At 34.4% G+C, this 72,089-nt stretch overlaps 1 protein-coding gene and 1 pseudogene across 2 annotated transcripts; both read right to left on the minus strand.

The window, feature by feature from the left end:
* Positions 1 to 25,756: 25,756 nt before the first annotated feature.
* LOC308271056 (la-related protein 4-like) lies at positions 25,757 to 27,827 on the minus strand (annotated as a pseudogene). The gene has a single exon. The product of its transcript is annotated as a la-related protein 4-like (transcript).
* Positions 27,828 to 47,513: 19,686 nt separating this feature from the next.
* On the minus strand, positions 47,514 to 47,837 carry LOC308270727 (succinate dehydrogenase assembly factor 4, mitochondrial-like; the record flags this gene model as incomplete). Its single annotated transcript, XM_080706786.1, has 1 exon — positions 47,514 to 47,837. One exon carries the CDS (start codon positions 47,835 to 47,837, stop codon positions 47,514 to 47,516), a length of 324 nt encoding a protein of 107 aa, XP_080562912.1.
* Between the last annotated feature and the right edge of the window lie 24,252 nt (positions 47,838 to 72,089).

A 72,089-nucleotide genomic window follows, 5' to 3' on the forward strand; every position in this document is an offset into this window, starting at 1 on the left:
AGGTTGTGGGATCAGGCACTCAGTAGCACTGTGACCCGGGCCCAGTTTCCCTAAGATCGGATCTGCCTGCTGAGGGGTTAGACCAGTGCTGGGGCCAGCAAGGCTGGGATCAGAGCCTGCCGTGAGGCAAGGCTGGTGCTGGGGCCTTCAAGGCCAGGATCGGAGCCTGCCAAGAGGTTGGGCCGGTGCTGGGGCCAATGGCCAGCATCAGAGCCTGCAGTGAGGTAAGGCCGCTACTTGGGCCTCCGAGGCTGGGATCAGAGCCTGCCGAGGGTTTAGGCCAGTGCTGGGGCCAGGGAGGCCGGGATCAGAGCCTGCTGTGAGGCAAGGCCAGTGCTGGGGCCTTCGAGGCTGGGATTGGGGTTGCCGAGGGGTTAGGCTGGAGCCAGGGCCAGCGATGCTGGGATCGGAGCCTGTCGTGAGGCAAGGCCGCTACTGGTGCCTCTGAGGCCGGGATCAGAGCCTGCCGAGGGGTTAGGCCATTGCTGGGACCAATGGCCGGCATTGGAGCCTTCCGTGAAGCAAGGCCGCTACTGAGGCCTCCAAGGCCAGGATCGGAGTCTGCCGAGGGATTAGGCCAGTGTCTAGGCCAGTGAGGCCAGAATTGGAGCCTGCTGTGAGGCAAGGTCAGTGCTGAGGCTTCTGAGGCTGGGATCAGAATCTGCCAAGGGGTTAGGCTATTGCCGGGGCCAATGGCTGGCATTGGAGCCTTCCGTGAGTCAAGGCCGCTACTGAGGCCTCCGAGCCCAGAATCGGAGCCTGCCAAGGGATTAGGCCGGTGGTGGGGCCAGTGAGGCTGGCATCGGAGCCTGCTGTGAGGCAAGGCCGCTGCTGGGGCCTCCAAGGCCAGAATCTGAGCCAGTTGAGGGGTTAGGCTGTGTGCCAGGGCCAACAGCTGGCATAGGAGCCTACAGTGAGGCAAGGCTGCTACTGAGGCCTCCGAGGCCTGGATTGGAGCCTGCCGAGGGGTTAGGCCGGTGGTGGGGCCAGTGAGGCTGGCATCGGAGCCAGCCGAGGGGTTAGACCGTGCCAGGGTCAATGGCCAGCATCGGAGCCTGCTGTGAGGCAAGGCCACTACTGGGGCCTCCAAGGCCAGGATCGGAGCCTGCTGAGGGGTTAGGCTGATGCCAGGGCCACCGGCCAGCATCGGAGCCTGCTGTGAGGCAAGGCCGGTGCTGAGGCCTCTGAGGACAGGATCGAATCCTGCCGAGGGGCTAGGCCAGTGCTGGAGCCAGGGAGGCCAGGATCGGAGCCTTCCATGAGGCAAGGCCGCTACTGAGGCCTCTGAGGCTGGGATCAGAGCCTGCCAAGGGGTTAGGCCAGTGCTGGGGCCAGGGAGGTCAGGATCAGAGCCTTCCATGAGGCAAGGCCGCTACTGAGGCCTCTGAGGCTGGGATCAGAGCCTGCCAAGGGGTTAGGCCAGTGCTGGGGCCAGGGAGGTCAGGATCAGAGCCTTCCATGAGGCAAGGCCGCTACTGAGGCCTCTGAGGCTGGGATCAGAGCCTGCCAAGGGGTTAGGCCAGTGCTGGGGCCAGGGAGGTCAGGATCAGAGCCTTCCATGAGGCAAGGAAAATACTGAGGCCTCCGAGGCCAGAATCAGAGCCTGCTGAGGGGTTAGGCTGGTGCTGGGGCCAGCAAGGCCAGGATCGGAGCCTGCCATGAGGCAAGGCCACTACTGGGGCCTCCAAGGCCCGGATCTGAGCCAGTTGAGGGGTTAGGCCATTGTTGGGGCCAGCGAGACCAGAATCATTGCCTCCCATAAGGCAAGGCTGCTGCTTGAGTCAGCGAGGTCTGGATCAGTCCACCGGGTAGCCAGGCCACTACTGGGGCCTTCAATAGTGGGATTGGTACTTGCAACGCGGCATGCACAGAGAAATATCGCAGAAAATAAAATCCAGATTCTTCCCCTAATCAGCAATAACTAGGAGGAAAGGGGCAACAGGAAGAGGTCGAGCTGTAGAAAGGGACCTAAGTGAAGCAATTAAGGTGACCAATCAGAGGGTATGGAATAGGGGAGGATGGAACCTCTTTAAAAGGCAGGAGGTACATAAACAACTGCATCAAAGTTAATCACCAAACAAGCATGGGATCCAGGGAGGGGGAGGGAATGGGATGAGGACTGGATGAGGCTAATTGGATGATGTGTGCTTGTACATCCTCTCAAGTCTTGTATTTCAATCTGATATATGATTACAATGCACCAATAAAAATAAATTAAATAAATAAATAAATAAATAAATAGCCAGCATCAACTAAGTAGTGAGGCTCTCAGCAATTTGGAGAGACTCTGTTTAAAATAAAATATAAAATAGGTCTGGGAGTGTAGCCCAGAGGGAGAAGGCCTCTGGGTTCCATCCCCAGAACCCCCACCCCCCCACACACACACACACACTTCAGATCTTGAAGAAACAGAGTGGACAGTGATGCTGCCAAGAAATTTTGCTTGGACCAAAAATATCTGCATCATGTTGTGTAGGCTTCATCCCTAGTAGGCTCCCAGTTATTCTGCTACACTGGTATGTATCTGCTTGGTTATTCCTCAAGTCACATAGAATATCATATTAAAGATAAGCCCCCTTTTAGATATACTCCAGGGCTTCTTATGCTGCCTACAGGTCTACTTCTTTTATTATCTCTTCATTAATGTCTTTAAAAAAAACACATAAATAATTGAACTTTACCTCACTCTTGTTGCATGCTTTTCTCTTCACAATTAAAAATATTCTATTAAAATATCATTCTGGATTTTTGTATATCTTATCACATTAACAAGCAAAATGTTAGAACTAGAAGACAAGAACGTGGTTTTTGGAAATTCATTCATTTTAGAATTAAGACATGGTCACATATTATAGAACCTACCATTATAAAGTGTTCAGCTTTGATGTTCTTTACATAGGAGTTTTTGACTATCATCGTGGTCTAACTCCAGAACATTTCTCATCACAAAACTAAGCCCCATACTCATCAGCACAAACTTCTCATCCTATCATACCAGACTAGCAGGTATTAATTAATGTCTCACGACAATTTTATTTTGTATTTTCCTGAAGTGTAATCATAATAACCATATTTTATTTGGTTAGTGGACATCTGTATGCATTTGAAGGAATATTGTTTAATCATTTGCCTAATATCATAAATTTAGTTATTTATCTATTATTATCGAACTGTAAGACTCCTGCTAGATAAATGATATTTAAATATTTTTATTATTTTTATAGGCTTTCATTTTATTTTTCTGATCATGTCATTTGTGTCACTATAAAATAATGATTTGGGTACTCTAGTTTACCCATTTATATAATTTTCTCAAGTTGCCCATGCTTTTCTTGTTATCCCTAAGACACCTGGCTTTACTCATTTTTAGTATGAGTGTGCTAAATGTTTTAGTCAAGAAAATTATTTTTTGTCAAAGGCTTTTTTTGTTTATTTATTAAGAATGTATGTGTGTTTTTAGTTTTTAATATGGTATATAACATTGAGCAATTTAGAAATACTGACATCACAAAATAACTTAGTGTATTCCCTCCCTCTTCTGTTTTGGTTAGTCTTTGTGATTGTTGTTAATTCTTGCTTAAAACCTTGTTATATGGGCCTTTTATTTCTGGTAAGATTTTTGAGTAAATTTTTTTATTATTAAGTACATTTCAATTCTCTTTTCTTGAGTCAACTTTTATAGTTATTTTTCTAGAAATTTGCCCACTTCATATAAGTTTTTTTTTTTCTTCTTTTTGCGGGTCTGGGGATGGAACCCAGAGGCATTTTGCCTCCGAGCTATAGCCCCTGTCCTACATTTTATTCTTTATTTTGAAATCGGGTCTCACTGAGTTGCAGAGGGCCTCACTAAGTAGCTGAGGCTGTCCGCAAACCGCGATCCTCCAGGTCTCAGCCTCCAAATACTGGGATTACATATAAATATTTTGATTTATTGGCATATTACTTTCTTATAATCATTTTTTTCTGTAACACAGGAATAATACCTCTTTTGTTATTCCTGATATTGGTCATTTAAATTTTACCTTTATTGGTAAATAAATAAAATGTTTGCGATTTGATTTATTTTACAAAGAAACAAAATTTTAATTTGATTCATTATTGCTTTTCTATTATAAATTTTATTAACCTGCACTCTAATTTTCATTTGCTTCCTTGTGCTTAATTTTAGTTTGCTTTGCTTTTTCTCACATCTTAAGTAAAACACTTAGGATATATTTATGTATCTGAGCTTTAGATTCTGAGGAATAGGTCAGAGCTTTTCAGACCCACCATGGGCATCAGCTTTTCCTCATCAGCTTTTCTCTTTATGGCTTTTGATGAGTCTATTGTTTGTCCTAATTTCCCATTAGCTCAGGAAGCTATGATGTTAAGACATTTGGAAAAAAAAAAAAAAAAAAAAAAAACAAAGGTACTCTTTCCACCAGAAACTATTATCACCAGGTCAAAATAAAAAGTTTCAAATGGAGTCTTTAAGGGAATAATAGTTTAAATAATATATTTTCTTTGAGAATGAAGTGAAAAGAACTCCAGCTTTATTTTCTTACCTATATAAAATCATTTTGGAATTTATAAGTACTAGGAATAAGATTTTACAAGGTTTTTGGAACAGGAGTGGGACTAGAAAATATTATAACCAATGCAATGGTTTTACTGAGATTCGGTCATTTTTCTTGGTTAATTTTGTTTTGTGGACTCAAAATTTTGGTTAATTTAAGTGCTTAAAAATTTTAATCTGACAATTTTAAACATTTTAAGGCTATTATAATGAGCCAAACTTTCAATAGTTTTCTGCCACTTTCACTGGTTTTACACAGTTATCTTTATTTTTAATTGAGATCACATGAGCCATTGACTTTAAAAAGTTGTTCAAAATATAAATATGCAGTGCCACCTAAGTAAGTTCCAACTACAAAATGTTTTTGACATACAGAATTCAAAAATTATGGGCTATTACTACTGACCTTCTAGACCAATTGCTGATGATTATTAAAATCTCTTCTGAACATATTTGTATCACATCTAAACTATATTTCTTGGAAGACTACATTTTTAAGTCATATCAACTTCAGTTTTTCAGAATATTTTGATAAACTCTGGCTATATGTGCTTAAATATGGATTTCTGCATTTCTTTGAGATTTATTGTTTTTTCAGCTTTATTTAGGTATATTTGATGAATAAAATGTGTATGTATTTAAGATATACAACATGATGAATTTTTATATATACATATGTGTGCGTGTGTGTATATATATATATATATATATATATATATATATATTCACATGCACACATAGTGAAATAATGATCTCAGTTAAGCTATCTAATATTTCTATCACCTCATATTTTTATCTTTTTTCCTAAAGAGGGAGAAAACAAGATTAAGCTCAGCAAATTTGAAGCATATAAAATGAACAAAATACAAACAATAACAACAAACAAAACAAAACAAAGCAGAAAAAGAAAGAAAATAAAGGGCTGGTAGAATAGCCAGGAAGTGGAAAGCCCCTAGGTTTATTTTTGTTTTGTTTTGTTTTGTTTTGTTTTTTCATTAAAATTCAGATAATTTGCCTCTAAAGCGCAGGAAATTAAAGCAAGAATTAACACATGGGATGGCATCTAACTAAAAAGTTTCTGCTCATCAAAGGAAACCATCAAGAACCTAAAGAGAAAGCCTACAGAATGGAAGATCTTTACCAGCCACCACTCTGATAGGGGGCTAATATCCAGATTATACAAAGAGCTCAAAAGACTCTTCACTAGCAAAACAAACCAATCAAGAAATGGACAACTGAACTGAATAGACACTATCCAAAAAAGAGATACAAATGACCAATACATGAAAAGATGTTTAACATCATTAGCCATCAGGGAGATGCAAATCAAGACTACACTGAGATTCCAACTAACCCCAATCAGTGTGGCATGCATAAAGAAATCAAATAACAAAAAATGCTGGTGAGGATGTGGGGAAAGAGCAACTCTTTTATACTGTTGGTGGGAGCACAAACTAGTTCAGCTGCTATGGAGATCAGTGTGGAGATTCCTTAGAAGACTGGAAATGGATTCACCATATGATCTGGCTATACCACTCCTGGGTATTTTTCCAAAGGGGTTGAAATCAGAGAACTACAGTAACATATGCATACCCATGTTCATAGCAGCACAATTTGTAATAGCCAAAATATGGAACCAACCTAGGCCTCCATCAACAGATGAATGGATTGCAAAAGTTTGGAATATACACACAATGGAATTTTACTCAGCTATAAAAAAGAACAAAATCATGTCATTCACAAGAAGATGGAAAGACCTGGAGAACATTCTTTTAAGTGAGATCAGCCAAGCACAGAAAGAAAAGGGACATATATTTTCTCTAATATGCCCAAACTAGGGAATATTGGTAATACCAGAGGTAGTATATGTGTAAAAGTATGAATTTAGCATAGTTAACCTAGACACTCATTGTTGGGAGGGAAGGAAGGGGAAGTGGGGGGGCATCAAGCACAGTCAGAATGTATGCCATTTTCAATATGTTCCACATAAAAAATAAAATAAAATAAAGAAAAGAAAGGCCCTAGGTTTAATCCCCAGAAACCCCCCACCCAAAAAAAAAGTTCAACTCACAGAAGCAGAGTGGAAAAGGAGCTGCCAGGGACGGAGGTGGGGAAAATGTTGATCAAAGGTACATATTTTCAGCTATAAGATAAATAAGTTCTATGGGTCTAATATACAGCATGGCGACTACAAAGAATTATCTTATAGTATAAAAGGTAATATTTTTCTTACAGTTTTCTTTCTTCTCTCAAGTGATGTATGACCTCTTTTCTGAATTGCTAGGCCTATCTAGTACATGTGATGTCTCACAAAGGTGTCTGGCTTCTACTGTCTGAGAGTAGGAGTGTGAATAGGCGCTGACCTAATTTAATTTTTCTTTGATTGTACTGTAGTGAAAAGCATTATTCTTAACTTCACAATGGGGAAAGACCATATGAGGGCTAAGATTACACTGACAAAGAAGAAAATCTAAAGTTGTGATTTCCTTATTAATTAAGCAGAGGCCATTTTAAAAAGCAGAAGAATAGGTTACTAGATACTGATATTTAAGACATTAGATAATTTTTAGATACTCTGGCCCCAAATGCAAATTCTTTCATTTTATTTATTTATTTTATTATTTATTTATTTATTTATTTATTTATTTATTTATTTACTGAGGACTGAAACCCAAAGTATTCTGCCCTTAAGTTACATATTCAGAACTTTTTGAATTGTATTTTCATGAAGGGTCTTGCTAATTTTCCAATATAGGCTTTAAACTTGCAATTCTCTTGTCTCAGCCTCCCAAGTAACTTGCATTACAGGTCAGTACCACCAAGCCAGGTTTATGTCATTTTATAATATGAACAAAAGACCATGAAATACTTCCATCACTGCTAGTTCCTATATCAGTAGAGACAATAGTGGCCCAGTTCATACCTCTAAAAAATGAAATAATTAACAAAATAAGTGTTTATCATAGTCATAGAATTTTGCTGATAATAAAATATCTTTCTACATTCACTTAATTCAATGAACTTGTAATTTGCATATTTAAGGATATACACTGAATGTTATACTATTTCTATCAAGACATACAAACTCACCCATTCTCTCTTCTTAGATTTTTATAAATTTTTTGAAATCTTTTCTTGCTCCAAGTACTGTGGATAAAGTAAGAGTAAGCTATGCATATTGGACTAAAAAAAATTAGCAGAGCTAGGTGTGGTGGCACATGCTTGTAATCTCAGCATTCGGGAGGCTGAGACCTGAGAATCACAGTTTGCGGACAGCCTCAGCTACTAAGTGAGGCCCTCCGCAACTTAGTGAGACCCTGTTTCAAAATAAAGAATAATAAATAAGGCAGGAGGTGTAGCTCAGGGGTCAAATGCCTCTGGGGAAAAAATGTGCAGTCCAATTTAGGAGCTGAAATACAGTAACAAAAATAATATTGTAAGCTGGTTGTGGTTACAAGAACTGCTCAGTTACACCTGAATGACCTGCAGCTGCTCAATTCAGTTCCTTGTTTACCTTTCCTCTCTGGAGCCTGGTGCTGTGAGGCAAGATGGCACAGACATGGCATCCACCACCGCAAAGCAGGCTGGTTTATTTTCTGGTCTCTGGTTGTTCTTCTAGTCTTCTTTTCCTCTGTCCCTTGTATTTACAGTTTTTATTTTTCTGCTGATTGTGTTTTCTGGCTATGAAAAGCACTGATATTGTGGCAGTAGGGATCGAATGTTAGCAGGACTGCTTTTCTCGGTCTCCATCTTCCGGAAAATTCCTTAAGTAGTAAAATTTTTAAATTCAGCTCAATGTTTTCTTGGGTGTGCCCTCGACCCTGAAGTTATTATAATTTGCATTTCAGACTGTGTAAGAAAGACTACTTTCGTGACTACTCACAAAAGTAGTCTTTCTCACCTCTCTACATAAATTTTTCCTTTCCTCTACAATTTTCTCTTCTCATTTACCATCCTCCAATTAAAAATAGATTTTTTTAAAAAAACTATCATTTTAATTTTGCTTAATTTTAAGATAACCTATTTTATTTTTTGCTATTATTAGTGCATTATAAACTCACATCATAATGCAATTCATAGTGATAGTGACATATGCTCACAGCACCTGGCAGGATTTCCCCCAGTTTCCTCCCCACTCTCCCCTTCCCCATATGAGATATTAAGATTGGTATTGATATTATCACATATGTACATAATATCAATGGAAGTGATTCCTTCATTAATTCTTCCTTGCCCCTTCCCTGAAACCACCTCCCATGCTCCAGTGGAGTTTCTCGTCCATTATCTAAGATTCCTATTATATCCTAATTGTTCCCTAGCTTTGCATATGAGAAAAAACATGACTCTTCACTTTCTGCAACTGGCTAATCTCACTTAACATAATAATCTCCAAGTCTATTCCTTTTTCTGAAAAAGAGAAACTTTTTTTTTCATTTTTTGGCTTAGTAGTATTCTATTGTGTGTATATCTCATAATTTTATGATCCATTTAACTTTGGACAACTGGGTTGGTTCCATAATTTGGTTATTAAAATTATGCTGCAATAAATATGAATACCCTATACTGTATAATATTTTGATTTAAGTCTCTTGTGATATCCTTAGGAGTGGTATAGCTAGATCATATGATGAATCCACTTCTAATTTTCTGAGGATTCTCCACACTGATCTCCATAATGGCTTCATAATTTATAATCCTTCATTGTTTTATTGAGTACATAACTCTTTGGAAGTACTGGCCATATTTAGGGATTTATTTTCCAAACTGCCACTTCATTGGGCCAAGGCATTTTGTGTATATGTGTGATACTGGGATTGAACCTGGGATCATTCTACTACTATATTACCCCCACAGACATTTTTATGTTATTTTATTTTCTTTTAATTTTGAAACAGGGTTTTGCTAAATTTCTAAGGGTCTTGTTAAGTTGCTAAGGCTGGCCTTCAAGCTGTGATTCTTCTATATCAGCCTCACGTGTACTGTCAAAACTACTTTTTTTAACCTCCCTTTTACCATTAAATTTTGGGCTTTAGGTTGTAGAAATTGAAAATAATTTGAAAGTACATGTATCTTAATCAACTTGATCTATTCTGTTTGCTTTTGACCCTTGAAAAAATGCCCAATTTTTTCAAGATGCAGCTATGCATTTAAAAAATCTTTCTCCTTGATAGAGAAAATAACATTTAAGATTTTTTTTTTTTGGTACTAGTATTTCTGGAAACCCTTCTACCTCCGGGCTACACTCCCAGACCTATTTTTCATCATTTTATTTGGAAACAGGGTCTCTTAAGCCAGCGAGGATGGCTTCGAACCTGCACGATCCTCCTGTTTCCACCTCCCAAGCATGGGGATTACAAGCGTGCACCACCACAGCCACAGCTGGCAACATTTATGATTTAATCTACTAGATTCTCTCAAAAATTTTTTTGAATGTTGTCAAGACACTATATGTTATGGTTTGAAAGTAAAATGGTTCTTGGAACTCATGCTCTAGAGACACCCATGCTTAGACCTGAGTCACTGGGATGTAGCCTCTGAAGGCAAGGCATGGCTGGAGGTGTGTCCCTAGGGTGTGGCCTTAGGGACTATGTTGTGTGTGTGTGTGTGTGTGTGTGTGTGTGTGTGTGTGTGTGTGTCCCTGGCTCCCTTCTCTTCTCTCACATGCCTTAAGGTCCTGTTGCCAAGCTGGCATAAAGTAGACTGTATATATGTAGAGAGAGAAAAGGAGAAAAAGAGACTTCCAGATCAATAAGCAAATAATTCTTTCTTCCTCTGTTTTGTGTGTCAGATGTTGGATCTCAGCAGTTAGAATGCTATCCAATGTGACATTGCTTATTTTTCATCTTATCTATTTGGAATTACTTAAAAAAAATTTACTCTATTCCACCAACCTGACGGAAGTTACATAACTTTAGTTCTACTTAGTCTTTAGTGCATACAATCTCTTTTCTCTCTCCTTTAACAATCTGTACAAAATTTCAAAGAACATTCCTGAGGACAGAATATATATATCTTCTCATATATATATGATTATATATGTATCCATATATATATATATATATGATTATGTATATCCATATACATATGATTATATGTATCCCTATATATAATACAATATATACATATATATGATTATATATATATGAGAGAATAATATTCAACTCGATAGCTGTTGAATTCATAATAAGAGTCTAATTTTCATCAATGTAACCTATGTTTCAAACCAGGTTAAAACCATATGAAGTGGTGGCGTAGCTTGTAATTCCATCATTCTGGAGGCTTATACAAGAGGATCATGGTTCATGGACAGCCTCGCTACTTATTGAGGCCCTTTGCAACTCATGCAACTCAGTGAGATCCCTTTTCAAAATAAAGAATAAAAAATAGGTCTGGGCGTATAGCTAGAAGATAGTTTGCCCCTGGGTTTCATTCTCAGTATAGCAAAAAAAAAAAAAAAAATTTGTTTTGAAAACATTATTTTAATTTTAGAGTACTTAGGTCATCTTTTGCAGTTAGCATGTGACTATCTGCCTAATTAGAACCTGAAAATACATGTTCATTCATTTAGGATTTTGAGATTCAACTAAAGTTCTCAGCCTCAAATATAAAGATGGGAATATCATACTTTTAATAACTAGTTACGACTCTGGGCGGGTGGGCTGGCACTGGCGGGGTGCCCCTAGGCGACCCCACTCTCTACCCGGAAGGACCCCGGGCCCCCGACCCTGGGCAGGTGGGCAGGCGCTGGCGGGGCTCTCCAAGATGACCCCCCTCTCCACCTGGAAGGACCCTGTAAAAAAGGAAAAGAAAAAGAAAAAAGAAAAATATCGGAGAGGGGTCAAGGAGGTGGCGGATGCCAGGATACTGAAGATGCAGACAAAACTTATCAAATGAACTGGAATTATTGGAAAAATTCCCCGCAAAGGAGGACTGCTTCTTCTCTACATTGTTAAGAATCTTGGACATCACCTGTAAGGAGAGAGACTTTAGCGGAGACCAAGGAGAAAGGCGGTGCTGAAAGCGGTCTCCGCATTGGCAGTGGAGAATTGTATTCAGGAGAAGCAGAAATCGGAGCCTACCAACCTTATTTATTTATTTATTTATTTTGGAGAAATTACACCAAAGGTTGAATGCTACCATCGCACATGCTTAGGAAGATTGGACAACATTCAGAGTGAAAAGAGAGCTTGGGAAAGATTTGAAATGGTGGAGGCAGTGGCAATGGCAGTGGGCAGTACTCAGGGGAGGCAGAGATCTGATACATTACACCCGGAATTTTTCAAGTAATAACCCCAGAGGCAGAATGCTACCTACCCCCACGTACCCTCGAGAACATGGGACAAATAGTTAGGCGAAGAGGGTGCTCGGATTAGAGCATGCTGAGAGGTGAGGCCGGCGATGGACACAGCAAAGCTGGGATCGGAGCCTGCTGTGAGGCAAGGCTGGTGCTGGGACCTCTGAGACCGGGATCGGAGCCTGCTGAGGTGTTAGGCCAGTGCCAGGACCAATGGCCAGCATTGGATCCTTCCGTGAGGCAAGGCCATTATTGAGGCCTCCAAGGCCGGGATCAGAGCCTACCAAGGGGTTAGGCTGGTGCTGGCCCAGCAAGGCTGGGATCGAAGCCTGCTGCGAGGCAAGGCCGGTACTGGAGCCTCCGAGGCTGGGATCAGAGCCTGCCGAGGGGTTAGGCCGGTGCCGGGGCCAGCGAGGCCGGGATCGGAGCCTGCCGTGAGGCAAGGCTGGTGCTGGAGCTTCGAGACAGTGATTGGAGCCTGCCAAGGGGTTAGGCCGGTGCTGGGGCCAACGCCCGGCATCAGAGCCTTCCATGAGGCAAGGCCATTATTGAGGCCTCCGAGGCCAGGATCGGAGCCTGCCGAGGGGTTAGGCCAGTGCTGGGGCCAGTGAGGCCGGGATCGGAGCCTGCTGTGAGGCAAGGCCGGTGCTGGGGCCTCCAAGGCCGGGATCGGAGCCTGCCGAGGGGTCAGGCCGGTGCCGGGGCCAGCGTGGCCGGGATCGGAGCCTGCCGTGAGGCAAGGATGGTGCTGGGGCCTCCGAGGCCTAGATCAGAGCCTGCCGAGGGGTTAGGCCGGTGCTGGGGCCAACGGCCTGCATCGGAGCCTTCCGTGAGGCAAGGCCATTATTGAGGCCTCTGAGGTCGGGATCGGAGCCTCCCGAGGGGTTAGGCCGGTGCTGGGGCCAGAGAGGCCGGGATCGAATTCTGCCACAAGGAAGGCCGATGTTGGGGCCTCCGAGGCCGGGATCAGAGCCTGCTGAGGGGTTAGGCTGGTGCCAAGGCCACTGGCTGGCATCGGAGCCTTCCGTGAGGCAAGGCCGCTACTGAGGCCTCCAAGGCCTGGATTGGAGCCTGCCGAGGGGTTAGGATGATGTCGGGGCCATCGGCTAACATTGGAGCCTGCCATGAGGCAAGGCCGGTGCTGGGGCCTCTGAGGCCGGGATTGGAGCCAGGTGAGGGGTTAGGCCAGTGTCGGAGCCAGCGAGGCTAGAACCGGGGCCTCCCATAAGGCAAGGCTGCTGCTTGAGCCAGTGAGGTCTGATCAGTCCACCGGGTAGCCAGGCAACAACTGGGGCTGTCAAGAGTGGGATCATTATTTGCAAAGCGGCATGCACAGAGAAATATTACAGAAAATTAAAACCAGATGCTTCCCCTAATCAGCAATAACTAGGAGGAAACGGGCAACAGGAAGTGGTTGAGCTATATAAAGGGCCCTATAGTGAAGCAATTAAGGTGACCAATCAGAGGGTATGGAATAGGGGAGGATGGAGCCTCTTTTAAAAGCAGGAGGTACATAAACATATGTATCAAAGTTAATCACCAAACAAGCATGGGATCGAGGGAGGGGGAGTGAATGGGATGGGGGCTGGATGAGGGCTAATTGGATGATGTATGCTTGTATATCCTCTCAAGTCTTATATTCCAATGTGATGTATGATTACAATGCACCAATAAAAATAAATTTAAAAAAAAAACTAGTTACTACTGAGAAATGATTTACATAAAAGTTCATTTCTGAGTGTTAATGCTTTTAGAAGATATGTATTTGGGCAATCCCCCCTCCATGAAAACATAGAATATCTCCATCTCTTCAGAATATTTCCATGCAGTCAGTCGTAACCCCCAGTGCCACTCTTGACAACCACTGATAACAGCAGTTCCCCTCTCTCTCAGTTCCCCTCAGTAATTCTGGTTAAACTGCTTATTAAATTTTCATCCAAAATAAAATTATATAGAACATAATTTTAATCATGAATAATTTTCCTTATCAGCATTCTAGTTAAAATACTACATATAGGCAAATACTTGTTTATACATACAAGTTTCATATGATTTAAATAAATTAAAATGTAAAATGTTAGAATCATTTAGTTTTACTGAAATCAAAATTTTTTTAGTATGGTATTTTCTCAACTATTTTTATTACTATAGGAAAATAATTGTGGTAGTCAGTAGTTTAACTACGAAAGAAGACCTATACAAGTGCCATACCAATATAACTTTGAAAGAAATAAAAGCTTCTCTACACAAGAAATCTGTTTCTGACTGCTTTTAATGGTAGTAAAATTATTGCTTTTCTGAAACCTAGTGATCTTTCTACTAGTCATTTAAAAGATACATTATAAAGCTTGTCTTTCTCAGTTCATTTAAGATTAAATGAATTACCCCAGTAATTTTTGAAGTTTAAAATTAGCATTACTAAAGCTGAAGTTCATAATGGAGCTGAAATTTCTGCTTACTTATAGTTCTACTGAGGGTAAAAACCAGCAAACATAATTTTTTAAAATTGCAAAATGTACAGCATTTATTCACATACAGACAAAAAGGCACAAATTCTACTAAATAGTTTAACAAAAAAATACAGCTGTCCTCAACTAGTTTTATAAATACTTTCAAAATGGGGGCAGAAATAAATACAGGATAGTGTCATGTAATATAAAATAGTTATCTCTACATATACTTTGTTTAATTTCTGATTTTTAACTCTTCATGCACCTTTTTAAAAAAATTTTAGCTGAATGTACACCAAGCTAGTCACATTGTGAAAAATCCTCTTTACAAGGTTACAAATGTAATGATGTTTATCCATTTCAAAATAATTAAGATTTGTACACAACACATAAAACCCTTCATTTTGATTTTGTGTTTATAATACAATCTAACAAATGACATTCCAGATTAGCTTGTTGCTACAGATACTAGAAGGTTCTTAGGAATCCAGGTTGTACGTTTGCTCGTAGCATAATTTAATGCTTAAATAATTTTGCGGATGAGCACAAACCTTTTGCTGGATACAGGAGAAGGTTGGACTCTTTAGTTACATTTGATTGCAGTAACTGCTCTGGGTGAGAATAGAGTTAATAGAGGGATAATTTGTGAAGCCATAGAAAGTAAATCTAAATTAATCTAGTAAGCATATGACCTCGTACCATTTTAAGAGGTACCAGATTCATTGCCCTATTAGGAATGCTAATTTTGTGCAAAAATAATGCCTTACCTGTTTTCACCCCACATTTAGGTTGAAAAGTGCAGGGTCCAGCCCTAGCAGAGTCGGGGTTCGTGTGTTGATGAGGGGAAACCGAGGCCAATGAGAGAAGCCACACGAGATCAATCTTTCTCCATTTTATTCAGGATTTGTTACAGTTTGTATACTTTACTTTTTGGCAGAAAAGAAAGAGCAGAGTCATGCAAGCAGGATTGCCAAGGACAGTAAAAGTTATTATTTTCTGTAAAGTTTAGGGCAAGGGTGCTAGACATTTAAACAATCATAGTGTATTTTGTCTCACTTCCCAAGACTGACTCAAACTTAATCTTATACAGTGGCTCTAACTAAGGTGAGTTTGAACTTATTGTTTGACCCAATAACTTTATCCTGTAAGAGTATTGAGAGGGCCATCCCATTCCCCTTATAAAATTAGGATATAGAAGTAAGTTAAAGTGTCTGGAACTTGTTTTCCTGTTAAGAATGTTTCCAAAGTGTGTTTCTGTTAAGAATGTTTCAAAAGAACAAGATGGCTGCAAAGAACAAGATGGCTGCACTTGTTTACTCTGTAAATCTATTGGCTGGCTGCAAAGAACAAGATGGCTGCACTTGTAAACCTATTGACTGTATCCCAATGTGAACGCCCCTTCTGGGACTATAAAAGTAAGGTCTGTTTTGGGCTTGGGGTCAAGCTCTGACCACTTGCTTACTATCTAAGAGGCTGAGCATTAGCCCAGCCAGAAGGAATCATTCCTCTGGTAGCTGCTGGACAATTCCTCTGAATGACAGTTAGGCTTGTGAAGGAGACTTGACCCTGGCTTGCCAGTAAGAGCTGCAGCACAATAAACCCTGCTTGATTTTACATCTCTTGTGAGTCCTTCATTATTTGGATTGGTGGGCGATTCTCAGACCCTTCAATCCTTGGGAAAGAATCTTTGCTGCCTGAGTCTCTCACAAGCCGCTGCCCATCAGTTTTAGTTATAATGTTTATAAATAAAATTTCAATTAAACATATTAATCCAAATAATCCTAAAATAATTTTTTGAAGAAAGGAATGCTAGACATTCTTCATGGGGTATCTACACCGTCATGGACCCCCTGATCGAGCTTTCTCAAGATCTGCAAAAGTTTCAGTAGCAGAAAAGCTTTCAAATGTTCCAGTTATGCTGAACCAAAAAGACAAAACAAAACAAAAAGCATAAAATAAAAAAAAGCGAACAACATTTTAAAGAAAACTTCCAAAACCATAGCATTAAAAATAAAGAGGAAGCTCAGCAGAGGTACAGATGTGACTCCTCAGTGTGATTGCTTCCTAGTGGTAAGTTTGGAATAGAAATATTTCTATGAATTAAATTTAATTTTACAGAATCATAGCATCTCTTATTTATGAATTTATAATTATGTTTATGTTTAATTTAATCTAAATTTATTTTGAATCAATCTCAAACCCACAGAAAAGCTTAGAGATGAGTATAAAATCTATATAGCCTGGTAAGACACAGTAGAACATATCTGTAATCTAGTATTTGGGAGGCTGAAATGGGGGATCACAGATTAAATGCAAGGATTTAGTAATTTAAAGAGACTGTTTTCAACAGGAAGGATACTGGGTTTGTTATTCAGTGGTAGAACCTGTTGGCTCAATTCCTAGTAACACACACACAGACACATACAATTAAAACAATGATATTACCTTTAATAATTTACCAATTACTATGATTTTATCATATTTGTATCTCTTTCAAAGTGTAGTTGTGCATGCACACACACACACACACACACACACACACACACACACGTGTAGTAACTAAGGAATATTCCCAGAATATTGTGACAAGTATAGGAGTTTAAATTTTATAAAAAGATAATGTTGTCTAGTTCCATCTATTTCTCTGTAAATGACATAATTTCATTCTTCTTTATGGCAGAGTAAAATTCCATTGTGTACATATCCCATAGTTTTGTAATCCATTCATCTGTGAATGGACCTTGGCTGGCTCCATAGTTTGACAATTGTGAATTGTGTGGCTATGAACATAGATATGCATGCATTAGTTTGGTAGCTTAATTTCCATTCTTTTGGGTAGATACCCAGAGGTGATATTGCTGGATCAGGCCTCAATTCTTACTTGCTTTTCTCTTGGTGATGCTCTTTCTTCTGTTGTAGCTGCTGATATGACAGTCAATCCACACTTAAAAGACTCTATTCAAATATTTAACCTTTTGTAATGCAAATATTAGCACTACATCTCCTTTTGAAACTAAAAAGAGGTTCATAATAATGCCTGTAAAGTAATTGTTCAACTCAATTTGAAGTGGAGTTAAGATTAGTTCCTCCTTGCACAGTGATAACTTCCCTCCTCTAAGCCACTCAGTCTCTAGGTAGTGCCGTCTGTTCTTTGAACCCTTCTGTGGTCTGTCTACTGCTCTGTACCATACTGTCTCAAAGAAATATCACTGTCCTTTAGTGTGTGTTCTGTGTACATTGAAAACTAAAACTTAAAATTAAGATATATTAAATTTTAGGATATGCCTCTGACCTTGTTATTATTATTTCAATAATGACATATGCTATAATATATGTATATTTAAATTGCAGGGAAATAAGTCATAAAAGTATATAAATTAAAATAATGAAAAGTTAAAGTTAAAAGTAACCATGCTAGAATGTCAAAAAGACCAGATCAATGAGGCTAAATGCACTGGGATTACATTTACTGTTGTAAATTTAGATAGGAGGAAAAAACCTAACATACTAGGTGGGACCTCATCTCTGAGAAAAACAAATCAGGGTTTTAGTCAATTTCAAGTTTAAGTGCCAGTAGCATATATAGTTGCAAATAGATGAATAAATTAACACACAGCCAGAGTATGTGTATAACTGAAGCAAATCAGTTTGTATTTACAAAGTATAAAGTGTTCTCAATGGAAATAATCCCAATTATCATACTGTATCTTAAAGACTGTGATGAATTGTAAGCATACAATTAAAATACTTCTACATTGCACACCTTTTACTGATATCAAATTATCACACTCTTCTCCATAAATTCACACAGTAAAATAATAATAGGCAGACCCGAGCAGAGTGTGTGCACCTGTAACCCCAGCTTTTCAGGAAACTGACCAGGGAATTCTGTAAGTACAGTCCTTTGAGGCTAGCCTAGCAAACATAGTTAGACATCCATCTCCAAATATATTCTATTGAATAAAGCATATAATACAATTTTCTATAAAAATGAATATTAAAATGTCATTAAATCATGTACTTTAAAGTGTGTCTGAAGCAAGTAGGATAGAAACCATAGAAATTAAATAATAAAGTAAGATTTAATAAAGATGGGACTGAAGTATTTAAGTAAAGTATTTTAACATGGTAGTCAAAATTTAGTCTTTTATTTTTTTCAGTGATATAATTGTTATAAGAAAAAAACTAGACATTTTTCTCTCCCACCTACATACTGAGCTTAACTACTTTTGGGAGATAAGAGGTTGATTTTAAAAGTTACAAATTCCTCAAATTGAAACAAAGTGATTCATGATACCATGAAAATTAGTGGAAGCTCAAGAAGGTTCAGAAAGTAATGTGATAAGAATCAGTTAATTTATTTGTTTTTATTGGCTTTGCATTGAAATGTAAACAGATCCATCCTAAAGCAATGCAAGTTTTCCACTCTGATTGTTTCAGCAAGACTTAATTTTTTTTCTGTGTGCTTTTACTGGTGCACAATAATCTCACATGATAATATAAATCATGTTGACAATAACATACATGCACATGCTCTTGATGACCCTACCTGCCTCCTCATTTCCCTCCCTCACTCCCAATAAATGGTACACAGATTGACATTGGTAAATTCATATAAATACACATAGTTCATGGTAATATTTCCATTACTGAACCTTAGTTTTTCTCCTCCCCTACCTTTATATCTCCTCCCTGACACCACCAAGGTTTCTCCTTCATTATCTAAAGTCTCCCTTGTATCACAACTATTCCATATCCTGTACATGTTAGAGAAAATATATCACCCTTTACTTTCTGTGATTGGTAAATATCACTTAACATATTCTACAGATCTTTCCATATTCTTGAAAATGAAGTAATGCTGTTTTTTATTGTTGAGCAGAATTCTATTGTGTGTATTTCCCATAACTTTGTAATCTATTTGTTTGTTCATGGGACACCTAGATTGGTTTTATAATTTGTCTAGTATGAATTGTGCTTCTATGAACATGGGTATGAATTTATTACTGTAGTTCTCTGGTTTTGACTGCTTTGAAAAGATACCCAAGAAGGGAATAATTGAATCATATGGTGGACCCATTCCCAGTTTTCTAAGGAATCCTCCCACTAATCTCCATAGTGACTAATCTAGTTTAGTATCCCACTAAATGTATAGAAGAGTTTCTATTTCCCACATCCTCATCAACATTTCATTTTATTTTACTTCTTTGTTAGTGCCATTCTGATTAGGGTTAAATGGATTCTGATTTTGATTTGCATCTTCATGATTACTACTTATGTTGAATTTTTTTCAGGTATCTATTAGGCATTTGTATTTCTAATCACATACAACCTATCTAAATAACCAAGAATATATTGAAAACTGAAAACAACCAATAGCAAGCAAGCAAAAAATAGAAACAACAATAAAAATTCTGCCATCAAGGAAGAGCCCAGGTCCAGACAGCTTTCCAGCTGACTTATAAAAAACTTTTAGTGAAGAACTAAACTCCATACTTCACAAGTTATTTTACAAAATCCAAAGAGAAGCAATTATTCTAAACTACCACTATGAGACCAGTATCACATTGATACCAAAACCAAATAAAGATACTTAAAAAATTGCAGACCAATATCACTGATGAACAGAGATGCAAATTCTAAACAAAATAGTAGCTGTGTACATTTAAAACCACATCAAGAAAACTGTACACTGTGAGCAAATTGGTTTCATCCCAAAAAAGCAAGGCTGGTTTAAAATATACCAATCAATATTCTATTAACCACATAAATAGAACTAAGAAAATTCACATGATCATATCAATAGATGAAGAAAATGCATTTGACAAAATTTCATACACATTTATGTTAAAAAATCAAAGAATATTGGAATAGAAGTAACATATCTCAACATCATTAAGGCAATATACTATAAACCAATTCAGCAAAGTAGCAGGATACAAAATCAACCTAAAGAAATCAGTATATTTTCTATTTGCCAACCATGAATCCATGGTGGAAAAAATAGAGAAAACAATTTCATTCACAATAACCTCAAAACTAATAAAATACCTAAGAATAAACTTAACTAAAGAGGTAAAAATCTCTACAATAAAAATTATAAAACACTAAATATCAAAATTGAAGAAGACCTAGGAAGATAAAAATATCTCTCTTGCTCTTGGATAGGCAGAATAAATATAATCAAAATGGCCATTTTACCAAACATTATCTTCAGGATTAATGCGATCTCTATCAAAATACCAATGTCATTCTTCTAGACCTAAAAAAAAAATCAATCATAAATTTAAATGAAGGAACAAAACATCCAGAATTTCTAACGCAATTCTCAGCAATTATAACCATGCTGGAGGCATCACATTTCCTGGCTTCAAATTATACTACAGAGCTATAGTATTCAAAGCAGTATGACATTGGCACAAAAACAGGCACACAGACTAGTGGAGAAGAATAGAAGATACGAAAACACATCCACACAATCATAGTTGACTGATCTTCAACAAAAGGACCAAATACATATATTGGAACAAAAGATAGTCTTTTCGATAAATGGTGTAGGGAAAACTGACTACGCATTTGTAGAAAAATGGAATGGAATAATATCTATTTGTAAAAAAAAATGGAACTGAATTTAACTTGTGATTGATCAAAGACCTGGAAATTATACCAAAAACTATGAAGTTATTAGAGTAGGACATAAGTTCAATACTCTAACTTATAGGCACAGGTAGTAACTTCTTCAACAAGACCTCCAAAGCTCAGGAAATTAAAAAAAGAATTAACAAATGGGAAGGCATCATACTAAAAAGTTTCTGTTCATCAAAGGAAGTAAAGAGTCTAAAGAGAAAGCCTAAAGAATTGGATTTTTTTTTCTACCTATTCCTCTAACAGAAGACTAATACTTAAATATAAAAAGAACTTAAAACACTTTACTCCAGCAGACTTTCAGACTTTAAGAAAACATCAGACAACTCAGTCAAAAAGCTGATTAGATTTATATTTTCAGTTGTTACTAAGAATGTATATGTTGATTTTCCAGGTAAAATATCTACTCTTAATTTCTACCTATTTTTTAAGCTTTTATTGTCTTTAAAAAGATCCATACACAAATTTGGTAAATAATGTCATTTCTTTACAACATAGGCTATAAATATAAATTGAGTTTTTCATGAGGTAAGAAAATCACCATTGAATATGTATTTACCATATCTATTCATTTTAATGGGTTTTCTTTCAGTCCTGGCCTGTAAGCTTTTACCACTTTTGTACACAGTGAGGCTCTCTATGATAACTTCTTTCATTTTCATCTGTTTAGCTTCTTTTAATCTGTTTGGCTTTAGCAAACCAGTAATCTAAGCTTATAAAATAAAGGCCAATAAATTTCTGAGTAAACATAGATAAAGCAAAGCTGTAGTTGCATAGAGGAGATTGAGTTTTCCATTTTGTTTTACAGGTATCATTGTCTGTTTTGTATTTGTGATAGTAGCATTTATGGCTGGAGAATTATTAAAGATATCACTTAAATAGCTTAAAATTTTATTCATGTATTAGTAGACTCTAACCCTTGTTTTACTGATGCCAAGTTAACCTATTTACATGCCTGTTTAGTCTGATTCATTATAAACTATTCTAAAGATTGTCAAAATTTTTTTATTATACCAAAGTCAAAGTTTTGTTTCTTAAGTTGTATAAAATCATATTAATTTAAATGTAATGCTATATTACTTTAACCCAGTTTTGCAAAAACTATATTTAGGATTATCGGAAGCAGATTGAGCTATTGATATTTTTAAAAATCAGGATTTTAGATCTTTGAAGTACCTCCTTTATAGTAGAATCTACAGAAATAGAGTATGCTCTCCCTAGATAAATTTGTGTTTCAAAGTTTAAAATTCATTACTATCATCAACATGATACTGTTAAAAGTCTATCTTTCATAAATATTATATAAGTAGTATTGTCTATAAATATGGTTAAATATATGGATAATATTCTTTTTATATTTATAATATGTAGCTATGATAAAATTCTGTGCTTCATAAAGATAAATTTGGCCACAAAAATCTAATTAGCCCACACTGTAAAATTTGATAAATGATGCTTTCAATACATTTCACATATTTAAAATATAAATCTACCTTAAAAGGCGGAAATGTAATGTTACACAGGCACATGCATAAAAACAATTAAATAGCTGGGCCAAAAGACCAATCTGTAATATAGGCCAAATAATTTAACAGCACAAGCACTTTAATTGTGAGATTCATAATTATTTTCTGGATAAAAACCTACATATATCCTTCAAATATAATCCATATTCTTTAAATTCTACCATGCTAATGCAAAATGACCCATAGAAAATACAAATTCGAAATGCTGAGACTGAGTTCCATTGAGTAAGAAAGAAAGAAGGGCACTAAGCTCAGACTGTAGAAAGGAAACAGCCAAAATAAAATGGAAGGAGAAAGGGAGTTAAGTTAGGAAGCAGAATCAACACAGTATTTGTAATGAAAGAATAATTTAACATTTAAAGCTGACAAATAGCATAATATACCTACTTAATGAAAAAAAAAAGGCCCAAATCAAGAAATCTCATTTTATTGGTGAAAATGGGGAGCTGGAGAAGAAAGAGAATTTAGAAAAGAGATATGATAGGTATGTTAAGAACAAGGATAAGAATATTATTTGAGCATATTAAAACAAAAATAAAAACATGTTTAATCACTGCAACAATCAAAGTATTAATATAGCCAGAAATTTAGTCTCCATTCAAGGACATTTTAAATATGCCAACACCTTGATTTTATCCTATTGAGATTGATTTTGTATTTCTGAATTTCAGAATTTATAACACTTAAAAAATATTGTTTTAAATCAGTATGTTGAAAGCAAGTGTCAACAGTGGTAATAAAATTTTAATATAAAGTACAAATAAAAATACAAGTGATTTAATATAAATGAAAAATACAAATGACTTAATACAAACTAAAACCCCCATTGAAGGGAAAAGTTTTCAGATTGTGTTTCAGAGACAAAACCAGTGTTGAACACTGTATAAGAAACACACCTAAAATCCAATAATTTATAACAATTAAAGATAAAAAATTATAAAGCTTGTACTCAGCAATGTAAACAATTTTTTTTTTTTTTTTTTGCGGGTCTGAGGATGGAAACCAGAGACATTTGACCTCCGAACTATACCCCCTGCCCAATTTGTTATTCTTTATTTTGAAACAGGGTCTCACTGAGTTGCAAAGGGCCTCACTAAGTAGCTGAAGCTGTCTGCAAACCGTGATCCTCTGGTCTCAGCCTCCCAAATGCTGGGATTACAAGTGTGTGCCACCACGCCCAGCTGGACTTTATAATTTTAAATGCTGTACTTCACAATGGAAACATAATTATATCATAATTACAAATACAGCAAGGTAGTAGAACTTTTCATAATGCAGAATTTTTAAAGAGAATTAAAAATGCACTAATGGTACCTAAATCTCAATCTGTTTTGAACAAGAAGACTATATATATATATATATATATATATATATATATTTTTTTTTTTTTTTTAGTTTTTTATCACTGTGATAAAATACTTGAGATAATAATCTTATAAGGAGAAAAAGTGTTTCGGTTCACAGTTTCAGAGGTTATATTTCATGGTCACTTGCCTTTATTGTCCGTAGGCCTGTGGCAAGTTATTTCATCATGGCAGGAAACAGAAAACTCTGCTTGTCTTTTTTTTTTTTAAATATATTTTTATTGGTGCATTGTAGTCAAACATCTCAATGGAATACAAGACATGTGAGGATATACAAGCACACATCATCCAATTAGCCTTTATCCAATTCCCATTCTATTCTCTCCCCCTCCCTCAACTCCATGCTTGATTTAGTGATTGACATTTGGTATATTTGTTTTAGTACATCATGTGCTTTAGAGAGATTTCATCTTCCTCCCTCCCATCCCTTCTGATACGTCATCTTAATTGCTCCTCCATAGGGCTCTTTCTTCAACTAAATTTCCTCCTATTACCCATTTCTTCCTAGTTTTTTTTCATATTAGGGAAAGCATCTGATTTTTTATTTTCTGTGATTATTTCCCTGTGGATGCTGCATTGCCCCAGCACTGGCCTCACCGAGCATGGCAGGCTTGGGCCCGTTGCAACTGAGACCCTATTTCAAAATAAAGAATAAAAATAGAGATGGGGGAGTAGCTAGGAGGTAGAATGCCTCTGGTTCCATCCCCAGTATAGCAAAAACAAAAACAAAAAATTCTCGTTAATTCTATACTATTTAACATTTTACAAAAGTCAGTTGACATTGTTTTATCTTCATTACTAACACAAAATAAATTACTAGCAGGTCAGTCAGCTCTAACATTCTGGGACCTAAAATTCTAAGTATGTGAACTGAAGAGTAAAATATTTCAATGTTCAATTTCAAAATTTAGAGCAATTATGATTTGACTAGACTGGTCAAAGTGATTAGAAACATGTAATTCAGTAGGTGGTTGGTCATTTTGCTTTTGTCATTTTGTTATTTGTGGTTGAACAGAGAATAAAAAAGTAACAAAAAGCTCTGTTTCCCATTTTAAGGGGAGGAGATTACAGGGTAGTTTAGACCTATGGAATCAGTTTGACCTACTGACTCAAGTCTAAGGGGAAATACTCAGTTTTTTTTTTAATAAACCCCAATATTTACTTATATATCAAACTGATTAGTAGTCAATCTCCAAATATAATCAGAGCTTAATAGCTTGTTGAAATAATATTAGTAAAGTAAAAAGGAAACTAAATTTCAAATGAGAATAAAAATCTACTCAAGTATTACATTCAGTTTTCAAATCATTTACTAACATAACAACAGATTTGGCTTAAATCACTCTTACACACATTCATGCCCACAATAGAAACTCCAGTCACTCATCTGCTCGGCAACACAAGGCCATTTAATCAGATGGCATTCTCTAAGCCAAACTTTAAATAGATGAGAAAAGTAATTTATAATTTTACAGAAATGCTTCTTCAAAAGTAATTTCTCTCAGTCCTTCATCTCTTATACTGAAGGATGTATCATGGTTCCCCCCTCAAGCTAATCTGAACTCTCAAAATTGATTCCAGGCAGAAATATCTCTGCAAATTAAAATCAAAAAGAAAAATACGAAAATTATATTTATACTGATTAGAATCCTCTAGTACTATAAAATCATTTTAGAGATGAATTTTGGAATCCTACTGCTTACAACTCCAAAATTCATAATGATTTTAGGACATACTTTCTGTTTTCTTCCTGGTTACCCTCCTCCCTCCAAAACAATTCAATATAGCCATGGCTCAAGTTTAATGGGAAGAAAGTTTTTGAATAGTTTTATTGTTTACTTCACTGATCTCAGTGGCATGTATTACTCTTTTCCATTATGCCAAGTCACTCCCTGAGGTTTATCCCAGTGGTTAAACTGATGTCATTGTTCCCTGATTTTTTTTCCTGCTTCTCCTCTGGAAATGGTATTGCCTCAGAAGCCTGAATCTTTACTAGCCTTTGGCTCTGGCTTTTCCTATGGTCTCTCGATGGACTTCCAGGAGCTCTAGTCTCTTCATTTTTGGTGGGAAATACAGCATTGCTATGAAGTCCCCATAGTGGCTGCACAAGAACTAGAGCTGGCTTTTTAGAGGGCTTCTGGAACAATTCAGTATAATTTAACTTTTGAGGCTTCTGTAGAGCCATAGCTATGGATGCATTTATGTTACTATTACATGGTGAAGCAATATTTGCTCGTGGTGGCTTTGTAGTACTTGGGGAAAAAAACAGGCATATTCATCTGATTTTGAACATCCTTCTGAAGAGTGAAATCTTCTATTAGATCCTTTTCTTGCCAAGTTGTGCTTAATGCAGGAAGCTCAGCTGAACATGGAGGACCGGTTCTCATAATGAGTTGCTGGGCAGATTTGGAGTCTGTCTGCTTATCCTCTGTAGGCACTGAACAACTAGCTCTCAAGTGCTCATTATCCTTTTGTTGTTGTTGTTGTTTTGTAGACACCTTTAAAAACATGAGAAATTATATTTTTTTCAAAATTATTTCACCCAAGATTGTCAATGAACTTCCAGGTTAATGGAGGACAATTTGAAGTTAATAAATCAAACTTTGGTGCTGGAGCCTTTGCTTCAGCTGGTGATGGATGAGTTCTTGGAGTCCTGTCATCTTTGACCTCTGAAAAGAATTCTTCTTCCCCTAACATGGTCCCCACTCTGTTCCATTTGTAAAGTGGAAGTCTCCTTTGGAAGGTAAGTTTGCTCCTGATGCCCTGTTATTACAGAGTTCGGCCATTCAGCTGGAAAGTTTCTTGTACTAGATCTATTCAATGGCCCACTTCTTAATGACACAAAGCGCTCTGTTGAGTGTTCTGAACCACTGGATGACCTAAAATGAAGATTCATGTGATTTTTTTTTAAAAGAGTTAACCCATATTTATAGCAGCAGCATTTGTTTTAAAAGATCTTGGTGAACTAAAGCCATTCACAAAACTACCACGGGGAAAGTGAGCCAATGATGTTTCAAAATAAAATGCTAGAATTGGTGACCAAGACTGAGGCACAATGCTACATACAGAGTACTGTTGGTACTTGCTGAAGTGCTTTCTGTTGGTGAAAATTACACACAGGCTGCATGAAGGCTGATTAGCATATTTTGCTTGAGTGGAAGTGGACTGTCTATACATACTAGAACCCATTAATCAATAACCATTTTTATCAAAAGAAAGTATTGATGGCTTTTATCCTTGCCATCACTGGCTTGCCCTGAAATGTTTTAACTTCTTCTCTTCAGTATTTAAAAGCCTGTAGTGAATCTGTGTCTGGCTGGAAAGTGATATCCCAGTTGCACCAGTTGCTATTGTGTGCAAACTCACAGCTTATCACTTTAGAGCAGTTTTCATTTTTAAGCAAAGCTTTCACTTCCTCCACTGGTGTTGTTTCAGGAATCTCTCTGAGACTCCCAATACAATGCTTATGACTTGGTCTCACCTTCTCACCTTTTTCATTAACTTCTACCATAGGAGAAGCGCTTAATACTTCAAGGATTAGATCTGGTTCTGTGGTCAACTTTATTTATTTCTTTCATGTTGGCCACTGTCCAAATTAGGATAAAAAAGCGCCTTTGCCAAATTTTCTCTTGAGAAACTCAATTCTAATTGTTTCTTCAGACATTTTTTTTAGGTCTTCTGTAGAAATTGCTGAAATGCTTTCTCCAGAAACATCATATATTTGGTAACTCAAATCATGGGGTCCTAAAATCATTCCATCAGTTGATTCTTCAATGACTGTAATATTTCTGTGGTTTCACAAAATGGAGAATACATTATGTCATATTCCTTACAAATATCTTCTGAAAGCTCTGCTTTACTCTCAGATGAGAGCCTGATGTGGCTGCTGTTTCATCAAGAGCTTTCAGTTCCATGAATTATAGTAGCAGTGGCATCAGGGGTTTCAGGAGAAAATTCCTGCCATACTTTGGCATTAGGATTTAAACCAGAAGTAACCTGCTTCTCCTTCCGAGTTCCCACATGTTGCTCACCTATTAATGAAGTTTTTCAGTGTTTTAACTTTATTTGTGATTTAGGGAAACCTTGTTTAGTAGAATTTTCCTTCCCTTATTCAAGACCATTAAATTATTCTACTTTTTTTCCCTATATACTGCATTTTTAAAGTCTACAATGTTTCTATCTAATAACTTTTTTTCTAATATTAATATCTTAGTACTCAAAATTATAAACATCCAATTTTTAACAATTTTTACAAGATGTAACTAAATATGTTTTGTTTGTTCACATTATCCCTTTGTATTTTGACTGTTTCCTTGATATTTTTAAAATCTTCAGTAAAAATCCTATTTTTAAATAAATTATTAAATAGTTTAATTAATTTGTAAAATTAATATTTTGTTAATTTTTTGGACATTTTCAAATATGTTAGTCCACAAAAACTTATTTTGATGAGATATACAGTGGTAAATAATCATTAGTAAAAGTTGATATTCAATCCAGTATATTTCTAGAAAATTGATTCTAAAATAAGCCTTATGCTCTATGTTAAGAAAAGTTGAAAAATGCAACATAATATGTTGATTTAGATATATAAAGTACATTTATACTGTATATGTGCTTTTACTACAGAAGATAATATGTTTGAAATATTTTACTATATATAGAGATTAGCATTTGACTAGTGCTGATTCATTATTATTATGGTATGTCCATTTTTATAATTCATTATACATATATTACCTGCTTAAAATTTAATTTATAGTTAAAATTATAAGTGTAAAATATCTCAGAAAATTTGTTCTTTCAAATATCCCTAACCTTGAATTTGCTGCCTTGGGAATTTAATTAGGTCTTACTAAATGGGACTATTCATTTTTTCTCACCTCTCTATGATCCAGAACTAATTAACACTTGAAGAGAAAGCTAATATGGAAATTTTTTAGAATGATAAATGAAATTGCTTGAATGGCTCTGGGAATAATACTTGTATGATCTTCAGTCGTTTTTTATTCACATACAGCTAGTAGTAGAATGTTACATTTACTTTCTAAATTTTAGTCAATAGTAGAAAAATAAATACAATTATAGTATATTTTAATGTTTGTTAAAATCATAGAACTCAGCCAGGTGTAGTGCTCCACGCTTGTAATCCCAGCATTTAGAAGTCTGAAACCAAAGGATCGTGATACGCGGATAGCCTCAGATACTTAGTGAGGTCCTCCACAACTTAGTTGAGACCCTGTTTCAAAATAAAGAATAAAAAACAGGGTAGGGGGTATAGCTCGGAGGTCGAATGCCCTTGGGTTCCTGCAAAAAAGAAAAAAAAAAAATCATAGAAATGCAGTATAAGGAATATTCATAATTTTTTTGTTCAAAAGATCATATGTTTGAAAAAGCAGAGAAATACAGCAATGTATATTCTCTGCCCTCTAATTTTTCTTTCTATTGTAACAAGCAGTATGTCAATTCAGTGGACTGAAAACCTTGATGACTGAGCCACATTAGCTTGCTTATACATACTATAGGAGCAAAGAAGTATACAGTTTTTGTTAATTTCTCAAAAGTTGAGCAACTACAATTTGTCTATGTTATTGATTAGAAAACAGGGTAAAGAATGTAAGTTCAGCAAACCATTTGCATGCCCTCCAGGAACTAACTCAATTAGGGGAAGTTAAACAATCAGTATATCAAAACCTGCTAAAGAAAATAAAAGCCAAGAAATAAATCCTGGCTTGGCCTATGGCAAAGTTGACAAAGAATGTAACATTGTTATCTGCATCCTAGAAGGTAATAAATCTACTTTGAAATGTAGAGAGAGAAAAAAATGAGACTATTTTTTAAAAAGACATGAGAACTGAAAAGCAAAAAAAATATATTGAGTGAATGGCAATAATCCCAATTTGTATTTGTGGAAGGCAATACAGTAAATTAACTAATAAGGAAGGTTCTCCTAAACTAGCTGAAAGCATAGGAAAAGGAAAACAATGAAGAGCATCACAGCAGGCATGGCTATCCATGTTTATAATCACAGTACGTGGGTGGCTGAAACAGAAGGGCCACAGGTTCAAGTCCAACCTCAGCAATTTACTAAGACCCTCAGGAACTTGGCAAGACCATGTTTTAAACTAAAAAAAAAAAAAAAGGAAGAGCCAGGCATATGGCAAACACTTGTAATCTCAGTACTTGGGAGGCTGAGATAGGAGGATCACAGTATTGTGGCCAGCGTCAGCAACTTTTGAGGCCCTCTGCAACATAGTGAGACCCTGTTTCAAAATAAAGAACAACAACAACAAAAAAAAAAAGCAGGCTGGGAATGGAGCTCTAAAGAACATGAAAAAAAAAAAAAGAAAATCATAGTATTTATAAAAAGTCAAAGCAAATAAACTAGTACATGTTCAAAGCTGTTTCAAAATATTATCAATAAAGGATATTAAAATAATTTATTATATTTTAAATATGGCTATTATAGTCTTTGTAAGAATTTTCATATACACCAACATTTTCAGTTGAAAAAATTAAGGAAAAAAACTTCAAAAAATTGACTAATTTTAAACAAGTAGCAAATGAGAAAGTTGGGATTCAAATCAATCAATATGGCATCAGTTTTGCGTCATTTATTTATTTATTTACTCATTTATTCATTTATTTTCATATTGGAGGCTGAACACAAGAGTAGGGCAATCTATCATTGAGCAATATTCCCAGCCCTTTTTTATATTTTATTTTGAGACATGGTCTCTCTAAATTGCCCAGGTTGTCTTGTAATTTGCCATCCTTCTGCTTCAGCCTCCCAAATTTCTGGGATTATAGACATGTGCCACCTCATCCAGCTCAGTTTGTATTCTTAACCACTCAGTTCATGTCAGGAGATACTTTGTAGGCAAGCTGGGATCAACAGGATCAGTTAAAAAAGCCAGTTTGAAACTTCAGGCAAGAAAAAAAAATGATATTGGAAGAAGGTTAAAGTTTCTGAAATTGCAAAAGAAAAAAAATCTAATATGGAATCAGGAAGAAAGGACTTGGTAATAGAGAGCCGTGTGGAGTTGACCAAAACACCAAAATCATCTGAGGACTACCAGAGTAATGTCATTCTGACATACCTCCTCTTGCCCACCTCTTACGAAAATCTCCTAGAATAGAGATGCATCAACTCTCAAAGGTGTATCTCACTCTGGAGATGGCCTGCATTCTCTCTTGAATGTGTATTTATTTTCCTAAAGAAATTTATGTGTATTTCTTTGACTGACATATGCTGAAATTCTTTTCTGTCACATAAGCCAACTACCCTGTCAGTCCTGAGTTGTGGTCCCCTCATCCTCCACTAAGAACTGCTCCAGAGTGTTCACAGAATTAATCCTTTCTTTGTGATAAAGAAGGAGAATATTTTAAAAGAGTTTACATCAGAAAATACCAAATGTTGTGAGGAATTTGAGTATTAAAGTTAGTAAGTAGATCATTGACTATTATAAAGTTGTCATTTGCTATTTTGAGAGATATTTTCTAATAAAGTTCAAACCATATTTCAAGAAAACTTAAAAGTGTAAAGAAATAATAGAAACAAAAAATTGCTTTTAGGTTGGTAGGCTGTGAGAGACAGATGGAATAGTACTTTTTGAGGTTAAATGATGAAGAAATATGTTTGTATGTTTCCAATTAACATGATAAAGCTTTTATCCAGTGAAGTACATAGATCCTATGATAAAGAATGTATTTTAATACTTAAACCTAATAACATTAGTAGCAAAATTTTAATACTAAACAAGTTATGGTTCTAAGAGTAAATGATGTAAATTTTAATTTTTTTTGCAATTGTTTTTGAAACAATTGACCCATGTTCTTGCTTGCCTGAAAGTGTATTTTGGCAGTTTAGTACAAGAAAACCAGCTCTAGTAAAATCCAAGTAGCCATGTTAAATTGCTATACCTATCTACATATATATCTACATAATGCATATACATAAATATACATATCTGCTTATACATACAGCTGTATGTAAACAGCTGTTTTGCTTGTTTGCTTGTATATGTGCATGGCACAGGACTGAACCCAAAGGTGGTGTACCACTCGGTTACATCCCCAGCCTTTTCTATTTTTTTTTTTTTTGAAAGTGGGTCTTGGTTCATTACATAGGTTGGACTTAAACTTGTAATCTTCCTGCCTCAACCTTCCAAGTAGCTGGGATTATAGGCATGCTCCACAGTTCTTAGTATTATATTCTTTATATTAAAGATTTTTTGAGTGAATACATAAAAATTTAATTTATTTAAGTAAAGCAATTTCAAGTTTGAAGGATAAAGTTAAAATAACAAGACGTTACAATAATTTATAAATACAGTATGGTTTTATAGAAGTTCTGTCACCCAGAGATATAAGAACATGAATTTGAAGAATAAGTAGCAAAATAAATAAAATAAAGACACAGAAATATCTACGACAGGGTGATATCATGGTGATATATAGAAAAAATGGGAGCAAAACCACTAGACTTTAGTTTAAGAAAAAGAATACTGAATTTCCTTGGGTAAAGAGAGACAGAGAGAGAAAGAGAGAAGGGTAAAATACTTCTAAATTTAGGGTCCTCTATAAGATCCAAACAAATCTACTATTATTATTAATCCATCTTCTTTTTCTCACTATGCCAAATAAAAGGCATTTGTCACTTCCTATCATCAGTACCACTCTTGCTTTATACAATACAGGACACGTAGTTGACTGAAGACATAGAAGTAAATGACTCTTGCCAAGTAATGTTAGCATGCTCTTGTTGTATTTGGGATTTCTCATCCCCACACAGCCATTTCATTGCTCTCTAAGTGGATTCTGTAGCACTTAACCTCTCTGTGTGAATCTGATTCTTAATGTGTCAAATAGGTATAATAATACTTATCCTTCTCACAAGGGTGTTTTAAAGATTAATTAGCTAAGTACTTGGAAGATAGAAAGACCATATAAATGCTAAATATTCATATTCATTAAGAGTCTGTCTTAAAATAATAAAATCAAAGTGATTCCAGAGTAATTCATAATTAAAGTGAAAAATATGGGCAAACTCTTTGCTCTTTATGGTACAAGATGTCCTTGGGCTGATACCGTTTTATTTTCTCCTTATTCTATTCTCAAGCTCTCCCTCGCTTTCTGTAACACTCTCTCCTCTCCATATTTAAAGACATAAGTAAATAGAATAATTAGAATTTTTACTCTAAACTGCATCTAAGTCTTTGTTCTTCAGGTTTGATTCAAATAGTGAATGTTACCTTAGGGTATTTAACTTTGTTGAATAGTGACATATCAAACACTTCAAGAACTTCACAATTTAGGATCATATTACATTAAATATAAATGAAAGTAATTAAGGTTTCTGTTATTAATGGCAAATCATAGCAGCAATATGTGAAACTATGTCAGAATTAGAGGAAATAGGAGAAGAGATATTTTTAATATAGTTGGAAATAAAATAAAATATTGAGGCAAAATAGTAAAATATTAGGACAAAAATAAAAATGACAGCCAAAATCTTAAAAATAACTAATAAAGACTACAAAATTCAAAAGTTCTGTTTATTTAGAATGTATTTAACAGAATTCTGATAAAACACAATCTGACATTCTTAAGTAATCACTAGGAATTTTTGTATCATGGCATTTGAGTAGTCGGCCACAAAATAATGAGATTTAAATTGCATTCAAAATTGAGAAGGCTTTGATATCTTGTCGAAAACAATTTAGTCTTGGCGAGTTTATGTATGTGAAAGCCAATTTTTAAAGAAGAAAAAGAGAAGTCAAAGTAGTCAGTAAAGAGACTGATATCTCAAATTACTACTAAAAATTAACTTGAACATTGATAATATTATGTTTCACAAATTATGTTTAGGGGTATACTTCAGTTTTTACTGTGTAGTTATTATGTTTGTTGTGTTTTTACAGGTTATAAGGAAAAATGTTCAAATATAGACTATCAGGAGAGTATATTACACACTTACATATATCAGATGCCAAATGCTTATTAAATAAGAGACAAAAATAATATACATACGTTCTGTAATGTTTAAGGAACTTGCTTTTGTGTACTCAGAATCAGGTTTTTTTTATTACCTACCTTCACCTTCATTTGTCTATTTTTATGTCTATTTAATCACAATAAGACATAAAAATTCAGCCGGGCGTGGTGGCGCACGCTTGTAATCCCCGAGCTTGGGAGGCGGAGACAGGAGGTCGCACAGGTTCGAAGCCAGCCGTGCTGGCAATAAGAGACCCTGTTTCAAAAATATAAAAAATAGGTCTGGGAGTGTAGCCCGGAGGTAGAAGGGCTTCCAGGAACCCCAGTACCACCAAAAAAAAAAAAAAAGACATAAAAATTCTAAGATTCCTGAATACTATTGAGTCTAGATAAAACATAAGATTAATTCTTTGTCTTAACATAGAGAACATCATGTACTTTGCTTATATGTTAAATTGCTTGAATTTAATAATTTATCAAGTACTTCTACTTTTTTTCAAACTTTTATATATTCTTTTAATTATCAGAAATATCACTAAGTTCATTGATATTATTTCCAAATACATACCTCCACAAAGTATATTCTCTGGGACCTGCAATATAATACCATCTGCATTTTGAATATTTCAACAATATATACAATGGATATCTTGTAACAATTGTGACCTTCACCAATAGGCAACATAAAATGAATCTGACAAAAGTATATTTCTTAATTGGAAGAACTAGAGATCCTTAAAATTCTGAAGAAACAGCCTTTTGAAAGTACAGAAATCAAACCAGTCTTATGTAGTGATTAGCAGGAACTGATGGAAAATTTCTTAAGCACATCTGCATCACAGTGGATTAAATTCACTGGATTTTCCTTCTAGCTTCTCCAGCATGAAGGTCATATTCTGCAGAGCAGGTTTCATTTGTCATAGACACAGCCTTTTACTTACAGGGAGAGAATAGATCAAGGAAATACAATTTAACCAAAATTAACGACAACAGAGAAGAAGCAATATCCCAAAGGTGCTGCCTGAAAATGTAAAGAGAATGCCCTTATAAAACCAACATTTCAAAAACCAAAATGATTCTCATATGTCTGAAACTGTACCTCAAACTCATCTATAATCTCAGATATAGCTTCAGCATTTGTCAGTCCTATTAAATTTTAACTTCAGAGTCAACCTTGCTTCATCATGGCTATTAATCATAAATAGTTCCAAGTATTATAACAAAATCTGCCTACTTTCTAAATTGAGCTTTTTCTTACTTTTATTTGAAATACATTTAGATTCCCATAGTAGTTACAAGAATTGCATAGAGAGTTCTGTGCGCCCTTCACCAACTATATGAACAATCAACCCTTTTAAGGTCAAGACCACACATTCTGAGGAAATTTTGTGAGTTGTACCTAGAATGTTAAATTAATTTTCAAAATCTTTGCTGCATTCCTCTGCTCTGCCCTGAGATGTGCTATTCAGAAACCAATCTGGAACTTGAGTGGCATTTTCCTAAGTAGTTCAGTTTTCAGAGCTTTTTTTGTGTGTGTGTTAACTCACTCGTTTCACAATTTTATGTGCAGGTTTAAATTGCCTAGCTCTGCCTTCAATCATCCTCTATTCCTCAGGTGCAGAGATGCCACCTTTTTGCTGTCTTATGTAATACAGAGCAGCCATGCTCAGCAGGGATCCACTCTAAGGTCCCTGTGGTCAGAGCCCTGATAAATGATAGTGAAGGTAAGGGCGCTGACCACACCACACCCAGCGTGATTGCTTTGGCTGCAGCCCTGGTGGATTGGGATAGTGCTTCTTGTCCTTGCATTGTCTTAGTGCAGCATGAGAATGTACACAACAATGCCGATTTTAAAAAATATAAGAAAAAATGTGAAGAGAAAAAATGGAGGCAGTGAAATTTTAGGAGAAAGAAGGAATAACATAATAATGTATGAGAGTGGGGGATTGAACAAGTAGACAAAAGGTCACAAAGCAGCCCTCAGAAGTCGGTCTTTAAGTGTTCATAAATTTAAAATGAAATGCCATTATCACTCTGAACTATATTATGATGTAAGATTATATTGCACCAGTGAAAGTATTTGATATAAGTGATATGTGCATGTATGCCTCTATAATCTTTTACCCCACTAAGATGTATGAATATAATGCACCAATAAAAAAATTAAAAATAATAAATAAGATGAAAAGTCATATTCTCTTGTGTTTCATGTGTTTAGTGTGTCTGTTTTCGTGTGTTTGTGTATGTGTGTGTGTATGCACACATACCTGCTTGTGATTCTAGCTTCTGAGATTATCTAATGTACATTCACGAAGAATGTTGGATTTATAAAGCATTTCTAATTTCCTGGACCAATAAAATAAAACGGCAGCAAGAGAGTTGGAGGTTTTGGTAACTGAGTAATTGCAGTGATAGAATTTGCAATTAAAGACAGAAGAGTAAAAAGAGGAGTAAAATGGGAGTTGAGAAACTGTAGTGGCACCACTATTGCCAAGCTTTAAGTGAAGAGACAAGAAAATCAGGGAGAATAAGCATGAATACACTGAAGATTTTAATCACTGGCTTGATATTAAGATTATGGGAATTCTTTTTTTTTTATTGGTTCATTGCAGTCATACATATTTATGGGGTACACAATGGTAGAGGCATAACAAGCACACATCACTTATTTAGCTCTTCCCCAATTTTCTCCCCATTCCCTCCCCCTTCTTATATTTGGCTTAGTGATTGGCTTTGATATGTTTGTGAATATACATCATGTGCACTAGGAAATTCTTGATGGCATCAATATCTGGAACTTTCTTGTCCGATAGACCTTTTTGTGACTAAGGCATTGTTTTATATTTGCACCATGGAATTCAATTGAGCGTGGAACTATTTTGCTGTGACTATTTTTTAATTTCTCTCATGATACAGATTTATAAAGGTCCAATGGACATAGAATAAACCAGAAGTCTTTAAAATGTAGCCATCAACTTCACAATCAGAACAACAAACATGTACATCACCACCAAATCTAGAGCCTTGCAGTCTCACCTTCCAAAATTTTCCTGCATCTGCCCCATTCCCAGACATTAATCCACTCTCTCATTCTAGAATTGTTTGCATAATTTAAACTACTTTACAAATATAATTCTGTAGTAACTTCTTTACAAAGAGAACTCCCTTTTTTGTTATTATTGTTCTGGCTTCTTTGAATAATAATTATTTTCAACTTTATTTATGCAGCATGTATTACAAAAGGTTATTTTTATTTGATAAGTAGTATTAGATGATTAGACCACTGAAAAAGACATCATTAATAAACATCTGGATTGTTTCTGAGATATGGCTGTTAAAAAGGAAATCTACAATATCATCAAAATGGCAATTCTACCAAAAGTGATCCACAAAAATCAATGAAATCTCTATAAAAATACCAGTGTCATTCTTCATAGATCAAGAAAAATAAGTCATAAATTTTATATGAATGAACAGAAGACCCTGAATAGCCAAATCAATTTTCAGCAGTAAAAGTCATGCAGGAGGCATCACAATTCCTGACAGTAAGTTATGCTACAAAGCTACAGTAATAAAAACAGCATGGCACTTGCACAAAAAACAGCCACACAGACCAGTGGAACACAGTACAAGACACAAAAACAAATCCACACACTTAGAGTCAATGTATTGCTATAGCATGCTGACTTTAAAAGCTTTGGACAGATACTGAGGAGTGGTATGGCTGGATCTTATGTTCTATTTTTAGCTTTTTGAGGAAACTTTGTACTGATTCCTACAATAGCTGATACTGGTTGATTTTTAAATAGTGATACAACTTCCCATTCCTGAAGGAAAAAAATGCTACTTGGTTACAATGTTTCTTACTTTTACATATTGTCAGATTTGATTAGCATATATTTTGTAATGCATATATACACCCAAGGCATTTAATGTTTAAGTTTTTTTTTTTTTTAATAGTTCACACATATTTTGGTCTTGGTATTAGGTAAATGTAAGCCTCCTAGAATTTATCAGGCAGTACTATCTATACTTTTATGGAAGAATCTGGTTGGAGTTGGTATTGTTTTTTCCCTCAAATATTTTAGTAGAATTAGCTAATAAAGCCATATAGACTTAAGTTTTCATTGTGGAAAGTTTACAAGTAAAAAATAAATTGATTTAATAGATAAATTTATGTGTGCTTTTTTTTCTCTTTTTTTTCTGTACTGGGGATGAAACTCAGAGGCATTCAACCTCTGAGCTACACCTGCAGCTCTACTTTTTATTCTTTATATTGAAACAGGGTCTCACTGACTTGCAAATGACCTTACTAAGTAGCTGAGGCTATTTGCAAACCACCAGGATCCTCCTGTCTCAGCCTCCCTAATGCTGAGATTACAAGCATATGCCACCACACATGGCAGGTTATTTCTTTTTATGTAAGGTTTGATACTTGCATCTTTCAAGAAAGTTAACAATTTTAAATCATTTGCCTAATTATTTTGTAGATCATATCCAATTTATTTATTTTCCAAATTTAAGTCATTCCAAGTTGAAAATGTCTTGTTTATAAATACTTGTCTATCTCTATGTCTATTTTTTTATAAATTTCTAAATTTCAATTCATTGGTTGTAGTACAATGAAGAGTTTTTAGGCCATAGTTTTGGCTTCTACAGAAGTTTCCCTTACCTCTATGTATAAACAAAAGTACTAATTACTCATGTTTCTACCAGCACAGGATATTATCCTATTGTGCTAGAAGATTGCAAAATTATTTTTTTAAGTATAAAAGGTTATTGAGACTTTTAATGAAATTTTTCTAATCAATATCTCCAAAAAAACTCTATGTTGGTAAATTCAGTGATCTGATCCAGGCATGCCTGTGGTTGTGGGCTTTCTGAATGGTCTTTGAAAGTTTTGCTGGCCATACTGCTATGGATTCCTGACTCCACTGATGGTGTTGCCTGTCATTTGGGCTGACTTCAGAGTTAGGAGGGATTCCATGTGGCCCACTTTCTCACTGTATTTCTATTATAGTGCCTTTTTTAATTTTTCTAGATCAATCTCAAAGATTTTGCCATCTTTATTTGCTTGAATTTCTACTTTTGATTTTTTTAAACTTCTCTACTCTTATCTACTTCCTTTTCCACTGAATTCCACTAATATCTTTATTGTTTTTTTCTCTTCTTAAAGTAAGTGGAGGCCCTCTGGTCACCATTCAGTAGGCAGAAAATAGGCTAAGACAGCCTCACTCTCGCTGCCTTTCAGCCAAACTTTTGTGTTTGTTTGTTTGTTTGTTTGTTGTTTGTTTGTTTTGCAGTACTGGAAATGGAATCCAGGGGCATTCTACCTCCAAGGTACACCCCCAGCCCATTTTGAAGCAGGGTCTCACTGGGTTGCAAAGGGTGTCATTAAGTAGCTGAGGCTATCTGCAAACCACAATCCTCCTGCCATAGCCTCCAAAATGCTGGGAATACAAGCATGTACAACCATGCCCTGCTCTTGGCCAAATGTTTAATGCAGTCTACAGCTTATCTTTTCCAGGCCTATTGGTGAACATTAAATACCAAACCTCAATGAACCCAAAAAATTAATATTATGCCTCTGAACTGTTACCCAAGTTCTTTCTGTCCATCCTCTTGAGATTATCTTATGTTTATAGGATAGATCTCTAAAATTTCATGATGACACCTATGGACAGCTTTCTTCATCTCTTTTTTTCAGCCACTTCTCCCTGCAAACTATTCTCAGGCGTTCACTACCTTCTTCTTAATGGTTACAGTGGCTAATTTCAAAAAGAGAAATACAGAAAAAATCATGGGCATGCAAACTCTGTTCCTCACAATTTATTCCCTGGTGGAGAGTGAGAGGACTCCTCTTCTCTTATTGTTTGTGGTCCATGTTGTATACAGTAGTAGGAATTAAGACAAAGCAACATTTTTACCCATCTTAATCCGTATTTGCTTATATCATAAAAGTTGGGAATAAAGTGCATGTCATGTGAATTTTTACTAAATCTCTTCATTTTTTAAGTTAATGAAATAATTTTTCTTTTAAAACTATGTAATTTTTAATACCCTGCCTCTCATATCATATTCAAACTTACAATTTGTGAAATAATTATCATTAGAAGAGTCTCAGAGATTGGGTAAAACCTTATCATGTACACCAAGTTTCAACTGAGTGATTTAAAGAGAAAACTATTCACTTAGAGTTTGTTTTATTTTTATTTTATAAAATATCACATTATATCAGGCGTATTTTTAGGTTTTTATTCCTACAACATGTGAATTAAATTTATATTGATGTAGGTTTTTTATAGATGATTTTCTCATCTATAAAATGAAACTTAAAAAAATGTTTTCTAGCCTTGTGCAGTGGAGCACACTTGTAATTCCAATACTTGGGAAACTGTGATGGGAGGATTGCAGTTGTACAGCCAGTCTCAGAAACTTACACCCTCCACAATTTAGTGAAACACTGTTTCAAAACAAAATAATAAAATACCACTTGAGGTATGGCTCAGAGATAGAATACCCCTGATTTCCATCTCTAGTACCACACCCAAAACAAATGTTTTTAGTTTTGAAATATTATGATTTTAGCTGGGTATGGTGGTGCACACTTGTAATCCCGGTGCTTGGAAGGCAGAGACAGGAGGATCGGGCAGTTTCCAAGCCATCCGTGCTGGCCAAAGAGACCCTGTTTCCAAAATTTAAAAAAGTATAAAAATAGGTCTGGGAGCGTAGCCCAGAGGTAGAAGGGCTTCCAGGAACCCCAGTACTACCCAAAATAAATAAATAAATAAATAAATAAATAAATAAATAAATAAATAAATAAATAAATAATAAATAAGTAAAACACTATTATTTTAAATAGGAAAATTAATTATCAGCATACATGGTCTTAAGAAAAAAATCAGACCCATTTTATTAAATTCATTAAGATCAATACTTGTGTTCTATTTTTAAATAATGTGTCTCAACATTTTTATAGTAATTGAACTTCTTTTTGATTGTTGTTGTTGCTGCTGCTGATGTTTTTGTTGTTACTGGCAATGTTACCTGAGATCTTCTACCTCAGTGCTACACCCTCAGTCCTTCTTATATTTTATTTCAAAATAGTCTTGCTAAGTTGCTGCAAGTCTTCCTAAATTTTTTTTCTCTCTCTCTTTCTTTCTTTCTTTCTTTCTTTCTTTCTTTCTTTCTTTCTTTCTTTCTTTCTTTCCTTCTTGGTACTGTAAGACCCCCGCCTAGGGGAGACCCTCAATCAACCTCGGGATAAGCGACGTCAAGTACCACGAGAGACTTTATTTTCCTTGATGCAAAAGCAAAAGGTAAAAGTTTATTAAGGAGCCAGTGCACTGGGGCCGACTCATATAGGAGTTCGGCCCCGAGCCACTGAAACTGGGGGTATTTATAGGGAAAAGACCACTAGCTAGGGGGGTTTGGGCTAGATTGCATGCATTTACAGAAAATTACAGAATCATTTGAAAAGTACATTCTTTAGTCAAGTGTTAGATAAAATACCAGGTGTAGTCAGTAAGCTCCCAGGTCAAGGCGCTCTGACCCAGACAGTATAGATAAAATGGGGTGGGCTTATCGCATATTTTACATTCCTAAGCTGTAAGCTGCAGTAAAATATACTTTTCTTTTTAACTATTAGCTGGCTGCTAGGGGCTTATGATTTTTTCTTCTAAATGGAGCCTTTCAGTACGAGGGATGGAACCCAGGGATATTCTACCTCCAAGCTACAATACTGGTCCTAATTTTTAGTCTTCTAAGAAATAATATATTTTATTTATTTATTTTAGTATCTTTTATTTTTTATTTTTATTTGGATCATATTGAAAATGGCATATATTCAAACAGTGCTTGGTGCCTTCTCTCAACCCCCACTTCCCCTTCCCTCCCTCTTAGCAATGACTATCCAGGTTACCCATGCTACATTCATACTTTTACACATATTCAGATGTAGCTCCTTCATTAATCAACCTCAGCCTTTTTGCCTCCTACCCTTCCATTTCATCTTTGCTGAGATTTCCCCTCCATTATTTGGAATTCCTCTGTAATCCCCAATACTCCCTAGTTTTGACATGTTAGAGAAAACATATGTCCCTTCTCTTTCTTTGCTTGGCTGATCTCACTTAACATAATGTTCTCCATGTCTTCCCCTCTTCTTGCAAATGACATGATTTTGTTCTTCTTTATTGCTAAGTAGAATTCCACTGTGTGCATTTCCCATAATTTTGCAATCTATTCATCTGTTTATGGAGACCTAGGTTGGTTCCATATTTTGGCTATTGCAAATTGTGCTGCTATGAACATGGGTATGCATATGTTATTGTAGATCTCTGATTTCAGTCCATTGAAATGATACCCAGGAGTGGTATAGCCAGATCATATGGTGGATCCATTCCCCGTTTTCTAAGAAATCTCCACTGATCTCCATACCATCTAAAATAGTTTGCACTCCCACCAACAGTATAAAAGAGTTCCACTTTCCCCACATCCTTACCAGCATTTGTTGTTATTTGGGTCTCACTGAGTTGCAAAGGGCCTTCTAAGTAGGTGAGCATGTCCAGGAACTGTTATCCTTTGGTCTCTGCCTGGAATGCTGGGATTACAAGTATGTGCCACTATGCCCTGCATATTAGTAAATTTCTTAGATTGGCCTTGAACTTGAAATATATGTATATATATATATATATATATATATATATATATATATACACACATACATATATATACACATACATATTTGATGGGAGTGGTGGCACACACTTGTAATCCCGCGCTTGGGAGGCGGAGACAGGAGGAACGCGCTGGTTTGGAGCCAGCCTCGCTGGCTTAAGAGACCCTGTTTCCAAATAAAAAAATGTAAAATATATAGGTCTGACAGTGTATCCGGAGGTACAACTGAACCCCAGTACTATATGTATATGTATATATATATATCCATAAATTAGGTTTATCCCATGGGTCTCATTATAAAATGAATTTAAAATAATGGTTTGTAACATTATTAATATACATGTGTCATTTAAGGCATAGTGTCAAAGTGGGTTATTTTTATTTATGAAATATCCAATTAATAGGATCTAGAAGGAAATACATAAAGACCCATGTATATTCCTGTCACTCTCTTCCGCAGTATGATATATAATTACAGTGCATCAATAAAAGTATAAAAATACATAAACACAAAAGTACAGTTTATAAAAGTATTAGTATACTTAGCCCTTTACCCAAAGGGAAAGAATTTAACTTGTTATCAATACTCAAGGTTTGAAAAATTTAAAATAATATAACATACTCATTTTTATAGAGTTACTTTTCTTGAGCAGTTTGTTGTAACTAGTTTATTTATGACATTTATATGTAGGAAGATACTAGACCACTGCTTACCAAAGGAGTAGGAGTAGGAAGATATAGGTCAAAGGGCACAAAGTTGTCATTGGGGATGATGAATAAATTATGAGATAAAATGAACAGAACAAAGACTGTGGTTGATAATATTGTATGGTATTCTGAAAATTTACTCAGAGAGTCGATAAGGTGCTCTTACTAGACACACACAAAAGTAACCAGGTGAGATGATAATATAATTGGTTTAACTGTAGTGTGCTATGAATATGCATGTCAAGACATGATCCCTTATCTATGGTCAAAGTAAATTAACTAATTTAAAATCTTCCTCTCATCTTTATAAATACCTGTGATTACATTTAGGACCCACCTGAATAATTCTGAACATAATTCCACTTATAAAGTATTTTCTCAAAGCTGGCAACATTCACAGTCTCTAGGGATTAGGATATGAATAACCTTTTTAGGGTAGAAGGGTTAGACTTTTACTCTAGCACATTTACTTTGTTAGAAATTAATTTCTTTCAATCAGATACAATACTAATTTATAATGTCATAATAGAGACTCTGCATTTCCCAGGTAATCATCTGTTCATTACCTATGAGCCTGAGTTTCTTATAAACTGAAGGTTAACAGTTTTCTCTTTGTTTTTATTTCTTTTTTATCGCTGTATTTTATGTAGTACACATTATTTATATAAAGTTTTGAGCTTAGTTGTCTCTTATGGCTTTAAAAAATTGTTTTAGATCATCAGCTCCAATCAACAACAACAAAAAATACAGAATATAGTGTTTTTTGGGGAGTGAATACTTCAGTATGAAGTACAGCATGATGTGCCATAAATATATTTTTATTATGATTTCATGGATAATGAACCACTCATGTCTCTTTGCAAATAAATAGGTGTAATATACAACAAGGTTGTCAGATAGGGAACTACTCATCTGCACTGCTATAAATTTCTTGGAAGGTAAACCATTTTCAGATTCTAACAGAGTCAGAAATTGACAGAGAATATCTCAATTGACTATGGGGAAAGCAAATCACAAATTTGAGATTTCACATCTCTACGGTATTAATTTTGAGATTTCTACCTAGTATTTGTATAAGAGGATAGATGTGGTCAAGCTTTAATAATATTACAAAGAGTTTGTAGCAATTTGTGTATGAGAGCAAGATAGAATCATCCTTAAGATTACATTTTCATAGAACTAGTATTAATTATACTTTAAACTTGTTCTGAAGTATCATGAGAGAGAAAGAAGGAGAGAGGAGACAAAGAACGGAGGAACATAGGGTAGGAATTAGGAGAGGCAGAGGAAAGAGAAAGCAGACCTCTCTCAGACTTATTCATATCCAGTAATTTCCAGTAAAACATCTATCTATTGAGGACCTGTGACTGGTGATATTTTAAAAATGAGATCTCTGAATACAGAGAGATAAAAGTAGAATGTTTCAATAAGATTTTTCTTATTTTCATTTTTATAATAATTTTATTGGTACACTCTAAGTATATATTATAGTGAGGTTCAGAGTGATAGAAATAAACATGCACACAGAATTTGTTATATGTTACCTTTGGGGTCCAGTTGTATCCCATTTCTCCTCATGGATACTATTAATATTGATAAATATACTTCACTTATGAATATAGAATTATGTGAACTGTTTTCATTATCAGAACTCTCCTTTTAGTTCTCACCTTCTTCTTCAAATCCCCACCCACCATGTTACTAGTACTTCCCCTCAATTATCCGAAGTACTATTTGTTTTTCAGTTTCTCTCTTGCCACATATGCATTAAAATGTTTGTGATCCTTCAGTTTCTGTAACTGCTTATTTCAGTTAGCATGATATTATTGACTTCCACTCATATTTCTTCAAATAACGTGATCTGTTCTTTTTATGGCTGATAAAAATTCCATTATGTATATATACCATAATTTTATAATCCATTATTGATTTCAGTGTGGAGGTTTTTTATTTTTTTATTTTATTTTTTTAACTCAAATATTTCAAATTTTTATTTTTGAATCTTTCCCCCAGAAAGCCTAGGGACTTGGAAATACAATCATCATGTAAGGATAGCTAACACTGAGAGGTATATGCTATGGGATACTTCAAATGCCTTTATATCTCATGATGACTATTTTTGTGTTAATTTTAGGTTACTGAATGTCATGGTTTGGATCTAGTACCCCCAAAAGCGCATGTGTTGAATCCTAGTTCCCACTGTAGCAAGGTTCAGAGGGAGGATGTGGTTAAGCAGGTAGGTCACTGGGGAGACGGCCTTGAAAACTCTTATCTGTTCCCGGTCCAATCCTGTTTCCAGATTTCAGGAGCTGAGCAGCTTTCCTACTAGCCTTATTGTGATATTTCTGACTTGTGGCTGGCCAGCCGTAGACTGAACCTCTGAAACCATGAACCAAATAAACCTTTTCTCCTCTACGTTGTTTCTGTTGAGCATTTTAAAAAATCTGAGCAACAATAATTTGAAAAACATACTGAATTAAGCATTGTTGTGCATATGTTTATATGGGCATTTTGAATGAGACTTTTTTTTTTTGGTACTGAGGATGAAACCCAGGGGCATTCTACCTTTGAGCTATACTCTCAGCCTATTTTTTCCTTAAATTTGAAACATGGTCTCACTAAGTTGCAGAGGGCCTCACAAGTTGCAGAGGCTGGCCATGTCCCTGTGATCCTTGTCTCAGCCTCCCAAGTACTGGGATTACAAGGGTGTGCCACCAAATCCAGCTTTTTTTTAATGGTGCTGGGGAATGAACCCAGGAACATTCTACCTCCAAGCTATACCCCCGAGTCCAAATTTTTATTTTTGAAACAGGGTCTCACTAAGTTGCAGAAAGCCTCACTAAGTAGCTGAGGCTGGCGGAGAACCCTGATCCTCCTGTCTCAGCCTCCCAAGTCTGGGATTACAAGTGTGCACCACCATGCCTGGCTTTGTTTTTTTTTTTTTTTTTTTTTTTTTGAGAAGGGGTTTTGCGATGTTGTCCAGGCTGGACTTGAAGATACGAGCTCAAGGGATCACCTCAGTCTCCTAAATAGCTGGGATTACAAGTGTTTGCTATCACACTTAGTTTGAGATTAACATTTGAATTGGAAGACTTAGTAGATTCCTTCTTTAAGTGGTTGGTTCAGAGCCTCAATCAGTGGAGGCTCTGAATAGGACAAAAGGCAGAGGAAGGAGAAATTCACTCCTTTTTTCCTGAATCACTGTGAGAGCTGGTCATATCTCATTTCATCTTCTCTTCCGCCTGGACTAGATTTACATCAATGTTTCCACTGGTTCTCAGGCCTCTGGGTTTGGAAAGAGTTGAACTATTGGCTTCTTAAGTCTCCAACTTGCAGATGGCAGATCATGGAACTCCTCAGCCTCTAACTGAGTGAACAAGATCCTCCAAACAAATCAACCTTTCTCTTTAGATATATGTATATATCTATAATAATGTTTATCTCCTATTGGTTCTGTTTCTTTGAAGAACCCTAATACAAATGTATTTATTAGTTTAATCTTCCCCAATTCCCTATGAGGCAGAACTACTATTATCTCCAATTTATACATAGAGATACTGAAGTACAGAGAAGTGTAATTACTTTCTAAGGTTACACAGTAAGTAGTGGAATCAGGATTTGAATGAGTTATCTGGCTACAAGTTAAAGATATTCTGTTATCATTGTGGCCTTCTCAAAGTAGAATACATTATCTTTTATTTTTGTGGTTGTGGTACTGCTCAAAATAGAATGCATTATCTTTTATTTTATTCTTGTAGTTGTGGTACTGGGGAGTGAACCCAGGCATTCTATTTCTGAGTTGTGCCCCCAGCCCTATTTTATTTTTATTTTGACACAATATCTCACTAGGTTAATCAGAGTATCTCTACTTGCTGAGGCTTTCTTCCAGCCTGGGATATTCCTGTCTCAGCCTCCCCTGAGTCCTGGGATTACAGGTATGACCCACCCTGCTCAGCTATAATGCACTGTTTAACTCATGTTTAAAAAGCCATTATTACCCAGCACATGGCAGCACAGTCATTTAAATATTGTTTTACTTACACATGCACTTTATAAGCAACTGATTAAATTAAAAAATGAAGTAAAGGTCTATAGCTCTAATTATCCTTTGGTAGAGTGCTTGCCTAGCAAGGCCCTGGGTTTAATCCCCAGCTCAGGGGGAAAAAAAAAAAGAATGAAAAGGAAAGAAATTAGATTGATTAGATTGGTATAAGAAATTAGAAGAATATAAATAATCAGAAATAAGTAATTCAGATGTACATGTTCAAAAAATGGTACTGAAGTTAAAGAATATGTGACTTAAAAATCAATACAGCGTCCTTTTCGTTCCCAGTCTCCATATCGGGTAGGTTCTGGGCCCCTGGGTCCACCTTTTTCTTTGGTAACTGGATTAACATCGTCTGGAAATTTGAGAGGTTCTTTCTCTAAATGGGAATCCTCTGGTGCATCAAAACGACCTACTGGTAATTTTGGCTTCCTTAGAGACTGTTTGACAGGCCCGGACTGTCCTTCTTGAGACAAACTCCTTGCCCTCAAAGACTGACACAGAAGAGGTAATCTGGCCTCTCTCCCTGCGGTGGCCGTGAGGCGGCCCAACAAGCCCACAAGACCCACGGAGGACATGGCACCCACCGGCTCCTGCAGAGACTGCACAGGCACCTGGAGGTTTTTTAAAGACCAGGAAAATAATTAGCATATGAGCCAGCTATACAACTTTTGAGAATATCCCCAAAGGAATTGAGTTCTGATTACTATAGGTGAAGGGGGTCTGGGGGTTTTAGGGACCATTGAAGGGGGTCGGCACAGGAAAGACCCAAGGCTAGCCATCGGAGATAAGCAAGCAAGCAAGCAAAAGCTTTATTAAGACAGCCCAGCTCCCTTTTATATCAGGCAGCTGGGAGAAGGGGGCTTCCGCTCACAGCAGAAAATCGCACAAAGTATGGGGCATTTACTGATTGGGTGGCTCATACCCCAGTGAGTGTGTTATCAGGGGACTAGTTGTTGGGCATCCCGTGGCCCCTTTGGCAGGCTATGAGGTAATCAGCACAATCCGGAAGAGAAGCCTGAGAGGCGCCATCTTTGGCATGACGGGGCTGCGTATCCTAACAATAGGGATACATAACATTTTCATGTATGTCATAGGACAATTCACAATAGCCAAACTATGGAGCAGCCTACATGTCTATAAGGTTTATTTTCAGATGCCTTTCTTATTCTAACAACCTTATCAAAAATTTCTCTGTAGTTCTTTTAGCATTAATAAGTATTGGATTTTGTGGAATACATTTTCAGCTTTTATTTAAATAATCATGTTATTCTTGTCTTTATTTTCATTTATGTGGTGAATTTCATGAATTGTTTTCTTAATGTTGAACCAGCCTTACTTCTCTAGGATTAATTTGACTTGTTTACAGTTATACATTTTATGTGATTTTGAATGTGAATTGCTAATATTTTAGCAGTTTTTATCTAAGTTCATTAATGATATAGACCTATAGATTATTTTGAGCGATATTTGGTTTTGTTATTAATGTGGTGTTGCTTTCATAGAATGTATTTATGAGAGTCCTATTTTTTCTATGTTATGGACTACTTTGAGGAATATTGAGATTATTTCTACTATAAAGGTTTTTATAAAACTCATTTAGAAAATTATCTGGTCCTGGGCTTTTGTTTGATGGTAGGCTCTTTGAGGCCTATAGACAACATCATATTAAGTGAGAAGAACTATGGGATTTCTTCAGTAAAAACATGAGCAAGACAATAATGCCATTTATTACCATTTATTCTTAATATAGTACTTGAGACTCTAGCCAGAGCAATAAGGAAAGAGAAGGAAATGAAAGGAAAAAAGAAAAGAATTAAAACTAACCCATGCAGATGACATGATACTGTATTTAGAAGACCCAAAAAACAAACTCACCAAAAGGTTTGTAAAACTGACAAACAAATTTAGTTAAGTGTCTGTATGCAAAATCAATCTTAAAAAATCAAAAGCTTTCCTGTATGCCAACTATAAATGTACTATAAAAAATAGAAAAAGAAAATACTTCCCCTCACTATATTCTTTACAGAACAAGAATACTTAGGAATAAACTTAACCAAGGATATAAAAGGACTCTACAATACAAATTATAAAACATTGAGAAAAGAAATTAAAGAAAACCTTAGAAGATGAAAAGACCTTTCATTATCTTGAATGGGAAGTATAAATATCATCAAAATAGTCATTCTTTCAATAGTTATATACAGATTTAATGCAATACCCATTAAAATACCAAGGCCATTCTTCACAGACATAGAAAAATTAGTCCTTTTATTCATTTGAAACAACAAAAAATTAGAATATTCAAAGTAGTTCTCAGCAACAAAAAGCATGAAGGAGTCATCACAATATCTGACTTCAAACTATACTACAAAGCCATAGTAATAAAAACAGCATAGTATTGGCACAAAAACGGACACATTGACCAATGGAGCAGAATAGAAAACTCAGAAACAAATCTGCACACTTACAACCAATTGATTTTTGACAAATGGGCCAAAAACATACACTGGAAAAAAAAGGTAGCTTCTTCAACAAATAGTTTTGGCAGAACTAGTTAATCACATGAAGTAAAATTAAAACAAACCCACTTTCTCATCCTGAATAAGAGTAAATTCAAGATGGAACAAAGATCTCGAAATTAGACCAGAGAACTTATAGCTCCTTGAAGAAATTTGAGATGAGGAAGAAGAAAACAGATGAACAAATGAGGCAAGTTAACTTAGGGGGAAGAAAGTAGGAAGAAAAAAAAATTACCTAATAATACATGACATACATACATAAAAATATCAAAGTCAATCAGTACTCCAAACAGTACAAGAGGGGAGGAGGAGGGAATGGGGTGAAAATTAGGGAAGGGCTGAATATATGCTGTGCATGTATGCCTCTACCATCTTGCACCCCATTAAGATATATGACTACAATCCACTAATTAAAAAATTGAAAGATAAATAGATAACAGAATATCTAGAATTTTAAAAAGTTAAAACATTTTAATCTTGGTTAGCATATTTAGTAACTGAAACTTTTGTAAATTGGTAATAGGTACAATTTGATGCTAGTAATTATTCCTTTCATATTAGGAAATTATTTGGCTATAATTACTATCCTGGAAAAGAGGGATATCTAACAAAAATATAAGATATCTAATAGGTATGAAGAAGATAGTTAATAAAACCCAATTTTTTATATTCAAATGCTGAAAATAGCCCAGATGTTATTGTAAACATCAAAATGATAGATGGAATTCAGTCATATAATAGATACATCTGTAAGAAAAATGAATTTTTAAAAGAGATAGTAAATATTTTAAGACTTTTAACCATATGTTGAAAGAGTTAAGACAACCTTAACCTAATATATGCTACTCTGGTAGGCTCATTTTTTTAAAAACAACAACAAAAAAAAAAAAAGCAAGGAAAGAACAGGTGCAAGAAGACCATTATTTTTTAAAGCAGGAAATAAAACTGGTACTGGGAACTGAACCCAGGAATTTTTCTCCTCTGAGCTACACCCAAATCCATATACATTTTTCATTTTTTACTTTGAAGTGTACTAAGTCACTGAGACTGGCCTTAAACCTGCCATCATCCTTTTCCAGTTCTTAAGTACTGAGATTTCAGGCATGCAATACCACACTCAATGAAGGAATAATTGTTATCATTAAGTAAGAAAGAAGCAGAGAAAATTCTGTACAGATCTTGTTAAAATAGCACTTACATGATGTGTACATGTATGCCTCTACCATTTTATACTCCATTAAGATGTACGACTACAATGCACCAATAAAACTTTAAAACATTGCACTTATTACCTGTTCTCTCATGTACTTAGGTACTATTGTACATGCTTAACAATATCATTGGACTTTTATTTTCTTATGAGGTTTCCAAAATCATGTAATGTCTATATTAAATAAATACATATGGGGTGTATTCATTTCGTGTCACCCCCCCATGCCATTTTGGCATGGGGCTGTAGTTCTATTTTCTGTATTTCTATCTTTCTAATAAACTTCTTTAAATCTTCAGCAACTGTCCAAGCTATGCATATTTCGAGTCACCCCCCCATGCCATTTTGGCATGGGGCTGTTATTTCTATTTTCTGTATTTCTATCTTTCTAATAAACTTCTTTAAATCTTCAAAAAATAAATAAATACATATGCTTTTATCCTATAAATGTCTTTTGTAAATTAAAATTTTAGGCCTAGGTAATTTAAATAAAAGCATACCTTAAAAATGAACAGGTAAAGCTTTACCTCCCTACATTTTCACTATTGAACTACTCATGTAGCATGTTGTATGTAACACAAAAGCTGTTAGAGACAGAAAGGAAACATGATCTTGGCTGTGTTCAATAAAACAGATAATGTGCTAGACTTAGCACAAAGGATGCATTTTGCTAACTTTGTTCTATAGTCATAAGAAATAATAAGTTTTACATGTAACAATGTAAAAGAATGTTTAGGAAAAGACAGACAGACATAAAAGAAAACAATAAATAACACCATTTATAGAAACTTCAAAAAAGCAGACAAAATATTTATGTTGATTTATGTTAGGGTTCTAGTTCTATGAGTGGCAGGAACTAAGGAGGCAGGGACAGGGAGAACTTACTTTTTACAATGTTTCGGGGCTTGATTTAATTGTATATTAAATTAATTGTAAGTAGGAATTGTAAGTGGGAATATTCATTTAAGCTTCTACATATATTTTTCTGTTTTATTTATATAGATTATATTTCAATGCAAAGTTTGTTTAAATATTAAAGCTCATTGCTCTAGTATAAATATTTATATTTATTTATGCAATTATTTCTCTGTGTTCCTCAGAGATTTATAATAATGTACATTTTTGACAAATGGTATTGTGAATAGTTTTTTTTTACATTGTGTTCACACACATAGTCATATGAATATACATATGTTTACATACATAGTGACGTACAATATGACTATGTATATACATATTTACATACATATGTCTATGTATTTGAAAAAGCTACAACTTTCAGAATATAATTTTGAATAAAAAATGATGAATATATTTGGAGGAATGAGGGGTTGTATTTTGTTTGATTTGTTGCTTGTCTTTTGTTTAATTCTATTTGTTTCATGAAAACTCAGCAAAATATTTTTTATTAGTCTTAATTTTGCCAAGATTTTAAAAGTACCCATTCTGATGATTGAAACACAAATTAGGTATTCCCTTTTCTCAGACTGCTTTGCTATAGAAGAAAAGTATCTCATAGACTATTTATTTAAAATGATATTTTACAAGAGCTAACAATTTGTTGGGTCAGGAGTTAGGGCAAAGCTCAGCTGAGTGATTCCTCTGTTAGATGTAGCAATGATCCATGTTATTTAGTGATAGTGAGCTGCAGGCTGAGATGCTCTATATGATACAAAGCAGTTTCACCTGAGTCTCTGCTATACTGAAGTAGACAGCAAGAAAGCTAAATTCAGCAGGGTCTTCTCACTCCTTATCACACAGTGCTTCTTAGTGGTTACACAGCGAGGTAGTCATGCTTCTTTCAAGGTGGTCCAATGCTTTAAAATTTTTTTCTAAAACTTGACATCTTCTTAAGAGCCTAGCATAATTTCCACCATACTCTTGCGCCAAAAAAATCTCAGGCCAGCTCAAAGTTGAGGTGAGGAGAATTTGACTTAAAATCTTAACAGGAGAAATTCTCAGGATTGTGAAAATATTTTTATTCATTGGAAATTTTCTTTCTCAAATACATCCACATTTTTCTCACATGATAAAACATTCCTCTTGCATCTCAACATCTCCAATTTTCCATTCTATTATGGCATCAGTTAATGAGTTAGGATCCCACTACCCAAAGTTCATAAATAAGCTCTTAGAGTACAGAGCTTTTAGTATACTTTCTCTCAAACTGAAGGTATGAGAAGTAAGAAAAAAGAGATTTAGTCCCCACGATACCCAGTATGCACTTGCAACCCAGCAACATGAGCTTGATTATAAAAATTTTGCATATTAATTATGTAATCTAGTTAAAATATTCCATCAGGTCATTTACTAAGATTCAATTTGACTTACTGGAAGTGCTCCTAAAAATCATTTTAATACTACAGTTCCCTGTCTGCAGTTTTTTAGTGAGACTGAAGTGCATTATCAGTTTTGTGCAAACTGTTCTTTAATGAAGATATGAGACACACTTTTAAAATCTATTAACACCTATTTTCTATATTAAAAGTAGGCAAACTTTTTTGTAAAGGATCAGAGGTTGACATTTGAGACTTATGTAGTACATGATCATTGACATAATGTTTTAACTCTATCATTGCAGCAGAGCAGACATGGACAACATGCAAACAAATGGTTATGAGTACTTCCCCTTAAAATTTATAAAAATACATGATCAGCTATAGTTTAAATAATCTTAATTATGTCCTAAAATTATTTCTCGAAGAGATTGTTTTGCTAAGAGAGATTGGTATTTCTCACGATTAGAATAGAGTGCCTACTGAAGAGATCATTTATTAAGCTCAGGGTTGACATGCAATGGATTTATGTTCGGTGGTAGCCAGGGCTTGTAGGATGTGGCTGGAGAAGTTGTATACCTCAGGGGTGTGGCTCTAGGGGCGTGTCTTGTATCCCTTTGCTTACTTTCTCTCTCTTGCTTTTAGCCTCCATGTTGAGGGAAAAAACCTTGTGTCTGTCTCTGATTCACACCACCATGCACTGAGATTTGTGGACCTTTCCTCACATGGACTGATCTCCAAATCACCAAGGAAACTGAACAAATAAATATTATTTTCTCTAAGTTGTATGGTCAGGTCTTTATGATATAGTAGTGAGAATGCTGACTAACACAATATTTATATGAGTTTTATTTTTAAGCCTCGTTTATCTTGGTTTACATTTTCTCTAAATTTTTTCAAACCTAGATTACCGTTTCTCAGTGGATCTCTTTCTTACATTTATCGTGGGCAGCAATATGAAACAAGGTGGTACATTATGCAATTTTTTTCTACCTCCGGGCTACACTCCCAGACGGATTTTATATCTTTTATTTGGAAACAGGGTCTCTTAAGTCAACACGGCTGACTTCGAACCTGCGCGATCCTCTTGTCTCCGCCTCCCAAGCGAGGGGATTACAAGTCTGCACCACCACGCCCGGCATTATGCAATTTTTTAAGAATCCCCCTAGACAGACTGAAGAGTTAAAGACCTTCTCGGCATACTACAGCAAAACTAACAGCACCACTACACACATAAGTTCCCCCTTTTATATAACCCATCAAGACATTTTTCTCAACTTCAGGTCAACAACAACAACCTTTTATAAAGCCCTTTAATTAGCCTACTACTCTGTTTAGTAGATTTAACTAATAATCTCTTTAAGAACCTTCCACTTTTATCTTACTATCTTTTCCCAAAGATGTCACAACATTTAACTTTTTGTTACAACATACCACTTTGTTAAAATAATATCTGCTATGTATTAATCAAATTCTCCAAAGTCTCATGTAAAAAAAACATTGTGTATTTATATATAACTATTGGATTTTGTGACTGAGGTGGGAACAGGTCTCTCCTGAGTGATTCTGAAGTTTTATTTGTTGTCAACTGTTGCCACTAGGTGTATTTATCTTAGTACTAGATTGTCCTATATAATATAAAATGGGTCACCCGCATGCCTGAAAATTGACCCAAGGAGCTTGGGAAGCTAAACCCAATTAGTACAGTTTCTTCTCCTATACTTAGTCTCAGGGACTTCTTACATGGCCTTTTAGAAGGGCATTCAATTTTCCTATTCAAAACTCAAAGATCCCATATATGAAGCCAGAAATGGATATCTCTTGCAAATTTGCAAGAGATGCTGCTATAAATGTAATAGTGCTATGAACTTAACTGCTATTAATTTAACAGTGTCTCTCACAGTATATTCTACTTGTAAAAATAATAATCATGACCCTTTCACAATTCAAGGGAGAAGAAATAAAAACTCCATCATAGGAGAGATGCAGCCATTTTAAATTCAAAGTTACCATTTATGTAAACCTCAAAATATTTGAGTATGGTGGTACACACCTGAAATGACAGTAATCGGGAGGCTGAGACAAGATGTTCACAGGTTCAAGACTAACCTTACCAACTTACTGAGACTCTATTTTAAAAATTTTATATACAAAAATTGGAATTTTATTCAGCATAAAAAGAATACAATTTTGTTTAATATAGTAACATGGGTACTAAGTGAAATAAGCCAGACATAGAAAGTCAAGTATTGCAGGTCCCCATACATATGGAAGCTAAAATGGTTGACTTCTTAGAAGTAGAGAGTAGAATAGTGGTCAGTATGGTGAAAAAGCATAAGGAGGAGGGATAGAGATATGCTGGAAAACAGGTACCAAAATACAGATACATAGGAAGAATAAGTTCTAAGTTTCTACAGCATAGTATGATGACTATAGTTCACAATAATTTTTGTATTTTTTATAATAAACTAGAAGAAAGGAGTTTGAAGGATCCCAATGGAAGATGGAAATCCTAATAAAATGATCATTATGGATTTTTTACATTCTACAAAGTGTGGAATATATATATATATATATTCCACTGTATAAATATATATACATATGTAAATATATAAAATATATACATATAATATATAGTTCAATATATTTTGAATTAAAAAAGGAAAAATATAGCTGAACATATGTTATATATATATATATATATATATATATATATATATATATATGAATATATATAAAACAGGATAGTTCTTAGCATTCAGTTCTGATTTATTGATCTGTGTGTCCTAATATTAGTAGCACATTGTTCTGCTTCCTTTTGTTTTAGAGTAAACTTTAAAATCTGTTAATCCTCCAACTTTTATTCTTGTTCAAAATTGTTTTGGCTATCCAGGATAATTTTGCATTTCTATAAAATCAATATCAATGTAACGTTTGCCATGTTCTTCAAAAATACTATGGAATTTTAATAGAGATTTCTTGAATCTATCGATGAGTTTGGAGAGATTTACTCTCTGAACAGCATTAAATCTTTCATTTCATGGAAATGGAGTTTCTGTTCATTTATTTAAAGTTTATTTAATTTCTCTGAGCAGTGTTTTAAAGTTTTTAGTATATAGGTCTTGTACTTCTTTTGTTAAATTTATTTCTAAGTATTTTATTGAACATTTAAAAATAAACAAACAAATAAATAAATAGGAATGGGGCTATAGCTTGGAGGTAAAAATCCCCTGTGTTCAATTCTCAGTAACAAAAAAATAAAAAAAAATAAAACAAGCAGCAACAACAACAACAACAACACACACACACACACACACACACACACACACACACACACACGAAGCTTTCAAAATATTCAGATTACATTCAGAAACACTAGATTCAATTTAACAAAAAGTCTATCATTCTTCTGACATAAGTTCCTCTGATATCAGATGATATAACATAATTTATTATCTTACATAATATAGGTAAAATATGGATTATTTCACTGTAGCTGTGTATTTATGGATGAGGGCAGTGGTGGCTTGATTTAAATTTTATAAAATTTTACTTGTATTCATTTCTATGTATATCAAAATAAGTCTAGAAGGAAAAAGATGACTAATATGATATTAAGGTTCATTATTCTTTAAAATCTTCCCTATGTGGGGCCTAGAGCACATGGTCTCTTTTCTTTCTACTGCATATTGACTCACTGCACGTAAAAATGTAGTCTGGAAACAAAGAAGGAGTGTTGTGCTTTGAGTCATTTTACAGAGTAAAATGGATACAATTGAATATGTTAAAGAAAAATAAAATATTGTTTGTGAAACATGGAATAAGAGAGTTGAGGGAGATGAATATTAACTATTTATGAAATGCCCAGAGACTTCCAATGAAACTTTTAGTATTCAATTTTAAGTTTGTCTTATCCTAAAATAATATATACTTCTTTTAATTTTCCAGAGCTTGCAGTAAAATATAGTTAAGCATATTTATGAGATAGCACTTTATTAGATTAACATTTGGTGGTTGCATTTGTATCTTCCCTTTTTTTGTTGGTGCACTGTATTCATACATCTTAATGGGATAAAAGATGGTCTATCAGGGTGTGGTAGCACAGGCTTGTAATCCCCGTGATTGGGAGGCAGAGACAGGAGGATCTCGCAGGTTTGAAACCAGCCTCGCTGGCTTAAGAGACCCTGTTTCCAAATAAAAATATAAAAAATAGGTCCAGTAGTGTAGCCCAGAGGTAGAAGGGTTTACAGGAACCTCAGTACCACCACCAAAAAAAAAAAAAAAAAAAGATGGTGGAGACATGCATACATACATCATCCCATTAGCCCTTACCCAGTTCCTACCCCATTCCCTCCCTCTCTCTCCTTTCCATGCTTGGCTTAGTGATTGACTTTGATATGTTTGTATAAGTACATCATTTTTTTAAATTTTCTTTAAAACTTTACCTCTAAGAAATGTTTCTTGCAACAAATTTGTCTAAAAAAAATATTTTTGCAATTATTAACCAATAAAATTTACTAAGAAGTTATTTAGTAATATTTTTGTTCATATGGAAGCCAAAGTCAAATATAAAAAAACTTATAATGTTTTAAAATATGAGATTTTGCAGGGAGTGGTGGCACACGCTTATAATCCCTGTGCTTGGGAGGCGGAGACAGGAGGATCGCGCAGGTTCGAAGCCAGCCGCACTGATTTAAGAGACCCTGTTTCTAAATAAAAAAGTATAAAATAGGTCTGGGAGTGTAGCCCAGAGGTAGAAGGGCTTCCAGGATCCCCAGTACCACCAAAAATAAATAATAATAATAATAATAATAATAATAATAATAATAATAATATGAGATTTTTATTGAATATTACTATTTTTAAAACATAATGAATTTATTTCATAAGATCAAATATTAAAATCACATGAACATCATCTTTGTATCTCTGTGCAAAGTAATGTGCTATCACTTATCAGGTGGTTTATGTTTGATGGCCAAGATTTAAAACTCGTCATTTTATTTGCTTTACATAATGCAGGAGATAGAAATTTTTAGAACAGGCTTTGCTAGGTCACTTTGTGGAGATTCGAAGAAAGCTTATGGATTAACATATCTATAAAGAAGTCAGTAGGTGGTCTCTGATAAATCTGATTATTACCATATCAAATAAACGGTACATTTATCAGCTTTTTTATGCCCTGGCTGAGCCTGTGTGCATGTTGAAGAAAGATAACTATATCGTATTGGAATAAATTGGTTCTTTTTGGCTGTTTTTTTTTTTTTAATTAGGAGAAACAACAACATCAACTGGTAAGACAGATCAAAGGTTCTTAGTAACAAAATATTTATTTTCAAATCTGGTAACAACAACAAAAAAAAGCCCAGGAAACAAAATCTGTAAAACATTACTCCTTTATTTTTAAAGTTAAGAAATAGATAAATAAGTATATATGTTTACTTAAAAGATAACCTTGAAACCAATTTAATTTATAAATCATTTTAAATGTATTTACTGAATATATTATCATCCTGCTAATATTTTATTTCTCTAAAGATAGGTAATCTAAATTAAAATATTTTCTTGGAAGTGTTATTATCAACCTAAACTTACTAAATTTGAGCAAATTAAAAAGTGAGTAGATCTGTATTTGTTCATCTATCTATGTATGATTAGAGAGTAATATATTAAAAGAACTACTCTATATCTTTTGTCTTTTTACTTACATGTGATAGAGCAGAATTTTGTGCTATATGGTTTTGAAACTATTTACTATACATATATAACATGTATAGAGGACAACACATATTCATACAATGTTCATTGTTTTCAATGTAGTTTTTTCCAGTGTTTTTTTTAGATAAAAGAAAAAAGAATACTGAAGAGAGGATGTTGAGATAATATTAGATATTGAAATAACTGAATTAAAAATATAAAATTTAAGCAAAGATGATAAGTTTCAAATGACATAGTAAAAAGTAAACCATAACTGTAACCCAGAAAATACAATCTATTAACATCTGTCCAAATTTTCTCTTTTCAGAATTTTTTTTTGTGATCAAAATGGTGACATCCAAATTACTAATACATACTTCACAAAGCTCTGAATTATCAATGTACAAGCATAATTCAAAGTAGTCACTATGAAAATGGCTTCTATCAAATAATAAAAATATGCTCTAACCTTAGAGAGAATGTGCAAATATTTTTACCCATAAGTTTATATTTAACCTTTAAATTATCCTTTATTTAAATCACTATTATATGTCCATTATTTTAAAATAAAAAATACTCTATAGGTTAATATCTCCTTCAGTTTTGTAATATTTCCTCATTCATTTTTATCTCAGTCACACTTCTAGACTTTGGTGAACTCTTAACAGACATATTTTTATACCTATAAGCTTACATGTTTGACAGTGTCATCCCACATCAATTACTTGTTACCAACAATGTAATCAGGAATCTGAAAGCATCAATTTTTTTTATAAGAGACCATGTATTATTCTACTTTTATTTTATTTTATTTCTTTAAAAATGTTATATATACATGAATCCTTAGAAATATAGATAGGTAGGTAGGCAGGTAGATAGATGATAGATAGATAGATAGATACATACATACATACATACATACAGACAGACAGTACCTAATATCTGAGGTACAAACTGCTTACAATGATTCTCTTTTCTGACTCAAATGTTGAGATACATGAAGTGAAGAACTTTAACTTTCTTCTGTTTTATTTTTAAACTTTTTAATTACTCGTGTATTACATATACAATTTAATAAATTCTGAAGAATTTTTTGTTTGCCAGCTTTCTCAAGCAGACTTCAATACAATAAAAATGTGTTTCCATAACTGAGATATTTAAATTGAACCTATGACTATTTTTAAAATTTCTCATAACTAAATGTGTATATTTTGATTTTTTGACAGCAATAGTTTTTTATCTAAATTGTGTAATTTTATTTTATATATTTCCAGTACTCCTTCACGTTTTGTCCTTTAACAGGTCATTTTATAGGGCTGTAAGAATTAATATTACATTTTTCAGTAGAATCTGATTATGTTTTTATTTAGTCAGTAATCTTATTACAAAAAATCACTTCTTTGGGCTTTTTACAAAAATCTTCTCAAACTTGCACTTCTTCTGATCCAAGTAAATATTTATGCAAATCTACCTGTAAATTCATCCCAATTGCATGTAACTATATGCTAAGTTGATTTTCCTTTAAAGTAACATGTCAAATAGCATTAAATATATTTATATTGATGCATGAATATTTCTAAAACATTCATTTTTATGCAATTGATGAAAAATATTTAGATTTTTAATAGTCACAGCTGCACTAGTGTTTTTATCATACCAGTTTTTTATATATTATTATGGATTTCTAAAATCTAAAGTTCTTGAGATAAGATTTGTGTAACAGCTATACATCATACTCTATTTCCTTTCCAGTTATATAACCTCTGCTAAAAATATTTAATACATTTAAACTTATTCTAAATCCATTTCAAATCAGAATCATAATTTTACATCATAGTTTTGAAGATGTGAAAAAGTTTTTATGAAATTATAGGGAGAAAGTGAAGGACTATAAAAACATGTACCTCATTATACTGTATAATTACAACCTATCAATAAAATATATTAAATATATACATATATTTTCATAGGCTCACATATGTATGTGCATATAGGTACATATTTTCTTGTTTTCTTTGAATGTAAATATATTTATGGTATTTTTATGCAGATCATACTTAGTACCTAGAGTAACCAAGAAAAAAGTGAATACATTAATTAGTAGCTAGGTAGGCAAGAATGATAATGGTATTGAAGTCTATGGACCCATATTTGTGACAGTGAATATTAGGAGTCTGAGAGAAATTTGAACTATTTATTACAGTTATGTGTAAAATTTTCCAAGGTATTTTAAATAAACAGTTTTTAAACATTCTACCAGAGGACTTGACTTAGGTAGTGTTAGCTAGATTATTTTAACTGGAAAGATATTAAGTGAGTTTGTCTTATCTATACACTATTTGAATTGAGTTGCTAAGTTCAACCCACACTCAATATGAGGGAAAATAGACTCCATCTCTTGAAAGAAAGGCTATTTAAATTATTTTTTAACTTTAAGTGATAAATACTTGAATGCTTAACTTCCTAGAAATCACAAAATTCTAGTTACTACTAACAAAAATTAAAATGTTAACAAAATTGATTTAAAGTGGTTAATAAATAGATAAAAAATATTCTCACTGCATTGGTTTCCTATTCTTTACTATTTCCCCAAAAAGAAAAAGAAATCACATACAAAGATAAATAATGGACAAATGGATGTTTTACTTATGGTAACTAAAAAAAAAAAAAAAAAAATGGAGCATAACAAGTAATGTATCAATGGACTGGATAAATGAATAAACAAAATGTGATATGTCTATGCAATGGAACACTACTCATCAATAAAACATAACAAACTAATACATGTAGAATGTATAGATTTCAAAATTATTTTGAGACTTTTTAGGTATAAACTCTGTGAAAGTGTTTTTCCATAACTATTTAGATGAGAATAGAAGCTCTTCATTGCCAATATAGAAGTCTTGGAAGTTATACAGTCTTATATCCAGTGTTGCCTTTAAAAATGCATAGATCACAAACTATTTTGCCCACACCACTGAGCTTACTCTTTATATAGGGTATGGCAGTCACAACACCTGACCATAACACCTAAAACCCATCAATGCCATCATATAATTAAGCAGAAGGTACACCTGGGCAACTCTATTGACAATCTACAGGTAGAACAAGAGTAAAGTAATAGTAGACATAGTATTTTGGGTTAATATCAAAGTATGAGTGGTAGCTGAAACCATCTCCCCCAAGAGTAATCTGGAACAACACCTATTAACAATGACTCACAATAAAAAGGAAAAATATTCAAAAACAAAAGATACACAAACCCAAAAATTTTAGATGAAATGTAAAACAAAATATCACTGTTAAAAGACAGTTCATTCAATGGAAAGCATAATCAACAGTATACAAAATATATAACCACAACAGAACATAAACATCTAAAAACTATAGGAAAATACAAACATCTTAACTTAACAGATAAAAGGTATTAAAGAAGGGATGAGGCACAGACCAAGATATTTATAATCTATTCAGAGAAATAATTTTAGAGAATTTTTCAAACATGGAAAGAAACAGACGATATACAGAGCACTATTAAGACAATATCAAAGAAGAACCTCTCCACTCCATGTATTAATCAAAATGATCAATATATAGGCTAAAAAGAGAATCTTAAAAGCAATGAGAGCAAAAGAATGGGTGGGTGACATTCAGGATTAAGACAATAAAAGCATTTCAGACTTTACAACCTAAGTCATGAATGCCAGAAGACTAGTATGATGTAATCTAGACCCTGAAAAAAAATCAACTTCCAACCAAAACTGCTATATCCAGCAAAGTTATTATTCAAAATTGATAAAGAAATAAAAGTGTTTCAAGATAAGCAAAATATAAAAAATTTATGAATACTAAGCCAGAACTAGAGAAAATACTTAAAGAAATAAATCATAAAGAATAATAAAGAAGCAAATTTCAGAACCAGAGAAGAGACAAATTCAACCAGCAGGGAGACTAAGCAAAGAAGAAATAACATTTTATCAAACCAAATATAGAGCACAAAACACAAAAAGTCATATTTCAATATTAATCCTGAATGTCAAAGGACTTAACTCACCAATTAAAAGACACAGACTGGCAATGTGGATTAAAAAATATAATCAAAATATATACTCTTTCAAGAAACTCACCTTACAGCCAAAGATATCTATAGGCTAAAAGTAAAAGGATTGAAAAAGACCTATCATGACAATGAAGACCAAAAACAAGCAGGAGTAGCAGAGTTGATATACAATAAAACAGACTTTAAGATAAAATACATCAGAAGAGAAAAAAGCAAAGAACATTCTATTATTAAAGGGAACAATCCAGCAATAAGATAGGATGATAGTAAATATTTATGCCCCAAATGTTGGTGCACCCACATTTGTAAAATAAACTCTTCAGGACATTAGGTCTCAAATAGACTCAAATACAAGAATATTGGGAGATTTGACACATCACTCATGCCACTAGATTGATCTTCAAGACAAAACATGTGTAAATAATATTGAAAACTCAAGAAAACTATAAACCAATGGACCTAATAGACATATAAAGAATATTTTAACCAGAAATAGCAGAGTATACATTCTTCTCACCTTCTCATAAAACCTTCTCCAAAATAGGTCACATCCAGGGCCACAAAGCAAGCACCAGCAAATTCAAAAGATGTATATAATTCCCTGTACCTTTTTAGATCAAAATGGAATGAAAGTAGAAATCAACAATATCAAGTCCAAAATAAACTATTTAAATACATGGAGATTGAATGATATACTATTGAATGAGAAGTGAGTAAGATCAGAAGTAATAAAAGAATAAAAATTGTCCCAGAATTAAACAAAAATAGAGACACAAATACCAAAATCTATGGAACACTTTAAAGGCACTGTTAAGAAGAAAATTTATAGCATTGAATGCCCACATAAGAACAGAGAGTCATCAAGTAAAAAAACCTAAACACATCTCAAGGATCTAGAAAAACAGCAACAGTCTAATTACAAAGCCAGCAAAAGTCAGGAAATAATTAAAATCATAGAAGAAATAAAATAGAGAATGAGAAAACAATAAAATGATCAATAAATCAAAAGCATGGTTATTTTGAAAAGATGAATAAGATTGATAAACCCTAGCCAACCTAACCAAAAAGGGAAAAAAATCAAATCTAATTATTAAAATCAGAAATGAAAAAGGAGACATCACCATAGACAGTAGGGAAATTCAAAAGATTATCAGAATATCTTTTCAAAATGTATACTCCAATAGTCTGGAACACATAAAATAAATCAAAAGATTTCTAACCACAAATAACCTACCTAAATTGAATGAAGAGGACATAGCAAGTTTAAACCAATGAAGAGCAAGCAAAGAAATAGAAATAGCAATAAAAATTCTGCCTTCAGCCGGGTGTGGTGGCGCATGCTTGTAATCCCAGCATTTGGGAGGCTGAGACCAGAGGATCACAGTTCGCGGACAGCCTCATCTACTTAGTGAGGCACTCTGTAACTTAGTGGGACCCTATTTCAAAATAAAGAATAAAAAACAAGGCAGGTGTGTAGCTCAGAAGTCAAATTCCCCTGGGTTCTATCCCCAGACCCCCGCCCCACACACACACACACACAAAATAATCTGCCATCAAAGAAAAGCCCAGGCTCAGGTGTGTTTCTAGCTGAATTCTACAAATCTTTTAGAGAACAACTAATCCTAATACTTTGAAAATTGTTCCAGAAAAATGAAAGACATGGGATTCTTCCAAACATCTTCTATGAGGCTAGTATCACGATACTGAAACCAAATAAAAACACCTCAAGAAAAGAAAATTATAGACCAATAACTTTGATGAACATAAATGCAAAAATTCTAAACAAAATATTAACTATACGCATTCAAAATTAAATGAAGAGAATTATAAACCATGACCATGCTGATTTTATCCCAGAAAAGCAAGGCTGGCTCAACATATGCAAATCAATGCATGTTATTCGCCACAAAAATAGAACTAAGAACAAAAACAACATTATCATATCAATAGATGCTGAAAAAGCATTTGACAAAATCCAACACCCATTCATGTTAAAAGCACTTCAGATAGAAGGAATGTATCCTAATATTATTAAGGCAATATACAACAAATCCAAAGCCAGCATCATATTGAATGGGGAAAAACTGCAAGAATTTCCTCTAAAATAAGGAACAACACAAGGATGCCCACTATCACCACTCCTTTTCAATATACTCCTCAAGATTCTTGCCTCAGAAATAAGAGAGGATTTCAAAGTAATTCAAATATGAAAAGAGGAATTAAAATTATTCTTGTTTGCAAATGATATAATTCTATATCTAGTAAACCCAGAAATCTCAAGCAAAACACTACTGAAGTTGATTAATCAATTTGGAAAGTGTCAAGATACAAAATCAACCTAAAGAAATCAGTTGCTTTTCTATATGCCAACAATGAATCTACAAAAAAGAAATAAAAAAAATCAGTTCCATTCACAATAACCTCAAAACCAATAAAACACCTAGAAATAAACCTAACCAAAGATGTAAAAGACTTCTACATTAAAATTTTAAAATATCAAAGAAAGAGATTAAAAAAGACTTTGGAAGATGGAAAGTTCTCTCTTGCTCATGGATAAGCAGAATAAATATCTTCAAAATGGCCATTTTGCCAAAAGTGATCTACAGATTCAATGCAATTCCTATCAAAATACCAACAACATTCTACATAGACCTAGAAAAATTACTCTGAATTTCATATGAAGAAACAAAAGATCCAGAATAATGAAAGAAATTCTCAGCAATAAGAACCATTCAGGAGGCATCACAATTTCTGACTTCAATTTATATTACAAAGCAATAGCAATTTAAACAGCATGGTACTGGCACAATAACAGGCACACAGACCAATAGAACAGAATAGAAGATACAGAAAGAAACTCACACATTTATAGACAATTGACCTTTGACAAAGGGGCCAAATTTGTATGCTGGAGAAAAGACAGCCTTTACAACAAATGGTGCTGGAAGAACTGGCTATCCATTTGTAGAAAGATGGACTAAAATTTTACCTCTTGCTATTCACAAGAATCAACTCAAAATGGATTAAAGACCTAGGAATCAGACCACAGACTGTGAAACTATTAGAGGAGGGCATAGGCTCAACACTCTTACATAGAGACACACATAGTAACTTCCTCACAAGACCTCCAAAGCACAGAAAATTAAAACAAGAATTACAAGTGAAATGGCTTCTAACTAAAAAGTTCTGCTGATTAAAGGAAATCATGAAGAATCTAAAGGGAAATCCTACACTTGGGAGAGCTTTACCAGCTACCCGTGTGATAGAGGGCTAACATCCAGAATATACCAAGAGCTCAAAAGACTCTACACTATCAAAATAAATAACCCAATTAAAAAAGGGCAACTGAATTGAATAGACACTTCACAAACAAAGAGATACAAATGACCAATATATACATAAAAAATAACATCATTAGCAATCAGGGAGATGCAAATCAAAACTACACTGAAATTCCATTTAACTTCAATCAGAACGTCAAGTGTAAAGAAGTCAAATAACAGCAAATGCTCATGAAGATGTGGGGAAATAGGAACATTTTTACACTGTTGGTGGGAGTACAAACTCATTTATCTGCTATGGAGATAAGTGTGCAGATCTCCTTAGAAAACTGGGAATAAATCTACTATATGACCTGGCTATACCTCTACTGGGTATCTTTCCAAAGGAGTTGAAATCAAAGAACTACAGTAATATATGCATACTCATGTTCATAGCAGCACAATTTGCAATAGCCAAAATATGAAACCAACCTACGTCTTTATCAACAGATGAATGGATTGTAAAATTATGGGAAATACACACAATGGAATTCTACTAAGCAATAAAGAAGAACAAAATCATGCCATTCGTAACAAAATGAAAAGACCTGAAAAACATTATGGTAAGTGAGATCAGCCAAGCACAGAAAGAGAAGGGACTTATGTTTTCTCTAATATGCTCAAGTTAGGGAGTGTTAGGGATACGACAGACTCCAGATAATGGAGGGGAAACCTCAGTAAAGACAGGAAGAAATGGGAGGGAAGGAAGAAGGCTGAGGTTTATTAATTAAAAAGATACATTTGACTACATGTATACATGTGAATTTAAAACCATTAGCCTGTACACTCAGTATTGAGAGGAAGAAAAAATGGGTAGTGGGGGAGGAGGGGGCACCAAGTACTGTATGAATATATGTCATTGTCAATATGATCCACATTATTATGTAAGACTATAGTGTACCAATAAAAATAAAATTGGGAGTAGATGTCTACTTAAATAAGGTATTAGAATTTTAATATTAATAAGCACATTAACATATATTAATATCATATATTAATATCATTCATTTAACATATATTAATGTATATTATTAATATATGTTATTAATGTTATATATATGTTATTAATGTTATTAATATATGTTATTAATGTTTAACATATATTAATATCATTACTTATTGTGTGTATTTTTAAAACTATAGTATTCACGAATTTAAATAAAATTATGTTTTGCTCACATTAAAATTTCCTATGTTAATTTTGGAATGGTCCTTAGAATAAGCATGAATAGATATATACAGCAGGTACAAGGTGGAAATCACTTTAAATCCATATATTAACTGCATTGATGTAAATAGAATGGGCCAAAAAAGTTACTCTTTAAATATATAATATCCAAATGAATATCTACTAAAGCTGGGGAAAAATGTTTCCCTAGTGTTCATAATGATGAAGAAAAAATGATTCTCAAGATGGAGTTGAAAAACTTTTGAAATACTAAGCTTTACAAAATAACAAACTTCTTAATTATTTTAGCATATAATAAGATATAAAATACATATAAATTAGTTTTAAATAAACTAAATTTTATCAGAACATATGAATATTATTTTTCTTTTTATTTTAAATTGTGTTTTAAACGTTTTTTAAAACAAAATATTAAAAATCCTCTTCTGGCTTGAATAATACTGAGAAGTATCTTTTAATCTGCAGGTTTGTTGGTACAGACTTAAAGCTATAAGTCTCAATGTGACTATATTTAAAGGTATTCTCTATTAATGAATGGAACGTATAATAAGGCCATAAGGGTAGAGCCTTAATGTGATCGAATTGTCTCAAGAAGACATATCTTAGATCTCTTTCTCTCCAGATGTGCATGAAGAAGCCATATATTGACACAGTAAGAAGGTCACGTACTGCCCAGCACAGAGTCTCACAGAAACCAAATTAATTGATCTTGTATTTCTAGTATCCAAAATGAAGAGATAAAAATTTCAGGTATTTAAGCTCCCCGGTCTCTGCTACTTTATCATGGCAGCTGGATCTGACTAATACAACTACATGGAGAATAGCGCTGACAGAATTTATTCTGTAATTCACAGTGTCAATATAACCTCCTTCAGAGTCAAGACTGTTTTGCTAAAATGATCATGTGCAAATCTTTTCCATTAAAAAGCTGCTTTCCAGTGTACAGAAGTGTATGTGCTGATGAACTCATTAAATCATAGGTTTCTGAAAGCAAAGGCACAAGCTTAATCAGCATGTAGCCCATTAAGCTGCTTTCTCAGCTATGGACATAAACTCCACGTTTTTAAAATAGTTGATGACATACATATGCTACCAGTCACAAAGGGAAACAATAATGTGTTCATTAACTCAAGTAATCATTTTCTAAATACCAATAATTTACAAGGCACTAAGGAGATAGTAATGAAATAATCTGCAAAGTGTCACAGTTAACATAGAATTAAAAGGCAGGTGAAAAGATAGTAAAGCAAAAAAGACTAAAATATTTATCTAAAAAGAGCAGTTCTGAGCACTTATACTGCTAATAGAAGGGTCTTAGTGTTATATTTAAAATCAATTTTATTTATTGTTTTTAATAGATCATTGAATAAAATAATCTATTAAAATACTTGAGCATGTGTGTGTGTGTATGTGTGTGTGTGTGTGTGTGTGTGTGTGTGTGTGTGTGTGTGTGAGAGAGAGAGAGAGAGAGAGAGAGAGAGAGAGAGAGAGAAATACATGGGATAGGATGGGATAGGACCCAGGGGCACTGTGTTTTTTATTTACACACCTAGCCCTATTTTATGTTTTATTTTTAAATAGGATCTAAGTTGCAGGGGGCCTGCTACATTGCTAAGACTGGTCATGAACCTCCAACTTCTCAGTCTCAGCCACTAAGTAATAGGAGTACAGGTGTGCATCATTACACCTGCCTTGAGTACTTTTCTTAAAACAACGAATGATGCCATATCTGTGACTTTGCCAGATTTATTTATTAGCTCTGGAAATGCTTCTACCCAATGTGAAAGAAATTGAGAATTTATATTCTTGTGCTAAAAAATAAGTCACATTTTCATTAGCATAATCTTGATTTTTGTTTAATAATTACAATGTCATATTATAAAATATAATCCTTTTAAAAAGAAAGGGCATGGTCTCATTTCAAAGTTGAATTGCTTGATCAGATAATATAAAATATTGGAATATATTTTTGTACTTTATTCACTTAATATGCTTAGTTGTCATATATGCACTACTAATATTTATGGTAAACATTATGTGATCGTTGAAATCATATGTACTTAACAGCTTTTTAGTTGACAGCAATAACACAAAATAAGATAAAATTATCAAAGGATAAAAATGTGTCAGTATAACCTAGTCTTATTCTCTTAACTGCATCACTTTCTTTTGTGGGACAAGAAAAAGATCTAAAATGCTTTACAACATCTGGTAAGTGCTATATAAGTAGTTTCTATGTAAAACCTATTTAGTGACAATGTTTTCAAGATATTACATAATTTCCATTTTGTTAATTGACCTTTGTTTTATGAGCAAAAAATAACAAATCAGAAGAATTTTAAGGAGCAATGTCATATTCATGATCTTAATTCCCATATTGATTTTCTAAATTAATAAAATACATTTGGCCTTTTGGTTAGAACACTTTACACATTATATTTCAAAATAAGTATTGTTTTTACTCAAAAGTGTATAAATGAGAATTATAAAGATGGGTAGCAGTGCTGGTTAAAATTGTACCTTTTAAGATAATTAATTATCATGATTTTAGTTTTACAAAAAAAATCAAGGCACTGAAGAGGTAAAATAATTTTCTTCATTTTAAGATCCAACTAGCAAGTATCCAAATGTGCTCGCTTCATGGAGTTTGGAAATATCAACAAAATAAACTGAAAAGAAAGGAAAGTCTGAAAACAATGTACAGTTTCATTCAACATGTATGAATTGTTTGCTATTTCACAACTGAGACACTGGGATCCAGTGAAAAGTAAAACAGGGTACCAAGAAATCAAATATTTCAGAAGCACACAGTAGTGAGATTCTCACCTAATTTCACAGGAAAAGTCACACAAAAGTCCAAAGGCAAAGTATAAATCAGTCGCAGTAAGAAAGAAATATTAAGAGTGTTTCTAGAAGGAGAAAGATAAATGAATTTTCAAAGCAAAAGTAAGGCTCCATGGTAGAAAGATTAAATAATAACTCAAGAAAGCTAGGCTAATGATGAAACGATGGACACAGGCAGAGAAAAGCTTTGTGATTTTGGTTGTTAACTTTAGGGCTTTATTCTAGGGATAAAAAAACATCATGAAATCATCATAGGTATAGAAGTATATATTCTAATTTAAATTTAAATCTAGCACATTATGTTAGTAGATCTGAGGATTGTGTCAAAGAATGGAGACAAAGTGAAAACATGAGAAGATTCTCAAGAAATTTAACATGTAAAGAGGTGCTAAATTTGAGAGACTTAAGGGTTGTAAGGTCTCAAAATTTGGTAAGTTATTTTATGTGGACTGAAGAAAAAAATGTCAAGAACTTTCTCATAATTGTTGCTTGTGTACCTGGGTAGATTTTGATACTGTGATGCAGCTTAGCAAATAAAAGAACTAGGAAGAAAAAAGGTTTATGATTGGGAGGGGAGAAGACAGGAGTACGTACATTTGGACTTCTACCTTTGAGTAACCTGGACTCAAGGTCATCTGTATAGAAGCAGGCCATAGGAGCACATGTAAAGAAAGTTTAAAAGAGTGATAAAGAGAATGGGGTTTTGAAATCAAACTTTCTTTTTTGAAGTCAAAAGTCAAATCTTTTTAAAAATGCTTTCTCTGAATTAATTTTCCTAAGATTCCTATAAAATATAGACTACTCTAATTTCTCTCTCCAAGGCCTCAAGCTATCTCACAACCAAATTCTGGAAAGGGATCACATCTAAATTACTCTGCTAGAAATTCAATGGAAAATGGTAATGATACACATCACATAGTCACCCTTACAATACCCATATTCCAGCAGATGTCACCAAGTAGTATTTTATGTATTTATTTATTTATTTATTTATTTATTTATTTATTTGTTTTTGTGGTACTGGGTATTGAACCCAGAGACATTCTACCTTTGATCTACACCCCCAACCTGATTTTATTTGGAGATAAGATACCACTAACTTGATGAGAGTCTCAGCACTTGCTGAGGCTGCCCTTGAACCTTCAGTCCTCCTGTCTCAGTCTCCCAAGTAAGGAATCAAAGGCATGTGCCACCATACCTGGCTATCAGGTAGTATTTTATACAAGAAAAATAAATGGGTTAACTAGAAAAAATGAATAGTAAAAATCAAAAAAATTCACCACATATTAGTCATCTTATAGGTTTATATAATTCTGTGATGAAATTATGAAACTGGATATTAATTTTATTATTATGATGATTTATTATTATAATTTATTATTATCAATTTATTATTATGATGATCAACATGGTAAGCAGTAAAATGAAAAATGGCATTGTTCAAGAGTATAATAACATAGAACAAAAAGATATATTTTGATGACCATTATCAATAGAACCAAATTTTAATAAGTTAATATTATCAATTATTCATTTTTATTGGTGTCTTGCAATTATACACCTTAGTGAGATTCATTTTGATACATTCATGTAAGCACATAACAGTACTTGGTACGTTTTCCTCCCCATGCAATTGAGGATCATCTATTTTTTAGTTTTTTATTTTTTATTTTTTGTTTTTGGCGGTACTGGAGATGAAACCCAAAGGAATT

Source organism: Muscardinus avellanarius (assembly GCF_963383645.1).
Source record: "Muscardinus avellanarius genome assembly, chromosome: 1".
Classification (NCBI taxonomy): domain Eukaryota; kingdom Metazoa; phylum Chordata; class Mammalia; order Rodentia; family Gliridae; genus Muscardinus; species Muscardinus avellanarius.